Consider the following 72,089-nt stretch of genomic DNA (forward strand, 5'->3'; position numbering starts at 1 on the left):
ATCCATAGTAAAGTCCATTATTCTCCATAGATACTCAATTGCTTCATGGTTCACTTAGGGAGGTTGCCCATTTCCTAATTGACCTCAACACTGTATTGAACACAGCTCAATATGGGCTTGGGCTATTTAGATTCTCTGTTCTATTCCATTGTCTCACTCTACCCTCTGTGGAAGTCTCTGAGAAATTAGTGCTTTTTTAAAAGTATTACTTATTCCTCTGTGCTTTCTCTCTGCTCCTCTTCTTCAGTTGAATAAAGAAATAGCGTTAGAGCTTGTTTGTTTGTTTGTTTGTTTGTTTTGCTTGTGAGCCTAAAGATCATATATGGGACAGACCTAGGCCTGCTACATATTTGTAACAGATGTGCAACTTGTGCCTTGTGTGGAACCCTTAACAACTGGAGCAGAGGTTGTCTCTAACTTTGTTGCCTGCTTTTGGACCCTTTCCCCTTACTGAACTGCCTGGTCTAGGCCCAATAGGATAAGATAGACCTAATCCTGTTGCAACTTGACGTGCATTGCCTGATGATTGATATTGGTGGTAAGACTCTTCCATCTCTGAGGAGAAAAGGATGGAGGTGGGAAGAGGAGAGAGGAGAGGGAGGGTCAGAGAGGAGAGGAGAGAGGGGAAGCTAGGGTCTGGATGCAAAGTAAGTAAATTAATTTTAAAAAAGGCATAGAGTAAAGGTAGAGTAGACTTCTCTAAGTAGTTACAAGAATAAAAGCCATAAACCAAGCATGACAAAGTGAAAAGATGGAAGATGTCCAACCTTTGATGTTATTATGCCATTCTGATCTCATCATCCCTGTATTAGCTAGGCTGGATCACCTGACAAGGTGGAAAAGGCAGCCTCTATTTGGTTAGTTCTGCATGCTTTCATGTGAGATAGTCAGGATGTGAACAACTTACATTACCATTTACCTGAGGATCTAGACAGAGTGCTCACAGCTTTCTGGTGTGGTACTGCTGGTGTCAGCTGGAGCTTTCTGGTGGGAGTCATACCTACTCAACAGCTAGAGTGCAAGCACCTGGCAATTTCAGCCTAATACATAACACTGTGGACATCCTATAAACTATAACTCCCTAGGTTGTCTCCAGGACTCACAGGGCTGATTACCAGTCCTTTCTTCCAAATCTCTTCTCACATGTCTCCCTAGCCCATGTTGGTTAGGCAGAGTCTGTGGTCCAAACCTGGACTTCGGCCAGTTTTAGTATGGGTTATAAACTAAGGATTCTTCTTACACTTTAAATCAGTGGTTGTCAACCTTCCTTAGTGCTGTGACCCTTTATGTGACAGTTCCTTATGTTGTGGGTGACCCCCAACCATTCCTTTTGTTGCTACTTCATGACTGCAATTTTGCTATTGTTATGAATCATAATGTAAATATTTGTCTACGTTTTCCAATGGTCTTAGGTGACCCCTCTGAAAGGGTTGTTTGACACCCCCCCAAAAGGGGTCGTGACCCACAGGTTGAGAATCACTGCTTTAAATGGTTATTAAAGTAAACAAATAAACCAAAGAACAATATGTGAGCCTTATAAGACCTGCAATATTATATTATGTCTATTTATAATAAACCAATCCTCCAACCAACCAACCAACCAAACAAACAAACAAAACCAGTGCTTGGGAAGGCTCTTACTCTGACTTCTGCTTTTTTCATACACGTTCACAAGAGTCTCTATCTTTGCTTCCCCCAAATACCTTGATGGACCTATTTCGTTTCTGTCATATTAAATTATTAAAGCACAGTTTTAAAAGTTAGAGCTAGTCTAAAGCAAAGCAAGGTCCACATCTAGGGCAAGTCTATCTTAGACACATCAGTATCTTCAAGGAACTTCTTAGGAGAAAAATTGGCTAAAAAATTGGAAATAAAGAAACGTTGAATTCAATAATGGGCCATAGAGTTTCTATTTCTGCCCTATTGAGTTTTTAACCTAGTGACAGATGCTCGTCAATTTAAATGTCTCAAGATCAGTGAAGATTTTCACTTTGATAAATTCTATGAAACTGATGTTTAGGTTCTGTTTTCTCCTGAAAATTCTCTCTCTCTTTTAGCTCTCCACACTCTTGTCTTAGGCTTCTCATTACTTCAATGTACAGTATAAATCACAAACTGAACAAGCACAAAATTAATCTTCTGACTTTCTCTTTAAAACCCACTCCTCCACAGCACTCTACCACTGCAGCTGCTCTGTATCAATTGCACAAGTGCCAAGTTTGGAAGTTATTACTTTAAAATTTCATGACTCATATCCAGTAAATCAGCCATATCTCTTGGGCTTACTTTAAAATATTGTCAAGATTCTAACCACTTCTTCCTTCTATCTGTAACTGACCCAAGCCACATTCCCCATGGATATTTGTAACCACCTTTAGCCTGGACTCACTGAGGCTGCCTTGACTTGTATTATTTTCAACAGAACAAGAAAAATGGTGCATTTGATTATTTGATGTATGTTGGCTTTCATTTTTTTCTACACACAACCTAACAGTCGGTGTCTTTCCATTTGAATTCAAATTTGAATGAAAGGTGAAGCCATTAGAATGTCTCCCATATCCTCTACAGTCTTAATTGGGCTTCTTATTTTCACTTCACTTCCTCAGCATCCCTGGCTTAATCCAGTTGAGCTACCTTGACCACTACTTTCTCTAGAATATTCTATAGAATGATTCTACTCTAGAACATTTGTACATACTGTATTTAGAATGTTGTTTCCTATGAGTCAGTGACTGGATTTCCTTGTTTGTCTTCTTTAAGTGATTTCTTAGAGGCTTGTAGAATTGCTTATTTGGATAAGGTGTGTGCTGCCAAGTCTAAGTATCTGAATTTGATTGTCAAACTCCTGATCACCAACTGCTACAAGGTGTCTGTAATGGCTATTCCTGGTTGTCAACCTGATTACATCTGGGAATTGAACTACAATTGAACTGTAGTTGAGAGTCACAGAACTGATGGAATGCCTCTATTCATTAACAGAATCTACTGGAAATAACTTATGATCTGCAGTCAAACCAGCTCAACTATTGACAGCTGTGAATGGGAAGTTCAAGAATCTAATAGCTGCTTAGTCCCACGAGGCTAGGTGTTTCAAATTGGCTTCTCTGACACCTGTAATCAATTCAACTATCAATTCACCTGTAAACAATTGAACTACAATTCAAAAATGGAGGGCACATCTGTGATCCAGATCTTGAGGCTGGAAGATACAGGCTTTGAATCCAGATCTTGACATGTGATGACACAAGCTTTTCATCTGGATCTTGAGGCATAGTGAAAACGAAAAGCTTAGGCCCACTCATGTTTGTACATACCTTTAGTCCCAGAAGACAAAGGCAAGCAGATCTCTGAGTTAAAGCCAGTCTAGGATACCCCAAGTTCCAAGTAAAAAAAAAAAAAAAAAAGCTTAGGTCCAGGCATGGTGGTACACACCTTTAATCTGGGCCATACCTTCTGCTGGAGGCCTATATAAGGACAATGGAAAAGGAAAGGTTTGTTCGCCTGCTTGCACTTACTTGCCAGCACATCTTTTGCAGTGTAGCTCTTCAGGATTACAGGTGTCAGAGAAGCCAATCTGAAATACCTAGCCTCGTGGGACTAAGCAGCTATTAGATTCTTGAACTTCCCATTCACAGCTGTCAACAGTTGAGCTGGTTAGACTGCAGATCATAAGTTATTTCCAATAGATTCTGTTAATGAATAGAGGCATTCCATCAGTTCTGTGACTCTCAAGAACTCTGACTAATATAGTATCTTTTCACTTTCATGTATAAACCATAGTACAAACTCCCAGATATACACATACATATATACATACATACATACATCATACATCATACATACATACATACATATATACATACATATACATACATACATACATACATTCATACATACATTCATACATACATACATTTTAAAAGCCTGGTTAGGTGTGGTGGTGGGAATGCTGCCTTTAATCTCAGCACTTTGGGGACAGAGGCAGATGGAGCTCCATGAGTCTGAGGCCAGTTGTAGAGACTATAGTTAATAATGAAAACACAAAAAATAACTGACAAACACCATGAAGAGCGTGGGGGCTCCTTGTGATGAGACTAGGAGACAGAAACTAGTCAGGTAGGGCAGGAATACGAGTGCAGCAGGGATGACAGAAGAAGGTCCTGGTATGTAGTTCCTTCTTATCACATCTCCTAAGTAAACACCCTGGCTGGAGGCTGTTCATGAGGATGTGGTGCCTTAACTGGAAACCTCATGGGGAGTCCAACTGGAAAGACCACTTCCCCATGCCTGACCCTAGTTTCAGCCCCCAGATTACCAGCTCAACAGCATCCCATTTCCCAGGAACTGCTCCTGTACACAGGGTCTCTGCCTTTTCACCCTTTCTTAAGTTGCCACCTACAAATCTGTAATCCTTTCTGAAACTCAGCCTCTATGGTCTGACTATTTAATTCTTTGGATTTAGAGACAAAACCTTTGAGCTCACAGACTCAGTGGACTTGTGTGATAGTGAACATCTGGCACTACAATCCCAAGGCAAGAGAAAAGGACACTATTGAACTCAGAGACACCCCTCATCTCTTTATTCCTTGGAGTAATGTATACTGTAAGTTAGATCATGTAAGAAATGATAGTTTTCAAACTTTAACGTTTTACCAGTGAGAGTGTGTTCTGTATCTATATATGTGTGTGTATGTGTATGTATGAGTATATATGTTTGTGTGTATATGTGTGTTCTTTTTCTTTTTTGAGTGGGGAATATTAAGGCAATAATTCACATAAATGATGAACTATATAAATTAAAACAGTAGAAATGCTATTCACTTAAAAAAAATGAAGCAAGGCTAGTGTTTAAGGGCTTCCTTGAACAAACTACATAAGAATCATGCAGGCTCCATATGTACTTATACTCAAGTACACATTGTTGTTAAATAGGAAGTTGATCCTCAATACTGTATTTGCTTTGTATGAGTGACTGTGGGTATAATTTTAAAATAATGGAGACCAGCAAGGAAGGAGGCTGTGTACAAAGAAATACAGCAAATGGTTCTGTGGGCCTTTAATCCTTTAATCTCCTACATCAAACACAAGCAAAGCCCAACACCAGAAAATTAAAAGGTGACCTTAGAGAACGAATGAAAGGTAGCAGTACAAAGTACTAAGTCCCCACCTGTGTGTTTACACAGAAGACTAGATTAGGTTGGATTTAAGATTCTGAGCAGTCGCTTGTCATATGGCAGCCATTACCTTGGAATGTCCAGGCCAGTTCAAATAGGACTCATTCCTGAGAGCTTCTGGGCTACTGATTTGAAGAATCAAATCAAGTGTTAGAAGTTAGAACGTCCTGAAAGCTCTCAGGAGATTTTGAATTGCTTTTATTGAGAAGAACTGCTGTGGGGATGTATGGAGCACTAGGTGGGGAACTTCCACACTTCACATAGCTATCACGAGTGGGATGAGAGCTACCTGTGTAACCCATGTCTCACTAGGCACATTTCATGATACTCAAGCTCAAGACCAGGTCTAATTTATTTAAGACATTCTTTAGGCTTCCTGTATTTAATGGAACTAGCCCCATAGTAGGGGTCCAGTAAATATTAAGTAACTGAATCTACATTTAGTTTCTGAAATGCCAATATTGGCTTCCTTGGGACATTGCCATTGGAAGTGAGATGTGCAGACTGCCACAGTATGGAGGTGTGATCTCACCATGTTATTCCCATGTAACCCAGGAGTCCCAGAATGCCTTCTTTCAGAGTTTCTAATCATCTGAATAAGACAATTTTTTAAATGGTCATGTGAAAATGAAGTTGAGAAGGATGAGAAAGGAGAAGTCTTTCACATGCAAATAGAATCGGAGGTGAAATCCATAGTGAGATCATAATAGTATACTAACATCAGGCCAAACAACATGGGAGTTTCCCCGCTGATGTATGGAGTATGCTGGAATGCTAAACTAATTACAGGAAGGGAAGGAAGGGAAAGGAAAGGATTAGTTGTGCAAGCCAAAAGCCCCCAGATGTGGATGGGCTCCTGAAGGTAAGAATCTACAGGGGTGATTTGCAACCTGTTTTTCCCTCAAGTTCTTGGTATTTCATTTCTTCAAAGTTTATTAGCCTGGACCTCACCTTTTGGAACTTAAATTCTGTGCAAGCAAGACATTGGTGCTTTTGCTCAGTTTAAGGGGAATTTAAACTGATAGAGAAAGTTTTTTTTTTTTCCGTTCTCCATCATGGACCACCAGAGACTTCCCAGTAGATTGAAATGTCTGCTTACACCCATGATCATATTTATATAAAAATTACCCAGGGAGAGACCATGAAGCTATTCTCATTCACAGATACTTTAAGATAACAAGGGAACAGTCTTATCACTTGCATTCCTAAGAGGTAGCTTTCATGATATCTATCAAATAAATAAACAAATAAATAAATGTCCAGACTATGTCTTTTACTCTTCATTCATCATCTCTTGCCTTTCTTTGGATGATAAGAAGGAATTAAATACAATCTCCAGGCATTCTCCTAGAGAGAAGCCCCATTCAGGAATTATATATAGCTTTGTGAGAGGAGCAACACAAATGTATGAAAGGAAGGTCAGGGTGAATATTGGTGAGAGCAAGAGATAGAAACAGGTCACATAGTTTAGGGCAAAGACACTGGAAGAAGCAGTTCATTCCTTGTCCTTGCTCAGAAGGTGGAAATGATCTCTAGCATGTGTGGGCTGCAGGCCACAGATGTTAGCACATAGCTTTGGTTTCTGCACTGTGCTCCTATTATCTCTCTGAAATGAGCTCTTCTTCCTGGAGGCTACACATGAGGGTGTGACTGAAACCACAGTCCAGATGCTAGTTCCTCCTGGTGAACAGCTTTGGAACTGAATTTTAACCTACTCAAAACCTAAATGCTTTTAGGGTCTTGAGATTTAGAACAAGCTATAGTCTTAGAGGCCATTAAGGATGGGTATCATAACTTTTTTGAGGTCCATTAAGGGAAAGTTATTGCTCTCTGTGCAAAAGACCAGAATCTATTTCTGGGCCAGGGTGGAGACATGGCATTCAGATCTGCTCCAAAGATTAGAACATTACATCCCGTTGTCTCCTCCCTTAAAAGTTAATCCAATTGGGACTAGCTGTCACCTTGCCTAGAGACCACCCCTCAGGGAAGATGATTCACTTAAGGGCATGCAATAGAGATGGGAGGAATAATTATTCCGTCAATGAGCACACGTACTTAGCCTCAGCAACGCCTTCCCTATATAGGAGCTTTCGGGGCCTGCAGCATATAGCACTGGTGTGGTCTGCCCACTTTTCTGACTCATTCTAGGACACTCTGGAATTTGGCACTCTTTCCCTGAAGCCCCCATCCTCTTTGGCAGTGTAGCTGCTAATCGGTCATGTGACTGCTTGCTGATCTCCATCATTGACTTAGCCTGTCTGCTTCCTTAAAGGCTTAGTACTTCTTCTCCTCCTCCCTCTTCCTGGCAACTGTAAAGATTTGCAGCTTGTCTGGGTAATTGTTTTCCTCACAAACAAACAAACAAACAAAATGCTCTTCCAGATCTGTTTCTAGATTATTTTACTAATGAGACTAAGACCCCCCAAGAGGGAACCCCAATTTCTCCAGTAACCTCTAAGCAGCCCCCTATCTCATGTATTCCTCTCTTGTACACATTAACAGCCTTGATCTCCATGATTAGAAAACAGGCTAGGAAGCTCTTCTTTATTAATTAAAAAACAATTTATTGAAAAAGAGTAGTGCTTTGTACAAATTCCCATTGCAGCCCCCAGATATCATCTGATCTCTTTCCAGCTTTGGTAGTAGGGTATAAAAATATCAAAACTAGGTAAGTTCTGACATAAGATTTCTATGGGATTATTTTAGAATATATAGATTTGTGTAGTTTTGCAAGTATCATTTCTATGCATTTACATTACATATTAAGCACAGTATCTGTGGCAAAACATCTTTGCATGATTACACACACAAATATAGTAAAACTTACATAGTACAAATTCACATAAGACTCCATTCTTTCTATAACTTCATCTATGTGGTTTTTACCATGAATTATAATTCTTAACCTCTCCTATAACTGTCAGCTTCCATTTAACTTTGAAAGTATCACTTCACAAAGAGCACTTCATTTACCTTTAGAGTATACATAGACTTTCACCATTACATTTGCTTAGCAACAGAAGTACCAGGCCAAACAACTGAAACTAGGGTGTAACAGTAGGAGGGGCTCATGCCTCTCATCTTAACAGTTGGGAGGCTGAGGAAGAAGGATCTTTGAGTGACATAGGAGCTCTTGGCCAGTTTTGACCATAGACTGAAACACTGACTCCCAACCAAAAGCCTTAAAGACTTAAGATCAGTTTAACTTAGTAAGCTTTAGGAACTCCTCATTTGAGAGAGTTCTTAAGGAATGAAACTCACTTAACGTTTTTCTCTTTCCAGTTGTTTGAAAAAATAAACACAAAAGCCATTAATTTATAGAGTAACATGTTTTCCAATATAAAACCATGTTAGCCTATGCCCCCTCTTGACTCATGCAACATAGGCAGGACAAGAGTTAATGAACCCGTTGTCTAGATGTAGCAATACATGTAGGGCAACCAAGAGCCTTTGCCCAAGCTCAGTAATTAAGTGATAGCACCAAGATGCAAATCCAGGTCTACCAATGTCAATGGCAACACCCTTTGTATTACAAAACCTTGCTCTGCTGACTGAAGGGCCTTTCTTATGGATGAGAATATTAAGAGCACTGGTAAAAACGAAACAGCACCAACAAGAGGCCATGCACAGCTGGATGGGAGGAAATCAACTCATGACAAAGAGATACAGAACAGTTGAAGGCATGTGCATAGATCTTATTCAGTGTCTTCAAAACTGCTAATTGAGCAAGGAAAAACACTACTTAGGCATATTTCATGTTCAAAGAATGAGAGTCATATCAACTAATTAATACTCGCATTACCTCTACCAGCTGCTTAAGTATAATTATCTCAATTTGACAGATGGGAAAACGAGGTATAAAGATTGTAAATTGTCCACGGCTACCTAGGGAATATTTGTCACTAGATTACCACTCTGGCAAGTCTAGCAGTTAGTGTAGATAAACAGACCACACCTATCTGAAAAGAGCTAAACTGTCGGATAATTATATGTGGGGAAACTAGACAGCTGGGGTGAGGGGAGAGGAGAAGTGCAGTTTGCAGGATCTGGGATGGAAAATAAGTACCTAAAAAATGCAGGCAATAAAACTGTTTCAACAACAGGGTTAGCAGCACAGCCACTCAGGGAAACAAATATTTTTAAAGCAAACAGGATAGCTCCAGACCGAAGTGCAAAGACCGTGCAGAAAGGTCATCAGGAAAACATCATCTGTCTAGAATGTTTGTCCCCACAGCTCAGAATCGGGGGGACTATGGGAATCTTACTGGTTTTAAGCTTCAAAATGTGGGCTCCAAATTCATTATTAGATTCGGGAGTTAGAATCAAACCTCAGAATAATAGTCTGAAAAAGTGGGTTTCAGAGTAAAAAAATTAAATATTTTGATGTAAAGAAGACACATGGGGAAAAAAAAGAACACAGTCTGAGTTCATAAGGAAGTCTGGTCTTATGGCAAAATTACTAAATGCTGATCAAAGGGGTGATATTTGACTGATCACATATGTTCATAGAGAAAAAAGAATAATACATCAAAAAGGCTTATTCAATCAAAACAGAATTGTATATATTTTAGAGTCATTTAAAGTATGCTGGTACAGTATGAGGAGAATAAGGGATTTTTTAACTTGTCTGTTTTTTTAATAGAAAATATGTATCTGTACATATCTATACACATGCAAGGAGCACCTTATCCCCATTTGAGTGTGATTTCTCAGAGGGAAGCAGCAGTTCACAGGCAAAAGGCTTCCCTCCTGTACTCAGGAAAGATTATAAGGCACAGCCAAGGCCTGCATATCCATGGGGATGTATAAAAATATGCTTCCTTCTGTTCTACCACAGTTCAGATAACCATCATCAACAGTCTAAGGCATTAATGTCAATCCTAGTTTCAATGTCCATTTTGTATTTGCTCCAGGAGGATCTCTTCCTTTGCCTCTGTCACACGTAGTCTTTCCCACTAGAAGGTGTTGGCTTGGGATAAGGCCGTGGTGTTGGGTAAGAGGTTGTTTTCCGGGGACAGGAGCAGGAAAGTAGGACACCTCCCAGAAGGCAGAGGGAGGCAGCGGCCCAGCCAGTAAAGAGGGCCTGGCCAAATTCATACCTGAAAGAAAAGACAGCAACGGGCTGCTATGAGGACCATTGGCAAGTGAAAAAAAAAATCATATATATATATATATACATATACATATATATATTCACACAATTCTTCATTAGCTACAGATGTTTGTAAGCACATACATGAAATAATGTTTACATTGTAATTATCGATAATTTGTAACAGCATATTGGTAATAATAGGACATGTAATATACCAGTTTAATTACACAAATATTTCCTAAGACCTTTCCAAGCAAAGGAGGCTTGGAAAAGATGTGTAGGCACTTGAGAAATGAGGACCAGGCCAGAGTCCTAGGCTGCTACTTACAAAGTCAGCTACCATCAAATAGTAATCATTTCTGTAATAAGAATGGTTACCCATCCATGAACCTAGTTAAAATAAAATATAAATATCTATCTTTTGGAAGACAGACATCTGCATATCACATGGCTGACTCCCACCTTCCTGGGATGAGGAGTCTGTGGCTGACCATGGACCTCAAACAGAGAAAACGGCTGGCTGTACAAGTCCCAAGGTTTGAGTCCAAACTCAAGCTCAGCTGTGGCAGTTCTGAACTGGCAGCTTTGCCTCTCAGCTATAGTTTCCTCTCTTGGAAGCAGATTGTCCCACTTGCTTCCCTGGAGGGTGTTCAGGGCCATGTGCCATCCTATGATGACAAGGGCACAGAGCCTGGCAATTTATAAAATGCTTGCTCATGCACTCCTAATGTTATTACTCTGCAGCAGATGTGGCCCACTGGACCTCCAGCAGTTTCTGTCTCTACCTTATACATCTCACAGGATGGGCGAGACTCCAGCAACCACTGCAGCCTATGTTCTTCTGTATGTGGGTGACTGTATAAGAAGGCACACACGTATCTCTGCAAACACTGGGATTTTTCATTCACTCAGCCTAGCACACACAAACAGTAATTATGTCTTAACATTCTAGCTTTGAATGTAGTTATTAAGCTTTAAAGATGGGAAGACGATGAGACAGTAACTCCTGTTGCTGATCAAAGAGCATTGTTACCTGAGAGCCCAGACTCAGGTCCTGAACTTGTAAAACTTGAACTGTTAAGAAAGGTGACCTTTGTCAAGTCCATTTTATGGTTGTAATGGAAGAGAATCTTTTTGTTTTGTTTGTTTTGGGTTTTGGTTTTTCAAGACAGGAAGACAAAATTTTAAAATGACTTTTAAATGTACTAGATACATCATGGTTTCATGTGGAAATTATGAGGAATGAAGCATTGTTTGTTAACCACTATGGTGGTAAAAAGTTTTTTCAATAACTCATGAACCTGTATTTTATTTCTGAAAAATCACAAGTATTAGATATGGAAGCATCAGGATATTGTCCAGGAAGAAGATGTCCAACGCATTAGCATTTTTTGTTCATATTAGGGGAATAAATAAATGAAGATGTGATAAATTGTTGGCTAGAATCCAGATTAGAACATTTCTCCTTTGAAGTGCATTTTTTCATCAGTCCTGGCTGTTAAAGCAATTATCCAATTCATTTTAACATGAGTCACAGGTCATTTAAATTATTTGCAAGTGTGACATGAATTTCCATACAATTCTTGAAAGCAAATCTGAGAAACTAAGGCCCTGGCAGGAGTCTGTGGAAAACAAAAAGGGTTGTTTTCTCAGAGAATGAACTATTTTATGCATGACTAGAATTACCTGGCATTGATGGGGGTCAAGGGGTCATAGAATTCTTGAACAATTCTGTTTCCATACCATGCTGTGGCCACTAATGTCGCCAGACCTACAGAAAATCAAAGCAAGGTCATTAATCACTATGGAACACTGAGCACAAAAACACAGACTATTAAACCTAATTGTATTCTATAAGAATTGAATCTCATCAACAGTGCTGACATTTTATTTTATTATTATGGAAATCAATTTGACTTAGATATGATTTATGCCAACCGTTCTGCAAGGAATTACAAAGATATTAGATTGAAGTTGGGTCTAGATTATGCTGTTTATGACATCTTATTTATTTATAGTCCAAGGCCACTGGCACAAATACTGCTACTCAGAAAGAGTCGGATAGATCTATCTTATTCAAAATTTCTGTCAATGGTTTGCAGTACTGTAGTTTAGTGTATGAAATTGCTTTTGAAAAACAAAATGTTCATATCGGCAGAGAACTGCTTACAAAATGTAAGATAAAAATCTTCCTGCATTCTTCTTTAAAAACCCAAAATCAATTTTTACTTTCTTGCCAAGCAGCAAAGCCAGAGATAGTTAAGTAGCACAGGGAGTAGAGCATTCAGATTCCTCCTCCCCCAGGTCTAAGGCAACCCCTAACAATGGGATCATCTGCTGAGTGAGGTGACACTCTGGGTTGATTTGTGCAATGGAACTCAATTGTGCATGGTATTTTTGTATTCAGTAATGAAAGGAAATGAATTGGTCATCATCACTCATTCAACATCTCTCTGATGTCTAAATTATAATACTTATTTTTATCTTTAGAGATGTTTGTCAAAACATGCAAATTTTCAAGTAGAAAGTAAGATAAGATCAAGAGGTTTCTTATACAATATAGTGGCTAGAGAGTCCTTAATAATGCTAGAAAGCACCCAGGTAATAGTGGCACACATTTTTGATCCCAGCACTTGGGAGGCAGAGACAGGCAGATCTCTGGTAGTTTGAAGAAAGCCTGGAATACAGAATGAGTTTTAGGATGTCCTGGGCTACACAGAGAAACCCTATCTTAAAACTACCCTCCCCCCAAAAATGAAAAAAAATAAAGAAAAAAATGATGGAGAGTGGATGTAAAGTATTATTCCCCCAAAAGAATATCTGACAAAAACATACATTAATCATTCTAATTTATTGTATGTATGTGTATATGTATATGTATATATATATATGTGTGTGTGTTTGTGTGTGTATATATATATATATATATATATATATATATATATATATATATATGTGTGTGTGTGTGTGTGTGTGTATTTCAAAATACCACAATTTATATAACTGTTCGGAAAACTGACAAATCCAAAACAAATAACTTCTTTTATAGTACTTGACGGTACAAAAAAATCATTCTAGTTGACCGTGCAAATTGTTCATACATATGCTCTTGAACTGGTTAAGCAGACTTCTGAAGCCATCCCAGATATATGCCTATAGTACTTATGAGAGTCATGAGGATGGGTGTGGTATGATACTAGAGCCTTTGATGTAATCTTGGCAATGTGTCTTCTCTGCAACACCTAGCCTACTTTGTCAGAAGCTTTCACATTCCTTTCTGTTCTGTTTTCTTCCTTAGCTCAGCTAACTTTATATCCTACCTTGTTAATATTCCAAGTGTACCCATACTAAATTATCTCTTCTCTGGTCCATGGGTACATAGTGTTTATTGTGAAATTAGCTCTGCCCATCTACAATGTTACCTTCTTCCAGTTTTCTCCACTAGGTCCAATCCCATCTTTCCCAATCCAATACCATTCACATATTATGTATATTTTCTTGAGGCTGGCCTTGAACTCCACGTTTCCCTGTACTCATCTTTCTTATGCTAGGATCACAGCCATGGACCATCACACCCAAATAGCATTTTTCTGAATCACATCAAATTGGTTCAGACTCTTTGGCTAAGTATCAAAATATCTTCTGAATCTGAACAGACTGGGCCAAGAAACTAGTAGGTACTTGAGCCCTTCATGGTTGTACTTGACAGAAGTGTACAGAGGTCAAATTTCCACTGGTTCTTACTGAGAAGATGAAAGTCAACTGAATACAAGGCTCATGTCTTCAGATGGTAGAATATTTTTTAAAGTTTCAGATTCAGTGAATAGAATATAAACCAAAGAAACTAAAAGTTAGAAACCTAGATTTCAAACCACACTATTTTGAGAAAAGTAGATAAGGAAGAAGGAGGAGCCTCTCGTACCTGAAATTAAAAATATTATGCCACCAATGACAGCCATCCACATCTTCTGCACCTCATCATCCTCCAGGCACCTCATGCACTTCATGCCGATGGTGGACACAAAGATTGCGATCAGCCCCAGCAGGATGCCAATTACCATCAAGGCTCGGGTTGCCTGCAAAGTACCTGGTGGGAAACATTCAGGACATGTCAAAACCATGCCTAGAGCAGTCACAGCAGAGTGGTGGGAGATGAGATATGTTATTGTATTTAGGGGGGAACGGATAAAAGTGAACAAGGTGCCCAAAGGAAAATGAACTCTAGTGACATTTCTGCCGTAGCCACTGGGATGGCTGTTAGGAGGACGCAAACTGAGAGTCAAGGATGGCTGCTACTTTAAGTTATGAAGTCCAAAATCAACTGGAAAGTTATTAATGAATCAATAGAATAGGTCTCACTGAGCTGAGTATGTAATCATTACCATTGGGTATTTAGAGTCTGAACTAACAGTCATACATATTATCCTTAATGTTCATCATTTGTAACTCTGGCTTAAAATGCATATTTAGTACTAGTCACTAGTTTTAGAGTACAGTCTCTAGGCTTCAGAAACAAGTGACTATGGACAAGCAAATGAGGTTTTCAGGAGTGACCATGGCTAGATAAGCAGTATTGTATCCCTAGTTACACGAGGTTGAGTAGGAGAAGGGTACAACCTTCTAGATTTTGATGTTAAGGCAAAATTTTAAGAAGATGACTTGGAACATAGCAGTAGATTCATAGGAGATGATATTAGCAGTTTTTAAAACCACAAAAGCATCACACTACATAATGTTAGGGATAACCCCAACTCGCATTTCTAAGGTTTCTGCAAAATTTTCTAAAAGCCTATTTCTTATCTTTGTTGTGTTAAATTATCACCAGAGACAGGATGAGATTTGAGAGACTGTGACAGTGTGTTTCCTAAGGAATAAAAGCCAAGATTATGGTAAAAGAATAGAGTGTGTGTGTGTGTGTGTGTGTGTGTGTGTGTGTGTGTGTGTGCTGGGACCCTACTTAGAGATGTTTAAATTATAAATTAATTTCCCCTTTCAACTGAACATCACTATCTCACACTCTTAATAAGTGAAGTGGAAGTTTTTTTGTATGGAAGCATTTACACTGCAAGCTATTAGCATCTTGAGAAAATTACCTACTATTTGGAACCATGCTTGTATTGTGTAAAATATAAGGGTGACCATCTCTATGCAGGGAGTTAGAACAGTTTGTTCCTTCCTGGTCTTCAGTATTTAGTGGGTACATAGGGTTAGTCTCACATGTTCAAGATTGAGAAGTTAAGTTACCCATCTCAATTCAAAACAAACTTCTCTGGAATGCTACTACATTTTAACTTACAGTCATTTCTATCCTTGTTATTACAGTCCATGACAGAATCACAGAACGTCTTTCTAAGCAGTATCAAATGTATTTTTATAGCATTCCATGATATTTGGAAGTAATTTTTACTCTTTCATCAAAATACTAAAATGGTACACTCTCTCTTTTGCCATACTCTTTTGTTTATAAGTGTGCAACAAGAATATATAGACACACCTCTCTTGCATACTCATCACAAGGTTCCAGGGTAAGGAAGGAACTACTGGATCAGAGCCATGAAGCTGCTCATGTGACCATTAGAAAACTTTTCTTGGAGTCACCAACCATGCTGTGGTTTAAAGAGGAAAGTCCCGAGGACTCCCAGTTAAGGTGTATACTTCCTTGTGAGTTATCAGTAGTATTTTGAATGGTACGTGTTATTTCTTAGGAAAATAAACAACTAAATAATTATGTTCTTACAAAACAGATTTGATGTTTTGCTTAGATAGAAACCATTTTGGAAAGATGCTGCAGGCAATGATGGGATCTATGTGCTTGGAGGAGAGGGTGACCATTCTTGCCTGTTTGCTAAGGATGCTTCATATTTTAAGTGAAAAGTCTAGCATCCTAAGAAAGTCGTGGATCCCCAGTAAAATGGGCCAACAAGCTATCTAATAGATAAATGACAAATGGTAGGAAGTGAAATGAAGTAAATTTAGGTTGGCAGGAGGCATATATATATATATATATATATATATATGTGTGTGTGTGTGTGTGTGTGTGTGTGTGTGTGTATACATACACACATACCCATACTGATTCCCATATACATATACACACACACACACATACCCATACTGATTCCCATATACATATATACATAGGAATACATATGTACATAAATATACATATACAAATTACAATACACACTACACACACACACACACACACACACACATTATAGCTTTGTAGGCAGGGTCAGGAGTTCAGAGTCTACTCCAAATGTAATGAGAAGTCATTGGAGCATTCTAAGACAGAGTGACCTGAGTTTACTGTTAGTGAAGAAAACAATATAATTAGAAAGCATTAATGATATGTTAGCCCTTAACAAACATTTATATAGCCTCTTCTGTCTTAGACACCTTCTCTTTATTTTATTACAGTTCATTCATCAGCTCTCTATGAATGACGTCTGTTGGTGTCTTTGATCTCTCTGGATGTTGTTCTTGTTATACAGTTTCCATTAGACTTAGTTTATATAATAGTCATTCCAATCCACTCATGAAGTCAAAACATAGGCCACGAGCACCACACACAAGTCTGAACATGGTACACCCGGCATCCTTCAGGAGTCTTCTGAACACCAGACTCATAAATCAGGTTTCAAAAGGAGCTCCCAGGTGTAGCCTATGGATGTGCCATCTCTACTCACTGACAATCACCAAATATTCACAAACGTTTCAACTCTAAATTGTAAATAAGGCATTTGTGCTTCATGTCTTTCCTTAGTTATTACTTTTTCAAAGTTAAGGAGAAATAACAGATGTTCTGTCACATGCTTGCTAACAACCCTACAATGCTTCATTTCCTTATAGAACAGTGTCATTTGTCTAGCACACAGACCTGGAGTCAATGGACAATATACTTTGTAACTACAAAATCATAGAGACTCGGAGCCTTATTTCTATTTCAAAACATGGTAAAGCAGTACAGAATAAGAATGTTGTTTTGACAAGCAACATTTTCCATTTACACCTGGACGCCACTGTTTATGAATTATCTTCTGCTTTATATTAGACTGGCATCAAGTGGAGACATTGAACAATGGCTAACCGTAATGACATGTGCAGGGAGGATACAAAATAATGCAAGCTTTCCTGTCCACCACAGACAATGGTGGACAATTGAAACAGCAAGGAAACTTACTAGCTGGGCACATGTGATGATGGATAAGAAGTCAGACTAAGAAACTACTCTTCGTGATGCTTTTAGGGTAAAGATTAGTTCTAAACCAGAGCTTTCATCTGAACTAGCTTCATTTTTTCCAATAAAGATCTTGTGAAAGCCATTCGAGTCAGAGTCATGGCCTGTGTACTCCTGAGCTGCCTGATGGCTGCACTGGAGTGGTATCAGTCTGAAGCACTGCTCACACTCCCTGACCATGCCTCTGTGTCATTCAGTGTGTTCTTGGTGAGTTTGGACTAGAGGGATGCTTGCTCCTCAAAACTGGCAATAATGTGAGAGAAAAAGCACATACTTGTGTTTAACTAGGTCTATTTATTCATTTATTTATTTGCTCATTTATATTTTTAGCTACATCTTTGAAATGATACTTATCAGACAAACACCTCCTTTGAGAGGCCAGGGATGCTAAAGTTTTGCTACATAAACCTGGCCTTAAGTGTGTTACAAAATGCTAGAAATATACGCGGGGTGGGGGGGGGACTGCATTTTTCCCTTAACCTGATAGCATTTTTAAAAGTTGTTTATTCCAATATGAACTAACCAGTACCCTGGAGCTCTTGTCTCTAGCTGCATATGTATCAAAAGATGGCCTAGTTGGCCATCACTGCAAAGAGAGGCCCATTGGACTTGCAAACTTTATATGCCCCAGTACAGGGGAACCCCAGGGCCAAAAACGGGGAGTGGGTGGGTAGGGGATTGGGGGGGGTGGGTATGGGGGACTTTTGGGATAGCATTGAAAATGTAAACGAGGAAAATACCTAATAAAAAATAAATTTTAAAAAAAAGTTGTTTATTCAGTGAACTCTTGTGAACTCTCTCTCTTAGTTCTCTCTCAACAGAATGAGGAAGGCAGGGCACAGAATTTGATAGTGAAGCATGAATATTACAAAATAATATTTGGAGCAGGGCTAGTCCATTTACTCTAGCACCACCCCCAGAAGCACTTACATTTCTTTCTTATGTCTTTAAATGTGTAGCTAGCTTTGTAACATTATAACCAAAGCTGTGTGTGGAGAAAGGAGTTAGCAAATACTGCTGAAGTTACATTATGGTTTCTGAAAGTTATCCAGCAGGAAACAGGAAGGCAGCCTTTTAATAAAGCTCAGGCAGAGGGAAAGTCTGCAGCTTAATGACCCCCTAAGGAGTCCTCATCACTCTCAACCTGAAAGTATAATTAAAAAAAATACTTACAAAGATCGCCTCTTATAAGACAAGAAATGAGTTAGACAGTATCCTTCTACTACAGCTATTTTAATCAAAGTTTGCAAAGACAAGCATAGACAGGTAGGGGATTTTTTTTTCCCCTGCTCCAAACTTTAAAGGCATGTTCTCCAAACAGGAGAATCGCCATAAATTCCTGGCACTGTGCATGCCCCAGACTACCCGCCATTCTCATTCCTACCCTATGTCATAGATACCATGAGCAAGTCAGATTTTAATGGTATTTCTGCCTTCACACAGTTCTTTATTATAATATGTGCTAAAAGGTCTCAGGGATAAAATAAGTGCCCGTTGTGTGGCCACAGCAGAAATGCCCTTTCTCTTCCACAGCTAGATGAGCTTATTCAGACTGTTAGTGAGCACTGCTATGCCGTTTTCAATGATTAAGGTGTTCTCTTTAGCCGGTGTGCAAAGTTTCACGGGTGCCTTCGTTGTTGCATTTCTCTTTTACAGGTGCTGGAGCTGGTGGGCTAAGTGGGACTCGGTGTCTATGGGTCAGTCAGCCGTCCACGATGACTTGGAGGACGAGGGATCACCACCACTCAGGGTGTCCTGAGACGTTTTGCTATCTCTTTTAAAAAGCATACTATTCATTTTTATGTCGCCTCGTTATTAAATGTATATTGCCATTTCTGGGGCACTATTTTTTTATTAAAATATAACTACATCATTTCTCCACTTCCCTTCCTCCCCTCAAGCTCTCCCACTCATTCTCTACCTCAAATAACCTTTTCTGTGACGATCATCACTGTAATCTAGAAAACCTGTGTTATGCCACTTCCCTCCTTCAGTCACTGAAGTTGGCGACAACCAAAGTTGTCACAAGCCTTACCAATGACCTTTGCTGCATTCCAACAAGTAAAAATAGGGCCAAGCTCAGGTTTGCTAAATAGGCCAGTGGACCTTTGATTCATCCCTCTACTCCTCCTACTCTGCCCTATGTTACAAATCGTGAATCCCATGGAGAGCAAGCAGCTCTCCCTGGACAGGACAAACTGGGGCAAGAACTCCACACGTTTTCCTTTCAGACTTTGGCTCTTGTTTAACTTTTGTTCCACTCTGCACACCCATGGCGTTTCTGGATGTTGTCTATTTAGCAGCAGAAAGGAGTCTGGAGAAGTCTGAGTGGTTACCTCTCTCTCCACCTGTGCTGCACAGATACCCCAGCCAGGGATTTTGCTCCCCCGCTGAGCTTGACATCATGGCAAGAGTGCTGGGAAACCTCACAACCACCAATACTCATTAAACACACCTACACACATGTGGATTCATGCAGAGCAAGTTCAACAGGCTGGGGTAGCTTATAAACAAATTACAGCAGTTCAGGGCTAGCTGAGACTTAAAGAGAGTCTAGCATAACCTCCCATTTGTCTGCTGCTCGAATCTTCACAACTGCAATCGACGAAAATGCTTACATCTCTGCCTTCACACCTCCCAACACGCAGCCTCCTAGGAAAGCCCTGTCTTTGGACAGTGCTGGCTATTAAAGTGAAGCAAGAAGAAGCAATTAGCTAAGTACATGGAACAGGCAGCTGGCTTTCCACAATGCTGGGAATGGAATCAAAACCAGGAGAGATGTGTGAATTAGACAAAGAAATGTCTACCATAACTGTATTTACTCCTGTACTTTGTATGCCCAAATTTCAGCTGCAAGGATCGTCACTCTAAATGATCACAAGCAGGGGCTTGGCAATGTTCTGGGCTGTTATGGGCTATAATTCACAGGGTAGCTATTGTTTCTCCAGGAAATTATTGTTACATTTCTATAAACTGTTCGGCAAAAGCTCTGTACCGTATGGCCTCTTTATGCTATGTCCGGTGGTTCTCATGGGACGTGATAATACTGCACTCACTGTACATATTGTGTAAAGGTCGTGTGCCTTTCACAACTGATACCAGATATGACAGAGGTAGCCCTTGAGGTCTGGTTACAAAACACTGACACTCTTCTATCTTATACTTTGGTGAAGTGGGCTCTGGGGCAAAGTTCACGAGTACAATATTGGGAAACCCATAGCTGTGCTTCTCACCTCAAAGCATCTTGTGAGAGGTAAATTTCATGAGACACACAGACACACACATACACACACAGATAAGCCTTTTCATCTCTAGGCGTCATGGTACTACACCAAAACTAGCCAGTGAATCACCAACCAGATCTCTACATCAGGTAGGCGTGAACACCGTGGCTCAGGTGGAGAAACAGAGACAAGTTTTCTGGGCCTGGTCCAAAGGCACCTACTGAATCACTGCTCAGCTGGGAGAGTAGTGTGAGTCAAGGCTCATGCTTCTGGGAATTGGTTTGTGGAGAGAGGCTGCTGGGCTCCATCTTGAATAAACTGTAGCTTTAACCAGAACAGAAGATGGAAGCTGTTCTCTGCTAAAATAAATCAACAAACAAGCCATTTCTAAACACTCCTTGTTATGGAAGGATAGTCAATGTGTTTATCACCGTTTTAGGAAATATAATAAGTATATTTAAAAGGAATAAATTACAACCAACCATTTAATGAATTATTCTGGGTAAGAGCAATCTGAATATTTGCTGCATGGACCATCATTCTATCCAGCCAATTGGGAAACTTAGACCTGATAAAATAAAGAATTTGGATTAGAGGAATAAAATTGATAGGGAAGCCCTCTCTGGACTTGCTGTAGCACATCTCACCTGCCAGGTCTACAATATGGTTCTGAAAATGCCTGACACCATTTTCTTAAAGGCATTTCTCTTTCCACTGGACTAGTTCCCAATCGTCAACAGCCTGAGTGTATCCCGGGAGGGTAATAAATAGGACATGCTTTCCAAATGTATAGATTACGTTTAATAGAGGAGTCCAGATGGGGAGACAAACCCATGCCAGCTGAGTACATTCTACAGGTTCTCACAGTGTCAAGCTGATTTGTGGCAGGTCTCATAACTGTAAAGTGAAGTGCTTTTGTTGGGAAGGAGGAAGAGCTCCACTCTCATAGGTCAGGGACAATGCCAGCACTGTTCATATCCGCATTCCCAGAGGACTGTGGAGTAGCTTTGTTTAGGCAAAGGCTAAGGGAACTCTTCCTCCTGTGAGGTAAAGGGCAGGACAACCAATGTGATTTCTCCAGGAAGAGAACATGCCCTGTAGGAATTGAATGGCTTTCTGACAAAGCCCTGAAAAAGTTTTAGCTAAAAGTGAAGGCGAATACATCTTATCACCTGTCTCCCCAGAATCAGTAGAGATATTCCTGTCTATACATGCCTTTCTCACTTTACATATGGGACCAATGCATCAATACATAAAGATTCCATTGCGGAATGAAAAGCATGGGAATCGCCTTTCTTTTTCCTCACAGACTTCTTCCCACACGGTGACCTCCACCAGGCTGCCTCCTTCTCTGCCTTCGCTCTTGCTGCCATGCTGCTGAGTTTATTCAGAAGAGTTCTCTTCAGTGACCCACTCCCCAGATGCCTCCAGTCCTTCTTATTCTAAACTTGTACCGCACAAGTTGACTCTCCTGCAAATCCTAGGCTGGAAAGCCAACGTTTGGGGGGGGGGGGATCTCAAGAGGTTCTTCAAGGTACAAAACCAAAAGACCCAAAGAGTAAACCTTAGCTGTGCGTTGGAAATGCCATGAGACGAGTCAGAAAGCTTCTTATTTGATATTTCAGAATCATCTAAACCTACCCAAAGTGTGCCATTTTCTTGTCCAAACCCTATTAGAATGAATGTGCAGAAGAGGCCCAAGAATCTTAGTTCCATAGTGGTCTTCATTCTCCCAACCTCCACCCACCGTGATTAGAATTTGAGACAAAAAAAAAAAAAAAATCACACCTAAAAGGGCAGAAGGGGCCAAGTAGAGAAGAGACTTAGAGGCAAATCTAGGGCTCTAACCTGAAGCTTGGGTTCTCTCTGCTTTCTCAGGACAGAGCACATGCTGAGAAGCCTTGACCAACTTTGAGGGTAGCCTCTGGGCTGAATGAAGCTACTACAGAGAACAAGGGCTCCGAGGCTGGGGAGTGGGGGTAGAGAGGGTGGGGGAGAGTCGGGATGGAGGGTGGGGAGTTGGAGGATGAGGGTGCACTCACTGTTCAGATTCAGCAAGGAGTCGAAGACTTTGCACTGTATCTGCCCGGTGCTTTGCGAAACGCAGGACATCCACAGTCCCTCGTAGATGGCCTGAGCCGTCACGATGTTGTCCCCAGCATAGGAGTAAATCTTCCACTGGGGCAGGGCAGTGCTGACGATGGAGCCGATCCATCCCAGAGAAGCCAGGATGAAACCCAGCAGCTGCAGCCCCGCGTTGGCCATGGCTCTTTCCGAGGCTCCCGCGGGCTCAGTGAGTGGCAGATGTAGAAAGTGGAGTTTGCAAGGTGCGCACCTGAGCTCCCGAAGGTGATGGGGTCTCTGCAAACAAGTTAGTGCTGATACCCTTGCTCCCTGTGCTGCTGCGGGGCGAGGCTCCTGGCTTCTGGTCCGGGAGGCGGTGGTGGAGTCTGGAAGTGAGAAGTGGCAGAGTTCTCTGAGACGCTGAACCGCCCGGCGCTGTGATTTAAAGCAGCTCCGCCCCTCCCGGCATGCAGCGCCCCCTGGTGGTTTCGTGGCCGAATCCCCACAAAGGTCCTCATAGGCCAGCTCCGTGGTGGATGATGATGCCCTGTGGGCTACCTGGGGACCACCTGAAAAGAATCAGGCATCCCTAATCTCTTCCCTTCACGTCGCTCCTAGCACTTGATAGGCATTTTCTTCATTTCACTCCGTAATTAATTAATAATGCAAAAACAACACATAAAGATGGAAAAACTGGAGGGAACTAGAAACCTATTTTCATTTTTAGTATATTCCCAGTATTTTATTCAGGAAATGTGTTTAACTCAATACTTCTATATTCCCTTCACCCTTGGGCACCTCTTGTCTGATAGTTCCTTCTCTTTTAGGGGCCCTCTGCTCTCTTCTGTTCCTCAAGGTCATTCCATTAGATTTCTTCCATTCCTCCCATGGGTCTCAGAGATGTTGAAAGTTTATAGATTAGGGAAGAGCTAACCGGGGAGTGCCACAGGGCAGGTTTCTAGTACACTCTTAGATCTGTGTGCTTTCCACTGCATTTTTAGTTGAAGGGGAAATATATATATATATATATATATATATATATATATATTCTCTTTTGGGTTTTTATTTTCCTTTATAAAATGCAGTCCACTATCTGATACACCCAATACATGCATGCACGGGCACAAACACACAGACACACATATACACACATACACATACACACACCCCTACCTTTTCCTTAAAGCAATTTGCTTAGCATAGTAACTCCTTATCTGAGATGCCTGACCGGCAAAGACTTATCAGATGGAATTCAGCAAGTTCTTCCACAGTCTCTTCCAGGAGAAGGAGAGACACTTGGATGTATCCTAGCAGAGCTTAGTCTCTGGCTTTGGAGCTGGCTGTAATGGTGAAACCATCTCCCCAGGCTTTGACCTAGGCTGCCTCTTGCTGTCCTCTCTGGGTCTGTATAGCTTCCTTGCTTGTTGCTACACAGAAGCCCACATTGCGGTTGAGAATAATTAAAATGTTTTCTCAGCTGTTATTTTGTCTGTGGTGTGAGTACGGTGGAAAGAGAGGCTTCTATGGATTTAGTAAAAACAGGAGAATTGAGGGCAGAAATAAACACATGAATGAAAACAAGGGATGCTTCCATGCATGCTAAGGAAAGTACAAGCTTGCCACAAAGAAGTTATGTGAAAAACAAAATAAAAAGACAAACAAAGCCTTACTACCCTCACTCCCGTGCTCGCTGTTCTTCTCAGACCAGCTTTGTCAATGCTTAAGGATAAAGACTCGGATCTGCTGTAGTCAGGGACTTAGGGAGTAGTGATGACAACAGAACTCAGACCGGAGATAGCAAGATTTGAACAAGTACTCATTGTCCCGCTCCTGCTCCCAGCTGTTTTCCAAACACAAAGGATCTCTAAATAAGATCTGTAGGTAGGCCAGGCCCTGGCTGACTTGCGCCCTCGCGCCCTCAGCCTGCAGGCAGCACTACTCTGTGAGTTCAGAGGACTATTCCCCTGGTATCTAGTGTCTGTCCAGGCAGATGAAATGTCAATCATGCTTAGAACACAGAATCCCCTGAAGACCTGCACTATGTGAGATCATATGATCGTATCCATTTCTGCTGCAGTTTTTCAGAGCCCCTTTCAAAAAATAAGATTTGAATTCATCTGTGTAGTTGTGCCCGAGGACCCATTTCTACCAAGCTGCAGTTGGCAGGGGATTAGAGGCATGGCTTCTGATTTGTTTTGTTTTGTTTTGAATCCAGGTCTGTGCAAGGCTGACTATTTTGCTGCCCACAACTGTGTTTGGGCGGCTGCGGTGAGCTTTCCCACTCTGCTGCTCTGCGCTCACCTCAACATCCTAATCCCGTCTAGTTTTCTGTCCCTAGCCTCAGAGGAGCAACAGATGAGATAATAGTTCAGCCTAAATCCATTAATTTGAGAAGAAAAACAACCCACAAACATCAGCTTTTCATATCTAAAGCATAAGTAATAAAGGCAGTAACAGGAGCCAGAAGGTTCTAGAAAGGCTGCCAGTGGTGGGGTCAAAGTCCTAGTGCAGTCTAAGGAAGTAAATCTGCCATATGATTGCATGTAGATTCTTCCCTTTTTCTGCCTCAGTTTTGCAATCAATTAAAGTAACGATTGACTTCTCAGTCATCACCCGCCTACAGAGTACACTTGTGAGCAGTACAACCTTGTCAGAGGCTAAGCTCAGTCTCTTCAGTGTTCCCTTATTTCTATGTGAGGGAATAAGGTAAGAGGTCACTTTGCTTACCTAAGGGTCACATGTGGTAACATACAGTGTTGACACCCCACATGGAAACTCTGCTCTAGAGTCCTGGTCTTGAACCTGACCTCTATAATATTTCTCTAGAAGCACCAAGCACCCTGAGCACGGGTAGATTTTTCTCTCTATCTCCTATTTTGTTTGTCTTGGTCCAGGCAGTGAGAGATACACTGCATCATGATAGTCCCTTCCTAGTCTCTGTTGTTCTCCAATGGAGGCTCTTTCTGGAATGTCATGAGTCTCAGCTTGGAGAATTGTTGGTGGTGCCGATGGGGTGGGGTGTATAAGCTAACATCAAAGAGTCCTATGGCTACTGCACATACTTACATGATTGATGCTTGGACTCAGTGAGCCTGAGGACCAGCAGAAAACACACATACAGACGCACACAGAGAGACACACACAAAGACACATACACACAGAGACACATACACAGAGAGACACACACATACAGACACATACTCAGATACACATACACACAGAGACCACACACAGAGACACATACCACACACAGACACACATACTACATACACATAGACACACTCAGACACAGACACACACATAGACAGACAGACAGACAGACACACACGCACACACAGACACACACAGATACAGACAGATACACATAGCACATACACTCTGGTGCACACAGACAGACACATAGACACACACAGGTAGTCTGGTACACACATGTAGACACACACACACATACACATTGACAGACACACACACATACAGACACACAGAAGCAAGAGACCAATGATGCAGAAGAGAATGTTGACAAAGTAAGACAGTGTGACAAAGTAAGATAAGGGGTACTGTGATGTTCTCTGGTTGCTGAAAGGACAAACGCATTGGGATGCAAACCTTTAACTTAGGGATGGCCTCTGTTCAGGCTCAGGACTCCCTTTAAATGATTTGGGAAGGAAATACAGAATGGATAGACACACCACCAAACAATCTGCTGTGTCAGGGAGCATATATTCAAATGTGAAAATATAGCATGAATTCTAGTGTTAGGATATGAAGGTTCCCAATACTACAAACCATTGTTCCACGTCTAAAGATATCTTAAAACATCCTTTGAAACTGCTAATAGCTTTTGAGATGGTAGTGAAGGGTTGTAGCTAAAAAGCATCAGCTATTTGGGATGTTGTTACTTGTATGTATATAATTACAAGGTTGATCATATGGTATTGAATACCCAACTGGAGCATTCCTGGCGATTCTATGAGATGTAATATCACACACAGCAGATACCCCAATCCCCTGGCTCTTACAATTTTTCTGCCCCATCATTAGTGATGTTCCCTGAGTCTTAGGTTCAGAAGTTATTTTGTAGATGAAACATATGGGGCTGTCCACCACACATCAGTTGATCTCTAACTTCTGATCAGCTGTAGTTTTCAGTAATTGTTATTTTTATACATTAAGGTCTAAAAGTGTCTCTCTGTGTGGTGTGTGTTCGTGTGTGTGTGTGTGTGTGTGTGTGTGTGTTTCACAACAATAAAAAAGAGGCTAGAAGTTATGAATTTGAGAGAAAACAAGGAAGAGGAGGTATATGAAAGAGAGCTAGGGAGGAAAGGAAAAGTGAGGTAATTAGATTTGAATTTCAAAAATGTTTCTAAAGCACCAACTTTGTGAACCCTGATACACTTACTTGTAGAGGAACTTGAGAAATTAACACAACACCCTTGTCCTCTTTTAAATGAATCCAAGTCTAGGGTTGAAATGGGTATTGAAAAGGCTAATCCATGTTAATTGCCTAGTGTATGATAAACAAATGGAAAATGGCAGTTCTTATTACTTACAAAGATCAGACTCATTACACTGTCTCTCCCTGTCATTTGCAAATGATCCTCATGGTTGCTCAGAAAAACCCTTCCTGCCTTGAGTCTATTAAAATCCCATTTAATGGCACAGTCTTTTGATGGCAAAGTATGTAGGTCTGAGGCCTGTAGGATGGCTCAGCATAAGGGTGTTTGCTGTCAAGTCTAATGGCCTGAGCATAACTCCCTAGACCCACAGGATAGAAGAAAACTGCTTCAGCCCATTTTCCTCTGATCTCTATGTGCTGACCATGGCACAAATGTACCTACACAAATATACATGTTACACACTAGATAGGTGTGAGATTGATAGATAGGTAGATAGATAATAGATAGATAGATAGATGATAGAAACATGAGGTTTTGTAATTCTCAGATGCATCTACACAAATTCATATACATCATGCATAGATAGATGATATATAGATAATTGTAGAACACATTAAAAACATTGGGTTTGGTGGTTTTCAGATACATCTATGTTAATTCACATGCATCACATAGATAGATTGATGATAGATAGGTAGATAGCAGGTGATAGCTATGTGATAGATAGATAGATAGATAGATAGATAGATAGATAGATAGATAGATAGATAGATAAAAAAACATTTGCAGTTCTCTATCAGGAAGATACCAGCCTATATCCAGAAACAGAAAGGGCAAACAGATGAAACTATGGTGTTAAATGAAATTTCTAATCGCCTCTGGGCACTGCATATTTTTTTTCTTTCTGAGTGCCGTGTACTTCACATGACTAGGATAAGAATCTGAAGCATTCTTCTTGTGAGCTGGGAAATGTGAATATAGTCAGTGAGAACATTAAAAGGGGCACAATAAAATACTTGTGCCCTTCGTGATCAACTATCTATACTCTGTACTAGCATCCACAACATAAACTTTCCTTTAGGCTTTCCCCTCTACTCCTGACTAGGATATCTCTCATCAACAAGATAGAGAGGAAAAAGTTGGGATTCCAGTTGCAGTATCTATTTCAATCACAATCACATAGCTTGAAGCATGTTGGTGGAAGTCTCCAATCTTTGTAGCTTACTTGTGTTACACAGTGGGGAAAAATGTTCTTTTAATCACAGGAGTTACCAGTAACATCTAATTGATTTGATCATGGAGTCACTGTTATCTCTGGTATTTTATTTCATTCACATCTCATAATGCAAGACCATCTATATTAGTCAGTGTGCTTCAGAAAATTGAGCCTCTGGGGTGCAGATATGTGGTAGTGGTGATAGAGTGTTTTTGTGTATATTGAGGACAGAGAGGGAGGGAGGGAGCACAAGACAGGGAGAGATAACAAGTATGTGAGAGAGCCAGAGAGGGGGGGGGGAAGATGGGGGGAGGGGCGTGGAGAACCACTGGGATCATCATCGATCTTGCAGTTCAGAAGAGAATTCTTTTCCTTTGCTGGTTGGATGAACCTCACCATATCAGCAGGAGTGACAAGCCTCACTCAGTCTACTGACTTAAAAGTTAATCATATGTAAACAAACCTTTGACAGCCATATCTAGCTAGGCAACTGGACATCAAACAAGAAGTCATCACAGCCTGACCACTTGAAAACAAAAAAAGTTAACCATCACCATACTTAGTGTGTATGGAACAGCTAAGTTCTAAGAATTCTGCTTAGATAAATAAGTCACCAACTGGGGGAACTGTCATTACCAACATGGAAACTGTAACCCAGGTAGGTAAAGTACTTTGTGTCAAATGAGATGTTAAAGGACAGAATTGGCATCTTAATTCAGCCGACCTGGTGAACTACTTATTTATTCTACAACACCTAAGGCAAAAGATTATCCTCCAGTTCCACCATGACTATTCATTCTACAGTTACAATCTGAGTCCCTAAACGATAAGGCAATCTCATCAGCATGGAGAATAGGACAGTTTTAAGTTTTGGGTGGCTGTGGTAATGTGTGATTGACCCAAGGAGGAAGAATGGCAGGCAGGTCCTGATTATGAGGATTCCAAAACACTGGAAAATCATCAGTGAAAGAAAATAAATCCTCCCCTCAAAGAGGTTCTGCATTTTGTGGGGGCAAAACCCTACAGGTCAACAATGTGTTAAGAATCATTCATTTTAATATCTTTGCCTATACAATAAGACAGTCTGGGATGCATAATGGCTTTTTCCCTGTGGTGAGCCTATTAAACAGGTTACTTCGTCTCTGTGCTTTCTTTCCTCACCTGTCAAACTAAATATAGATGGTGCACAGCATCCTCTAAGATGCATAATGTTGCTTTAAGTAACTCTGCAATTCTGAGTCCTGTACCTTGAACAGTGATATGTAATGTTTATGCTGTGAGCCTCCGTGTAGAGCTAAGGATGTTTGAACTGACCTCCTTGTAAGGGAAAATGTACTTATATTGCAGACTTACAAAGGTGTAAGGAGCACATCAAATTTGCCGGCATGTATATCTTTTTAAAGGATGTGCTAAAATGTAGATTGTGGTTCATCTAGAATAGTCCTAATAATGACAGTGCTGTGCAGATTGAGATGTGTGCTCTCCTATTCCCTGTTGTCCCACAAGGTCTACTCCTCCTGCCTCTCTGTCTCATGACTTCTCTTAGCCCTGTGGACATTTGGTGCCAGTGCAGGAATAGGTATTATATGATACAGTGACTTTATCAAGTAGCTAGTCCAAAGAGCTGGGGATGACAAAGTTTCAAGAGAAGTTGAACAGAGTTTGTTTTGAGACAGGATTTTGAATGTGCCTATTGAACAGGGCTGGTCAAAAACTCTCAGGGATCTACCTGCTTCTGCCTCTGCCTCCAGAATACTAAGATTAAAGGCATGCACAACCACTGCCTTGGCAAATTTTTATTTTTTATTTTTAGAATTATTAATGCAATGTATAGGAGTGCATTTTTCTTGCATGTATGTCTGAGTACCTGACATGTGAATATCTGATGCCTGAAGAATTCAGAAGAAAGCATTGGATCTGCCGGAACTAGAGTTATGGGTGGTTGTTATAAGTTGCCATATGGGGCCTGGAGATTTAAGTTGGATTCTCTTGAAGAGCAAGTGCTCTTAACCATTGGGCCATTTCTCCATTCCATAAATATATGTTAGACACACACATACATACACATACATACACAAACATATTTAGAGAAAGTATTTTCTGGGTAGAAGGAGATAGAGAGAAAAGTTTACTTAATGGAAAGTCTGTGGAATCATGTAAGAGCCCTTGGTGAGAGAATCTGAACACTATCAAAGGCAAGGATGCTGGAGATCAGAATGTGTGCCAGTCAGCCAGCAATGGCTGGAGGTGAGTGATCTTTTATATAACTTTGGGTGGTGATTTTGAGCCACAAATGATTATTTAAAATCATTCTGGATAATTTGTGCAGCAACATGGGGGAATTACATGTAACCCTTGGACAGAGCATTAGAAGAAACGCATGGCTTTGGATTCCCTTCAGCTATGACATGTTGGGAGATTTGCAAAGCAGAGACAGAGCCTTCCCATCTGCACATCAGTCTCAGCTATGCTTTCTCCTCTGGGACTTTAGCGGGAAGTTACATTGTATAATATTTTCTTCCTATTTATATCATTTTATCCATTGCCATGAAGCTGATGCATTGTATCAGAAGGGACAATAAGATAAGGTGTGGAGGACCAGGGAGGAACAACAGATTTCAAAATCCATTCCTATCAATGTATATGTGCAAGCAGCTGCTTGAGTGAAGACTTTAGGAATGATTTTTTTCTTAAAGACAATAGGAAATGAGCGGAAGGTCTTCACATGTGCCAGGGATGTGGCTCAGCAGGTAGAATTCCATCCCATCACCCTGACAGCCTGACATTGGGACTCACAGTGTGGAATGAGACATGGTAGAAAGAAAAAAATCAATTCCACAAGTTGTACTCTGGCCTCTCCATGGCTATTACGGCATGTACATGGAGACAAGCACAGCATATACATACATGAACATGTGTACACACACACACAAAACACTCACACACACAAACAAATAAAATGTAATTCATAAGAAGTCAGTAGTAACAGCACAATCTGATAAGATTTGTATTTCATCCTCATTGATTGGAAGGGTGGGGGATGGCCTAGGGAGGGGACTGGAGAAAAGTCGGGCAGTGGGCAGAGCATCCCTGTTAGGATGCTAGTGGGGTCCAGAAGAGACATGGAGGAAGAGGCCAGGACTGAGTAATCCAAGCAGAACACAAAACAAGGACCAAGAGTGAAAAAAGCCTGGTGGGATTATACAATTGTCATGCAGGAACATATGTAGCTGTCTAATTCAGAACTAATGGACTACTATAAGAAAAAGACCCCACCCTTTCTCGCATTTAACCTTACATATGACCACATGCAAGGTTATATGAAAAACCAAGGAGCCCAAACTGTAAATATTTTCCAACTTGAGAGTATAGTATATGGCCAGCCTTTATGGAATTCTAGCTGAATTCCTGCTATATTAAGAATTCTAACTTGAATACAATTTACAAAACACAAGAAAATCAAGAAGAAGGAAGATCAACACGTGGATACTTCATTCCTCCCTAGAATAGGGAACAAAATACCCATGGGAGGAGTTACAGAGACAAAGTTTGGAACTAAGATAAAGGATGGACCATCCAGAGACTGCCCCTCCTGGGGATCCATCCCATAATCAGCTACCAAATGCAGACACTATCGCATATGCCAGCAAGATTTTGTTGAAAGGACCCTGATATAGCTGTCTCCTGTGAGGCTATGTCAGTGCCTGGCAAATACAGAAGTGAATGCTCATTGTCATCTATTGGATGGAACTCAGTGCCCCCAATGGAGGAGCTAGAGAAAGTACCCAGGGAGCTGAAGGTGTCTGCAACCCTATAGGTGGAACAACAATATGAACTAACCAGTACCCCCAGAGCTCGTGTCTCTAGCTGCATATGTAGCAGAAGATGACCTAGTCGGCCATAAATGGGAAGGGAGGCCCCTTGGTCTTGCAAACTTTATATGCCTCAGTACAGGGGAACACCATGGCCAAGAAGTGGGAGTGGGTGGGTAGGGGAGCAGGGCGGGGGGAGGGTATAGGGGACTTTTGGGATAGCATTTGAAATGTAAATGAAGAAAATATCTAATAAAAAATTTTAAAAAATAATTCTATTTTGAAATTTTAGAAGCAGAAACATCAATCCCTTTCATCATTAGAAAGGGTGTTGTGTTGGTTCTATTCTTCAGAACTTTGGTTCTATTCTTTAGAACTTTGGTTCTAAGGAATAAGTTAACTACTTATTACATTGTGAAGTTAGCTATGCTATTTTTATAATACAGGAACTAACTGACCTGGCTGTTTTTTTGTCAACTTGATGCAAGCTAGAGTCATCTGGGAAAAGACTGAGAAAATACTTCCATCACAAAGGCCTGTTGACATTTTCTTGATTAATGATTGATGTGGAATGGCAGAGTCTACATGAGAAGTGGTGTTCCTAGGCAGTAGTCCCAGGCTGTACACAAAGGAGCAAGCTGAGTGAGCCCTGTGGAGCTACTCTGTAACCAGCATCAAGTGTCTCTGCTTCATTTTCTGCCTCCAGGTTCTTGTCCTGAGTTCCTGTGCTAACTCCCTTCAGTGATGGATAGTGATCACTAAGTAGAAGCCAAATAATGCATCACCCACCCCCAAGTTGATTTTGGTCGATGTTTTATCACAACAATAGAAAAACTGGAACACAAACCAATTGGCTGGTATTCATTCTATTGCTAATGGTCACTAAGTTGCCTCATAATAAAGTTCTGGAAGTCTGAATGCCAAATGGTCAAGAAGGTATTAGTTTTGGATCTGTGTCTTCCTAGCTGTGTAATCTTGGTACATTATTTATATTCTGAACTCCTCTGTTTCTCCACTAAAAGTAAATATAATAGTATTATCAATGTTACTAGTGGTTGGTGTCAGGGCTGGGTGTTTTCAGGTTCCTGACCTGACCTCTTCTTCAAGGATTTGAAATAAAACCTCACAGATTTGCAGCATCAAAAAGGAAACTCTATTTTAAGCTAAGCAATAGAAAAGATCAGACTCCACTGCAAGAGAGCATCAGACCACAGGAGCAAGGGTACTCCAGGGCTCTGACTACTGATTGTGGTTTCCTTTTATGGACTATAAGAGAAAGAGAGGTTGGGTTGCTAAATGGCATAGTAAGGACAGTTCTCTATTTTGATTGATAGACTCGGTCACATAACCATGTTAATACTGTAGGGTATAACCCTTCCCAAACACATCTAATTTTAATCACATGCACACCTGCAGTAGTTTGAATTAAAACCATTCCTATAGACTCAGATATTGAACTCTTAGTCCCCAGTAGATGGAGATGTTTGGGAAGGATTAGGAGGTGTGGTGTTGTTGGAAGTGGTATTTCAAAATCTCATGCTATTCCCAATTACTTCTTTCTGTGTTTGTCTTCCTGTCTATACTGTATGCGAATCAAAACTAAACTCTCAGCTGTTGAAAGCCGGCCTGTGGTTTACAAGAAATGGGTACACCTGGGAAGCAATCTGGGGCAGAAAAGAGAGGGGAAACTAGGTGGTTGAGAGAAAAATGGAGCCAAGACAAGATTCCTGATCAACGCTCAAATGTTTAATGGCAAATTCGCTTATAAAGAGGGGAGGGGAGGCCCCCATTCCCACCAATTCATTCTTGGAGCCCAGCTGCAGATGATGAAGTGCAGGATAGGGTAGATACCAGAATAGCTCCGCGGCCTCCCAGCAGGTAGCAGTATCTTGAAGAGGAAAAGAGACAGTGGCTGAACAATAGAATGATCTAGGAAGGCTCCATCCTAGGTAATCTCCTTAGTGTCAGAAAGGTCAAGGTCTGGCTCAGCCTGCTTCAGGTTGGGGGGAGGTTACACTCAGCTACTGCTTAAGTACCATGTCTGCCTGTCTGCTAATAGGTTCCCTACCATGGTGTCTAACCTTCTGGAACCATGAACCCAATAAACTCTTCTGTAAATTGACTTGGTCATGGTGTTTTTGTCACAGCAATCCAAAAGACCAAGACAACATCCAATTAAGCATAGGCACAAGGTAGTGAAATAGAGTCTCCCTTAGTTTGCTTAAGGACACAGGTTTGCTTGTCCCATGAGAGCTGCAGAAGTAAGGTCAGGGGTGGGGAGTGGCTGCAACTGGAGGCATTGGGAATAGGCTCGAGTAGAAACTATCTAAGTTTGTTTCTAGGGGAGGAGAAACTTATCCTATTGTACAGAGAGAGGTGTGTGTACAGCTTGATTCAGGTTCCTAGGAGCACTGTCTGGCACGAGGTTTTACGGCGGTAAAGGAGATGTATTGCCAAGTATGTTATTAGAAAATGAAGTTGTCCAGGGGTGAGTCCCCTCTCAGCTATCCAATATGAAATGGTCAGCCTTGAAGTCATAAACTTATAAACAACACTACCTGCACCAGGTCATATTTTGTATTTAGTGTATGTGTGTGTGTGTGCGTGTGTGTGTGTGTGTGTGTGTGTGTGTGTGTGTGTAAAATACATTAAAAAAAAAAAGCAAGAAGCCAGGATTTGATGGGGTTGGAGGGTAGGAGGCAGTGTTCATAGGAGGAAAAAAAAGGAATGAGGTGTTTTTATTTTAATGGTAACTTTTAAAAGGAAAATAAAGGGGTGGAGGGGTGTCCATAACCCAATCTAGTTGGACTAGGCTATCCTTGTTCTTTGTTCTTTTGTCAGCCTCACTTGCAAAGGGTGATGCTTGGTGACAAGGACTGGGTTGTTACACGCTTAGAGAAGGGCCTGGCACAAACTAATTGTTCTATAATGTCATCTTTTGGGATTGGTGTAGGAAATCGTCGAGATTATGAGCCAGTATATGATTATGAGGATGGAGAGCAGACTAAAGGTGAGAGACTGCAGTGAGAGAAGCTTCATTCTATACCCCCAGTGAGATGTAAAACACATTCCAGTCACCAGAAAAGTCATAGAGAGGAACAGGGCTTGATTGTCTAATGACAAATATGCACAGGTGTCTTTTGCACTTAAAATTAAAATCTTAACTCTATGGAGGCATTTCAGAACATTCTTGTAGTCCCAGCTCATTGGAAGTAGAGATGGAGGGTGACGAGTTCAAGGCATTTCCAGCTACTAGGGAATTTCAGGCCAGCCTGGCTATGAGATCCTGACCTTGGAACAAAATCTAGAGTCTGCTACTGTTTCTCCCTTCTTTCTCCCTTTGTTTTTTATTTTATTTTATTTTATTTTATTTTGTAAAAATAGGGGTTAAGTTAAATAAAGTGACAATCAATGAATATACATGAGGAATATTGCAAGAACAAAGAGCAGAATATTACGAAAGCCCCATGGTTCGGTGGATCAGAGTGAACAGGAGGTTGCTTTGCTGGTAGTCAGACCTTTGAGGACATGTGGGGTCAGATGCAGTCTCATTGAAAGCAGTTTGCAGGCTCAAATCTAGGCCCTCCCTGCCTTAGAGGCTGAGCAGACTGAATTCAGCTGCTGAGCATGGTCTCCTTGCTGTCTTCCTCTGCTCTGTCATATTGACAGATGCATACACCACATCCCCACCGGCTTCATTAAATATTGACTGAACAAACAGTTTACTAAACACAGTTCCGGGTCTTCGATCAGGCAGACACTTGTCTCTGATTTTGTTCAGTGTTATCTTGTGAATCTTTGACAGGTTACAGGGAAAAATATTTAAATGTGATCTAGACTGTCCTGGGTGCAATTTGATAAACAGAAGTCAAATACAGTTTTAGTTGTTAGTGACGTCTTTTTTTTCCTTTTCATTTATTTTTTTTTTGAGTTCTGATATGGATCTCACCAAATACACAATCATCATATCTTTGAAAATTTTCTGTTTATAGTTCTAAAAATAAGCTCATTGGTTTTTTGTGGCTACTATAATAATCACTGGTTTAATAATTTAAAAGAATAGATATAATAATAATAATAAATAAATATTACACATTTACATAATATAAAACATTTAAAATATGATTAAAAATAAAACCAAAACCCTAAATGTGTCTCATAGGATTAAAGTTATCAGCAAGGTCACCTCCTTTTTCTGGAACTTTTTGGATTTTTCCTTGCCAGATTTTGGCTAATGACTGCTTCTTACTGCTTTCAAAGCCAGAAGCATGAAGTCTGTGTCTTTAAAGAAATTACATCAAGTTCTTTAAAAAAAAAAAAAACAGTTCTTTACAGGTATAGATTATATATTGAGCCTATTCTCTGGCATCCCTTCTCTCTCTCTCTTAAAGACTCTCGTTATAGAGCATTGTGTGTGCACAGATAACCTGAGATAACTGAGAAACGTTAACTGTATGTGTAAGCCTCCCTCTCCATTTCCTATGTAGTGTAATTTATTCCACAGGTGAGGTACTTAGATGTGAGCATCTCCAGGCAGGGGAGTTTATTATTCTGTCTACTACAATGAATCAATATTTTACAATGTACAATGATCTTTCTTAAGACAGACGCTACATAAATACATTACAGATATTACAAGCTACAGTTTGTGTTTCTAGTATAATACAATTCTGATTAGTAATGGTAAAATAATTTAAATTATTAATTTTAAGAAAAATAAGATATCAATAATTTATTCTTTTTTTCCCCGAGACTGGATTTCTCTGTATATCTCCAGCTGTCCTGGAACTCACTTTGCAGACCAGGCTGGCCTCCAACTCAGAAATCTGCTTGCCTCCACCTCCCAAGTGCTGGGATTAAAGGCGTGCACTACCACCGCCCAGCTTCAATAACTTATTCTTTTTGTTTGTTTGTTTGTTTGTTTGTTTTTGTTTTTTGAGACAGGGTTTTTCTGTATAGCTCTGGCTGTCCTGGAACTCACTTTGTAGGCCAGACTGGCCTCGAAATCCACCTGCCTCTGCCTCCCAAGTGTGGGATTGAAGGCATGCGCCACTACGCCCGGCTCAATAACTTAATCTGACAATGCTACATACTTAGTTCATAAGCAGCTAGTTATATGCATGAACTCATGAATGCATAGGGTTACCTGTGCCTGAAGGGACAGTTTGCAATAATGGACAAACAGAAAGAATCTTGTTAGAAAAACAGAATCTTCTTCCTGGCATGGTAACTTAGTCATCTGAGGAATCTCAGATTTTAAGATGTTTATCTACTTAGGGGACCAGACTAAATGTTCTCTGTGGCACAACTCATAAATATTTTCTTTCCGACTTAAGACAGCAGAAAAGATAAGGTTGCAAAACTACAAAATTGAGCAACTGAGACATAGTCTATATTTCTTGAAAGTAAAACAAGACACTATGTCCTCGAAGATTAAAAAGAGATAATTTAAGATATACTGTGGCTGAACAGTCATGAATTTGGGTAAAAATAGTAGAACAGCCCAGCAATAGTGATAGCAATCACTATTAACATCAAGTCTGAAAGAGGTGGACCAAAGAGATAACAAAGCAGGTCTTATCTGCCAAGCGTAAAGATCAGAGTTCAGTTTAAAGAACAAACATGGTAGAAAGGAAGAACTAACTCCCGAGGCTTTCTTTCTGAAATACACACACACACACACACACACACACACACACACACACACACACACACACACAGAGGTCTCTGCAGCCTACCTAAGAACACACTCAAATACACCACACACACACAAACAGAGGTGGAGAAGGAGAGCAGTGTAAAATCTACTCATATTTCTGGTTGGGTCGGAATATTAATTATTCTAAACATGTTTGAACATTGTTTCATCTCTCTGCTCTGTTTTAGTTGGATGTCTTAAAGGATAATATGGTTGTCATCAGGAGAGATGGTCTGTGAAAACCTACCAGATAGTAGGCAAATAAACTTTTGTACCTGATGAGACTTGTGAACACCTGAGACCTCTTGTGCCTGAACCCACATTATGTAATAGCACTGAAGGGCATCCCACAGAGTGGGGTAAATAAGGGATTTTTCCTCCAAATAATTAGGGAAGAAGGCTTTTGCATGAAAGAAATATTGAGAATTCTAAGACGGGTATTCATTCAGAAAAACATATTCTTAAAAATCTTTAAGCTATGCTCTGTGTGGTGGCACAGACTTTTAAACCCAGCCCTTAAAAGAGGCAGAAGCAGGTGGATCTCTGAGAGTTCAAGACTAGTATAGTCTACACAGCAAGTTCCAGGATAAATAGCCCAAACCAAATCCAAAACAGAAGGAAAAGTTTGGGCATGTATTATTCTAAACATGTTAACAAATTAGCAATAATAAGCATCTCGAAGTACTGTAACTTTCATAGATATATCTTTATTTTAAAAGTACTGTGGGTATAGTTACATTTATTGCCAATGAGAAATTTTCACTTACAAGAATTAATATGTATATACCTATGTAATTTGCTTGTATCTATCCACTGATATGTCATTTGTCTATGATACAGTCTTAGCCAAAGTCCCATTGCTGTGAGGAGACACCATGAGCACAACAACTCCTGCAGAGAATAGCATTAATAGGGGCTTGCTTACAGGTTCAGAGGTTTAGTTCATTACTATCATAGAGGGTAGCATGGCACCATGCAGGCAGACATGGTGCCGGAGAAGGAGCCTCGAGTCCTACATCTGCATCCACAGGTCACTTATCCTAGTCCTTCCAAATACTGCACCCCTTATGAGCTGATGGGGTCCATTCTCCTTCACACCACCACAGACACTCTGCATAACACTGCTGTGCCTTCATGTTGCATGGCATGCCTATTGTGCAGCCATATGAGAGCATCAGACTTTCTTACACCCTCCTTATAATTTGGGGTTATTTTCTGATGCTGGGAAAGTGATACATGTTCCCTTGAGTGATACATAGATTCTTTAGGTTTTCACTGTCTGGTGACAGTGGATTCATGCATTCTACAGTTTATTTAGCTTTTCATATTTTTTAAAGATTCATTCTTTGTGGGAGGCCAGAAATATATAGCAACAAAATGTTTATTTTCTATTGGAATTTACAGGCACCTGAAGGAAACATTGTAATAAAACCATGAAAGTGCTACGAAATGGAAATAAAGGGGTTTTTGTTTGTTTATTTTTTGTTTATATTTTATTTTTTTTTTGAGACAAACTTGATGGCTCATCTGGTAAGATTATTTGTTACCAAACCAGGAGGACTTCAAATTCCCATAGAATTCACGTAAAAAACCTGTGTGGTTGACTGCACCACCTGAAAACCCAGTTCTGGGAGGAGGGAAGAGACAGGAGGCTCCCTGGAGCTTGCTGAGAGGCAGCTGTCATAGTTAGAGTTTCTATTGCTATGATGAAAAGCCATGACCAAAGCAAACTGGGGAAGAAAGGGGTTATTTTGTCTTGTACTTCCACAGCACTGTTCATTATTGAAAGAACTTAGGACAGGAGTTAAATCAAGCAGGGCAGGAATCTGGAAGTAGGAGGTACTGCCAAGGCAATGGAGGAGTGGTGCTTAAGCTTGTTCAATGTGAATTACTCAGCCTGCTTTCTTAAAGAACCCAGGACCATTAGCCCAGGGGTGTGATCTCCCAACAATCACTACTTTAAGAAATGCTCTATAGGCAGTCCCACAGTCCACTTTTATAGAAGCATTTTCTCAGTTGAGGCTTCTTCCTCTCCAGTGATGCTAGCCTGTCTTTAATTGACATAAATCAAGCAAGCACACCAGCCTAGCTCTGGGGTCAGTGAGTGACCTGACTCATCTCCCCGTGTATGTGTAGTGAATTTTGTTGATTATTGATAAATGTAGGTAGGGCCCGTTGTTAGCATTCTGTCTAAACTCCACCCCACAGTTACCTGGCAATAGCCAGGTAGACCTGACCTTATATAAAAGGGGTTGCTAGCCCCCTCCTCCTTCTCTCTTTCTCTTGCTCTCTTGCCTTCTTGTTCCCACTCTGTCCTCTCTCACCTTCCCCCTTCTCTCCCTATTCCCTTCCCCCTTTCTTCACTTGTTCATGGCTGGCCTCTACTCCTCTTCTCTCTCTCTCTTTCTTTCTCTCTCTCTCTCTCTCTCTCTCTCTCTCTCTCTCTCTCTCTCTCTCTCTCTCTCTCTCTCTCTCTCTCTCCCTCCCTTTCCCTCTGTCTCTCTCTCTCTCTGCCTTTCTCTTGCCTTTCCCTTGACTCTCCTCCCCATGCCATGAATAATCTCTATTCTACACTATACTGTCGTGTGACTGATCCATTAGGGAGGAGGGATGCCTTGGCATGGCCCTGCTGAGAGACCCTCTTTCCCCATACCATACCACACCTCCATAGACCATATCCCGCCTTCTCCTTATCTTTTTATAAACACATCACCTGTCATTTGGGGGTGGGAGGAGTTCCATTCCTGGGCAGGTACAATCACAGAGTGCTTCCAGTCTGCCCTAGAACCTCTGCATATATGTGTGGTTGTTGGCTTGAAATTTTGGGAGGAACTCCTGAGAGTGGGAACAGGGGTATCTCTGACTCTTTGGCCTGTTCTTGGGACCCATTTCCTACTACTGGTTTCTGACTTCCAGCCTTGCTGTAAAGGTTTGTGCCTGTTCTTATTGGTTTTTTTTGTTGTTTGTTTTTTTGTTTTTTGTTGTTGTTTTGTTTTTTGGTTTGATATTCAGTTGATGTCTCTCTGAGACTTGCTGTTTTCTGGAGGCAGACAGATTTGGAACATGGAGGAGTGGAGAGAGGGAAAGCTGAGTAAGGATACACTGAATGAGAGAAGAATAAATACAAATCGAAAGAAAGAAAGAAAGAAAGAAAGAAAGAAAGAAAGAAAGAAAGAAAGAAAGAAAGAAAGGAAGAAAGGAAGAAAGGAAGAAAGGAAGAAAGGAAGGAAGGAAGGAAGGAAGGAAGGAAGGAAGGAAGGAAGGAAGAAGGGTTAACATGCATGAGATGCAAGCCAGTAAGCAGCATTCCTCCATGACCTTTGCTCCAGTTCCAGATTCTGTCCGGACTCCTAAAAGTGTAAGATACAATAACACCTTTCCTCCCTAGGTTTCTTTAGGTCATTGCATTCATCACAGCAGAAGAACTCCTAACTAAGGCAGTACTCTGCCCACCTGTCTTTTGTTGGGATGCTACACCATTCCCTAGATGCTACAGATGTTGACTGCTAAGAAAACAAACAAGCAAGCAAACAATCAAACCCCTCATCATTGAAACATTCAGAACTGCTATGTATATCAAACAAGACAGTATGCACTGGTCAATTGTCCACCTGTAACAGGCCAGCCCCTATGTGCAAGCAGTGAGACCCCAGGACAACCGACCCTACAGAGTTTTCAAGGCTTCACACTGAAACCCAATTTCCCTCTAACTGCACTGGTGTCTAGACTCTTGCTATGTTCAGTCTTGCTTTCATTTCTCCATTTAAAAGCTGACTTTGATAACAAACAAACTGTCTTAAGATTTTGGTTCTAGAACAACTCAACTTATGATAGTGGTCAGAAATGCACTACAGAACAGACTCTGAGATTTTGATTTTGTGTTCTGTGATGACCCAATTGCATGGCAATCAAGACCTCATCCATGAGATATGGGAATGCAAATGGCTATTTTCATGTTTAAGCAGTATAAATACTGTGGCAATGACAAGGTGATAACTTTGCAGTGGCGTTGAGATAGAGGAGTAAACTTAAGGAATGTGGATCTGAGTAGCTATTGGGGAGGTATTTTTGGTATATTCACTAGAGAAAATAGCCAATTATTCATTGAAAACTGGGGTGCTAAAAGGTCCTCTCTGGCAATCTTTGAAGTGATTCTTATTACTTGCAGGTAGAGATCATATCAGCTAGTGAGAAGCTCCATCTAAATGTAATTGTGAGACCAGCAGAACTTCAAAGGAGTTTAATTTACAGCTCACAAAGTAAAACTGGATGTCAGGACCCAGTCCAAAGTAAAACTGTGTGCTTGCTTCAGAGAACAGGGGTAAGCCTCATGTCTGTGATACTCATGGTTAGTGAGTATTCTTGGTCACACAGGGCAAACCCTTCCAAAGTAGAGCATAAAGCAATTGCACTTTGCACATCAAACCATTAAAAACAAAGTAGATTGCAGGGAATACCACGTTGGAATATAGAACTGAAATATTTAGTAAGTGATGTGGAGAACTTCAACATTTCAATTGGAGCTAGAACAAGAAAGGGCATGTCAGGCTACATATGTGTAGTAAGGTCTTTTGCCAAGTGTGTCATGTGACTTCCCATATACTATACTACAGTGGCACAAGAGTTATTTCTTGAGATAAGGGTAGAGTCTCTGGCAGGCCTCATCAGAAGATGGTAAAAGCATCTATGCCATTGGCATCCACGTGCATTGGAGAATGCTCAAAACATAAGGAGACAGATATTAGGCATGAAGTAAACAAGACACTGAGCAAGCCTGAGGAAAACAGCTTTCTCTGACCTGGGGACAAATTTATGCATTGCATGGAATCATAAACTCGGCAGCCTGCCACGGCTATTACAAAACAAAAGGATACATTTTACATAACCATTAAGCGAGTCCAGCAGGAAAATTGGATTAGCAAGTGTCTCAGACTCCCATATCTCTAGCAAGTTCTCCCAAGATAGCATTCAGCTCAGTCTCGCTCCTCCAAAGTTCTAGTAGAAGAGCTAGTAGAAGGAAAATATGGTGGCTCTGTTCATAGATTACCCCACTCAGTAGGTTGGCGTGAGCCCAAAATGAACTGCTGTAACCATACAGCCCCATGCAAAGCAAGCCTGTTGAACTCTGGTGATGGGGCATACAAAATGGAGAAAGTTCTGTTCAGAAGCACTCATTGGTAATGACAAACAAACTGTTCAAAATAAATTACAATTCTCTTGGCATACTGTGTGTGTGTGTGTGTGTGTACAAATTCTGCACAAATTTAAAGCCTTTTTAGGTTGACTAAGAATTTATCAAGCACTGTAATTTAATCTTGATAATTTCAGGTATGATAGCAAACTCAGTAAGGATTTTTTTCTTTCCTTTTAAGTTCAGGGATAAATTTGTCCTAATCACATATTTGCAGCCGTGACATGTGAATTTTATTATTATTTATTTATTTTTATAAAGAATTGCCTCCATTTCACTTAATGGAAGAGCATTAGTGCTTCTCTTTGGCACATTCAAATGTCAACATCGCTGTTCTTATTTTGTGAGGTCATTGTTAGTATATGAGTTATATACTTGTGTGCATGTATGATAACCAAACACAATTACTAAGTCACATGTATATACTGTATGCAGCACTGGTATGTTGAAAGAGAAGATTCAAATCATGAGCTAGCTAGTGTGAGGTTTCTATCATGATAATCAGAATGGCATTCAGTTGTTTGCTGACATCTGAAATATAAGAGTATTGATGGAATAGCATGTAATACTCCATACATGCTTTCATTCATGTCTAAACCCATTTTAACACATTACCTCAAATACTGATTTTTCTTTTCCTAATGGAAGCTCTCCAATCCTCTCTCTAGTTTTAAGAACAGTACATAATAATGATCCCTAATGACATTACAAGATGACAGTGGCCCAGAGCATCCTGCTCCTATTTGACTATGACTCAGGACAAAATAACAGCCAACTTAATGAATTACTGATTTTGCATTTCTACATTTGACTATTTTGGGTCCTAACTAGGTACTGTTATGTTAGGAATCTGAAATTACCTTCATAAACTCATGCTCGAAAGTTTGTTTCTCACAGGAGGAACTACTCTGAAATGCTTTAGAACCCTGCAGGATACAGCTCTAGATGGAAGAAGGATAACACTAAATGGAGGCTTAACCTGACAATGGCCCAGCATCACTGCCAGCTTCCTGGTCTACCATGATGGGATCCATTTCACCCCCCCCCCCCCACCTTGTTTTTCAAAAAAGCGTTTTTCTGTGTCATCCTGGCTGTCCCGAAACTCCCTCTGTAGGCCAGGCTGGCCTTGAACTAACTGAGCCCTGCCTGTCTAGCCTCCTAAGTGTTAGAATTAAAGTGCAATGGCCACTAGACTGATTGTCTCCTCTTAAAGTTTGTGTGAAGTTTTAATTTAGAAAGGGCAGCATGAAATGAGGGCACTATCACTTAGGAAGGAGGACAGTCAATCTAACCCCAGGTCTGTTGTACAATGCTGATTTGCCAATTCTGAAATGAAAAGATGGAGAAAACAGTGACTATGCTTCAGCATCACCTCAGGACTTGATGCAGAAGTTCAATACTACTGTCTCCTCATTTTTGATCCTGTGGGTCCAAGGGAACCTACTTCTCAGGGACCAGTAGTTTGGCTCATGGACTATGGTTAGTGTTTGGCAACTTGACACAAACTGGAGTCATCTGGGAACAGTCCATCCAACGGTGGATATGTCTGTGAAGCATTTTCTTGATTAATGGTTGTTGTTGGACGTGCAGCCCCTGTGCAGGTGGTCTTGCTTTGTATTAGAAAGCAGACTGAGCAAGCACAGAAAATGAACCTGTAAGTAGCTTCTGTTCCACTTCCTGCCCTGACATCTCTCGATAGTGGAGTGCAACAAAGACAGGTAAGGCAACAACCCTTTCCTCCCCCAAGTACTGGGTTTTAGTCACTGTTCTATCATAGCAACAGAGATGCAAACTGGGATACACCAAGAGTTTTTTCTAAATTTGAAAGCATGACTGATTCATTACACTTCAAGTTCTTCAACAGACTGGCAAACAGAAAATAATGGTCATAAGGGCAGTTTGGGTTATACTGACATGTTTTAATATGAACATTGTTATTTAGCCAGATTATCTAAGGTGATCTGACTGGTGCTACTTAATAGGGGGGTCTGGAAGAATATTTTTGGTTTTCAGGCAAACCACAGGTATGTCTTGGTACTGCTGGACGTTAATTATAAATTAAAAAGTATAGTAATCCTTGTCTGAGACAAACACGGTAACTAGAAAATAAAGCTTCTCGGGAAGAAAGATCTGAGTTACCGCTCCAGACAAGCCACCTGGACCATCCGCAGCTAAGAGAAATCAAGCATTGTGGGCGAAAGAGCAGATAAGTATCATTTGCAGGCCTGAGACTAATTGCAGCAGAGAGAGTTATAATTTCTCCTGCTAATGCCTTGCTTACAAGCGTCTCCGGGAATTAAGACCAACAGTATTGCAAAGAAGCTCAAACCAAATGGGAAAAACTTGATTCTAAAAGCAAATGCACTGAGAAATAGATATTGCCAATCTAGCAGAAGTTCTTAGAACCTCGTCTATCTCCATGGCTGGGATGATGTAGTCAGCATTTATTTTTATAAATGCACGTTTGGTTTTTTAAATTTTTTTATTAGATATTTTCTTTATTTACATTTCAAATCTTATCCCCATCCCTAGTTTCCCCTCCAAAAATCCCCTATTCCCCTCGCCACTCAACAACTCACTCACTCCCACTTCCTGGCCCTGGCAGTCCCCTATACTGGGGCATAGAACCTTCATAGGACCAAGGGCCTCTCCTCCCATTGATGACCGACAAGGCCATCCTCTGCTGCATATGCAGCTAGAGCCATGAGTCCTACCATGTGTTTTCTCTGGTTGGTAGTTTAGGCCCAGGGCGCTCTGGGGGTACTGGTTAGTTCATATTGATGGTCCTCCTATGAAGCTGCAAATCCCATCAGCTCCTTGGGTACTTTCTCTCACTCCTTCATTGGGGACCCTGTTCTCTGTCCAATGGATTGCTGAGAGCATCCACTTCTATTTTTGTCAGGCGCTGGCAAAGCCTCTCAGGAGACAGCAATATCAAGCTCTTGTCAGCAAGCTCTTGTTGGCATCCACAATAGTGTGGTGGTTTAGAGATTGTATATGGGATGTATCCCCAGGTGGCATGGTCTCTGGATGGTCATTCCTTCAGTCTTTGTTCCACACTTTGTCTCTGTAACTCCTTCCATGGGAATTTTATTCCTCCTTCTAAGAATGATCGACCTATCCACATTTTGGTCTTCCTTATTCTTGAGTTTCATGTGTTTTGTGAATTGTATCTTAGGTATTCCGAGCTTCTGGGCTAATATCCACTTATCATTGAGTGCATATCATGTGTGTCCTTTTGTGATTGGGTTACCTCACTCAGGATGATATCCTCCAGATCCATCCATTTGCCTAAGAATTTCAGTTGCTCCTCTCAATCCTTTCTCTATAAGATTTCTCTCACAAAGTTGAAAGTATTTCACCAGAGATGTTTAGGGATTTATATTTTTCCCTCCTCTAAGGGTTATCCTGTAACTAGGGGCCAACAGGGAGGGACAAGCGGTGATGCTCTTCTTTGCCGTGAATAGAAAATTCTTTGAGTACCACCTGTGCTCCATAGTTTTACATGGAGTTCTATTGAGCAGCCCAACACTCTACTGAAGTCACTCTTGTACAATTCCATCCTTTCCCCTTGTCTGCTCGTCTTAATCTCTTACAGATTTCTGGTCACAGCTTTCCCTCAATAAGTCATTATTAGCACATAGCTTCCCATTTAATGCTCTACCTCAAGATACTTGGAAGACCGCCACAGTTTTATTTGGTGGCCATTTTCCATCTGTCTACATCACACAGCAGACTTTGGTAAAGGCTTCCTTCCACCTCCACTTGATTTGTTTGATTTTGTTTTTTAAGAAAGGCCTTACAGTATAGTCCAGGTCACACTGTCTTCACTGCTCACATGATCCACCTTGGCCCCTTGAGTGCTGGGATTGTGAGCATGTACCGTGGCTTTTCATTTCTCTCCCAAGACCAACACCAGTATGGCTTTACTTTGGATAGTCTTGGGGGCATTTGTATTCCTTTAATCTTGCTCCAATCTTCCAATGGAACCTTTTTCATTTCAGTTCTCAGTCCTCCATGTGCAGTGTGGGCTTCAGGTCATGATCTTGAAGCAAAGGCAGGAGAGAGTAGTATGGACTTGCCTTGAGAAAGCACAACCCAGCAACTCTGCACAGAAAGACAAATCAAGCTACTCACGCCCCTCCCCACAAATCATAGAACAGATGTCAGGGTTTCTATTCCTGCACAAACGTCATGATTAAGAATCAAGTCGGGGAGGAAAGCGTTTATTCAGTTTATACTTCCTCATTGCTGTTCATACCCAAAGGAAGTCAGGACTGGAAACCAAGCAGGTCAGGAAGCAGGAGCTGATGCATAGGGTATGGAGGGATGTTTCTTACTGTCTTGTTTCCTCTGGCTTGCTCAGCCTACTTTCTTATAGAACCCAAGACTACCAGCCCAGGGATGGTACCACCAACAAGGGGCCCTCCTCTCCATCACTACTTGAGAAAATGCCTTACAGCTGGATCTCATGGAGGCATTTCCTCACCTGTAGCTCCTTTCTCTCTGATAACTCCAGCTTGTGCCAAGTTGACACAAAACCAGCCAGTAAAACAGGCATGGAAAAATCCAGAAAAACACAAAATCGACTATACTAATAAACCAGAAACTGAATGAACCATCCCAAAAGCCAACTATCCATAAGGGCAGTATGTCGGGGTGAATTCAGAAAGCAGTGAGCTGTGGAACCCAAGGAAGCATGATACTTTGTAGTTCTCTATGAGGATTCAAAGCACAGATTGCTTTATGATTGATTTCTTCCAGATTAAAATATTTATTCCTGCCCCTGGTGAATTTATATTATAATAGTGAAGCATAACTAATCTGGTCATTGTTTTAGAAGGCATTATAAGTATGATGCTACCTATCTATCTATATCTATATAATCTATATATCTATATATCTGTATATCTGTATACCTGTATATCTGTATATCATATATATATATATATATACATGTATATCTGTATATCATATATATGTATTTGTACTAGGAAAGCAAGAAAACAAGAGGCTGATATATCAAGTTAACATCAGCTAAAGGTTAGTTAAGAGACTGCAATGATACTTCAAATTTAAAACTGATTTTAAAAAAATCACTGATACTTCAAATTTAAAAGCTGGTCCTCAGGGATGTGGCATTTAGGTCAGCTCCAGCTCAGGGATCTCTAGTTCTATTTCTGAAAGGTATGGTGTCTTCAGAAATAAGGACCTACCTTGTATCTCTAGTGACAGGATAACCAAGGGAAACAGTCATATATTATATGCCCTGGACAACAACTAAAAGGAGTGCTTCTCATGTCTGTAAGATATAATAAAGTATTTCAGTAAATGTAAATAATATTAAACCAGCAAATAGAAATCCATGACATTTCTATAAACAACTGTGATGGCTTGAAGGAGTATATCCCCCTATGCCCATATATTTAAATGCTTGATCCCCAGTTATTGAAACTGTTTGGGAAGGAGCAGAAGGTGTGAACTTCTTGGAGTAGGTGTGACTTTGACAGAGGTAGTGTGTAATTGGGGTTGAGCTTTGAGGCCTCAAAAGCCCACACTAAGCCAAGTCTCTTTCTCTCTGTGTCTGCTGGAGGATCTGTATATAAAGCCCCACATATGTCTGTTTCCCGCCATGATGATTATGGACTAACTTAAAACTCTAAGCAAACACCCACTTAAGTGCTTTCTCTTAGAAGTTATTGTGGTCATGTTGTCTCCTTGTGGCAATAGTAACTATAACTATGACAACAATAATGTAACTTAAAAATTAAAAATATCATTTACAATACAACGAAAATAGAACTAATTATAAGTGGTTGCTAGCCATAAAATAGATACCCTGTTACATACCACAGGCCCAAAAAAAGCTAAACAAGAAGAAAGGCCCAGTCATGGAAACTTTAATCTCCCTAGAAGTGGGAATAACATAGTCATAAGAGACAGATGAAGGAAGGAAACTGGGAGGGAAGAAAGATGGGGAGGGAAATGGGGGTTTCAGGATCAGGTGTGGGGAAGGATAGGACAGAACACTAGAAGGCGATGAAAATTAATTGAAATCTGCAACTGATGCGGGTGAGGATGTAGGGGCATCTTCAGACAAAGACCTGGGATAAGGAAAGTGCTCAAGAATGAATAGGGGTAACCTTAGCTGTGACTCACTACATTGGGGATATAGAACTTGGATCACCACCTCCCATAGCTAAGCAGAAACCCCAGTGTAGTGATAGAGACACCAAACCACCCAAAAACTTTCAACCCAAAATTTACCCTGTCTACAAGAAATGCAGGCATGGGGGATGGATGGAACAGAGACTGAGGGAATGGCCAACCAATAACAGGCCTATCTTAAGACCCATCCCATGGGCAAGCACCAATTCCTAACACTATTAATGATACTCTGATACACTTGCAGGCAGGAGTATGCTGTCCTCTGGGAGGCTCCACTCAGCAGCTGGCTCAGACAGATACAGACACCCACAGCCAAGCAGTGGATGGAGTCTGGAGACTTTTATGGAAGAATAGAAGGAAGGATTGTAGACCCTGAAGGGGAAAGAAACTCACTCCACAAGAAGATAAACAGAGTCAACTAACCTCAATCATGAGACACTGACCCACCAGTGAAAGAACATATACAGGGTGAACCTAGGCCTTCCTCACATATATGTAGTAGATGTGCAGCTTGGTCTTCATGTAGGTCCTAAACAACTGGAGCAGGAGCTATCCCAAAAGCTGTTTCCTGTGCATGGGATATGTTCTTCTATCCGTTTTGCCTTGTCTGTCCTCAGTGGGAGAGGACATGCCCTAGACTCACAGAGACTTGAAATGCCAGGGTGGAGGAATACTGAAGGGGCTCCCACCTGTTCAGAGAAGGAGATAGGGGATGAGGTGTGGGGAGCAGTGACTGGCAGGGGGCAGTGAGCGGATGTAAAGTGAGTAAGGAAAAAAATTAAATTAAATAGAAAACGTAATCTTAAAAAAGAAAGAAGCTAAATTAACTAAACTAATCTAAAAACTTCTCATTAAACATTGTACAAATATGAATTTAAGTATCTTATATCCGCATGGAATAATAAATACCTCCGAATATGCAAGTTTTATAATTTTTAAAAATTATATTGCTTTTAGTTTTGTGTGTGTGTTTGTAGAATATATTACAATTCATTATTAAAAGTGTACATGATGAAATGTTATAATAAAACTTATTCTTTTATAGAAACCCATTATTTCATTTAAAATGCACTAATAAAAAGTTAAGCAAAGAGGGAACATTGTGGGCCCATGTCATTCCCATTGCTGGGCATGGTCTCTTAGGAAGGCAGAATGCAGGGTGTTGACTGTTGTGCCAGGCAGGTGACAGACTTCAGGGAAGCACTGAGACAGGATTTCTGGGTTGGGAAAGTTCAGTGTGAGATGTCAGAACACTAGAGCTGGTTGGAGGTCCCTGGACCTTTGACACGGCTGGGACCAAGGGGGTTCTCTGACTCTTGGACATCCAGGCAAGGATGGAAGTCTCACTGAGAATAGATTGAGGGTTGGGGGGGGGGGGGCGGCACTCAGGCTAGGAATGTTGTCTAGCCTCCCAACCCCATGCCCCAGGGGCCACGAGAAAGGGAGTTCTGGCTTGTCCCGACAGTGATAGTCCTTGGAGGTAGGCTTGGTGGAGGCAGGCTTGGTAGCAGTTCTGGCTAGGAGTACAGAGAGGCCTTCTACAGGAGAATTAAGCTGTAACTCCATAGGCAAATGCCTTCTCCATGGCTCCCCTCAGAGGATCTTGATGAAAGAGACAGTCCCTGATTCTAAACAGTTTATTGGCTGTTCATGTTGGAAAATGGATGCAGACTATATCATACCATACCCACTTCTTAGGGTAGGCCAGAGATTAAATACCTTTTGCAGGAAGGAATGTCTGGGAAGGGAAGCTTATTGGCTAAGCCCTCTGGGCCTATGTGGCCATAAGGCATGTTTTCTTACGTGAGGAGTACAACACATCTTCTGGGCCAGGAATCTGGCAGGGAGGGGGAGTATCCTAAGTCTCAGGTGTGTGCCCATGGAGTCTCCAGGTCTCAACCTGATCTACCTTACCAAGTTTCCTGGTATGGTTTTACTGTCCAACAGAACATTTTATATTTTAACTTTAGTTTCTATTATGTCTCTCTGTGTGTATGTGTTGTGCACATATATGTTGTATGTGTGTGCCTGTCAATTTGCATGTGGAGGCCATAGATATTACCCAATTGCTCCTCATATTAAGTTTTGAGGATCTCTTACTGAACCTGGAATTAACCAGTTTAGCTAGATTTCCTGGCCAGCCAACCCACATTCTCTTGTTCTCACTCATCTCTATTCAGTGCTGATGTTACAAAGCACACACACACACACACACACACACACACACACACACATACACACTTACACACACACATACACAAACACATGTGCGCGAGCACACACACACAACACACACACACACACAGTTTTCCATGAGTGCTAGGGATTCAAATTCAGGTCCTTATGTCTGTATATCAAGCACTGAGGTACCCCCTAAGGTCCCTAGTCTCAGTTTTTATTTTGACAAAATATCCCACCTAAAATCACTGTTTTCCCTTATCCTTGGTAAGTAAATAGAACAAGCAATGGTGTAAAAATGTGAAGAATAACTAATGATCTCAGAAGTCCAGGATGTTAGGGCACATGGTACATTAAAATAGGTGTCTGGGAAAAGCTCACAAGGCCAGCTGCAGCCATGCCCTAAAGCCTCCTTCTCTCCATGCTCAGATTTGGTTAAGAGTTAGTGAATCACACTCTACTGGGGGAAGAAGGACCGGTCAGTATGAACATTCAAGTTGAATGAGTAGAAGTGATTCTGTGTACCTAGAAGGATAAATGGGAGGTACCACAAGATCTCACCCAACTCAGAAACGAGAATGAAAAGGTAGAATTGGGGGATATTGATCTGAATTGACACTGGCAGGAGGAAAGAGCCCAGTACAGATGCTTGTTTGCTGAATCTGTTATGCCCAGTCCTGTTTCTTTTTGGTGAGCTGTGCGGTTTTGTTGTTCCTGATTCTCATCTTAATTGCCTGTGATAGCAACCAGAGAATCAGAATTGGCTGGCAATCCGAAGGCAGGCTGGCAGGATTTGGGCTTGGCTGGAAACTCCCTGTTCCTTCTGTGGTGTGTCTCAGTTCAGGAAACTGTACTTCTCCTCCCCTGGCCCCATGCTCGCTGCACTTGAGGAATTTATTTCTCCTCCCTTGTTACACATTCTCTCACTGAACCCACAGAGGCTGAGGAACTGCCTGTCAGCAGGACTTATTTTTTGGCAAATCTGGGTTTTTTTTTTTTTTTTTTTTGTAAATACTCTCATCCCTTTGTTCTCTTTAAGCAGGCCCTGAGTTTGCTGTAGGTCTACTCATTCTGTTATTTCTTCTCATTTACTTACTGTAGACCTTTCCTTTTCATATAAGCAGGATAATGCTATGGGAGGATTCTTGTGCTAGGACAAGAATTCTAACCCTTGTTCTGCCATTGATACTTGCTGAGTTTAAGGTAAACACACTTATTACCTTGATGATCCTTTAGCTATTGTCTCATAAAATACACAACAGGGTTGAAATAAAAGTTCTTTAATACTTTATCTTTCCATAAAACTTTGGGTCTTAGTAGGTCTCAGGTGATCTGTCAAGCTGTTTCACTGTCCCATCTCTCAGAGATACTCTTCTGTGTTTACTATCATAGTGTATTTAAATGATCATAACTTCTTACTTATGCAATAACTATTTTTAACGCATGCTAGCTATATACCAGGTAGTTAAACTCAAAGAGCAGAAATACTGTGGTCAGACCTTCCAGCCTCACAGTACAACTGGGAACACAGGCGAATATTCATTTGCATGGTAAAGCCATACAAGGCAGCAATGAAGGTGTCCAGATAATACTGAATACTGGCATAAGGAATCCCTTAGAGGAGGTCTGTACATAGAGGCTGAAAAATGAGTTACCCATGAAAGAAGAAAACATATTCCAAATAAGGAAAATGTGATGTTAGAAAGACTGGCTACTGGATCTTTAAAAGGAGTAGAGGACTTGATTCTAGCAGGAGAAGAGGTAAGAGAACAGATGTTTATAAAGAAGGGGTTATGGTTAAGTCTGCTATTCATGGGGCATCTTAGTGTGGGGAATTGCAGGCTGGTATCCAGTCGAGCTGAGGTCTGAACCCCAATGGTCATAATTCACCTACACGACATGGTATGAGTTCCCTCACACTCCTGGAAATCCAGCCCCTGTGTAAGGTACCACCTCTCACAGCCCCCACAGGAGAAGCATGGTCAGTAGTCACATAAGCAATGACCCAAACTTCTGACCTTCAGGCTAAACTCCTCCCCAGTTACCTAGCAACAGTGAAGACCATAAAAAGGGGTGCTCAGCCCCCACCACACTCTCTTACTCTTACTCTCACTCCTTTGTCCTCTTACCTCTCACTTCTCTCACTTCTCTCTCCTCTTCCCTTTCTCTTTGTCTTTTCTCCTCTTTCCTTTCTCTTTGTCCTCTCCTCTTCTCTCTCCTCTCCTATTCTCTTTCTGTCTCTCTTCCTCTCTCTTCCTCTCTCTCTCTCTCTCTCTCTCTCTCTCTCTCTCTCTCTCTCTCTCTCTCTCTCTCTCTCCTCTCTTTCCTCCTGCATTTCTATATTAAAGCTCTTAAACCACAGAGAGTCTCTGCTCCTTCAAGGCCCGCTGCGCACTCTGGTCAGTGTTGGGAACTTCTTCCCCTATTCCCTCTCTCCTGCAACCCTGGGGCTTTAGCAAGGTAGCCCCAGGGGAGTCCCAGTCAGGGGCTGCCTCTTTCTCCACCCACCACCATGTGGGTCAGGCACGCTCACTGGAGGCAGAGTGGAACAGCGCCTGGCAGTCTCCCCATGTCTGCCTGCCCAGAGTACAGGAACTCTGGCCAGACTTGGCATATTTTTCCTCCCCACTTTTCCCCAGGGCCCCCAGCCCCCTCCCCTTTATTTTGTTCCCAACAGCTTAGAGCTGGTGTTAAGTTTTAGACACCAATCTATGGATATTAAAATGACTCTGAAAGGTGATACTCAGAGATGTGTCCTGGTCATATTTGCATTTGAAGATCTTTAATTTGCATTCAGAATAACAACAAAGATTAATCGAGTAAATTTTATGTCGTATTTACTACGGGCACAATTGTAAATTTTTTTTAATTTAAATTATTGGGGAGAGGGTTCAGGGTTTCTCTATATAGCCCTGGCTGACCTGGAACTCACTCTGTAGATCAGGTGGACCTCCAACTCAGAGTTCTGTCTGTCTCTGTCTTTGGGTTACTTTGGAAAATGTGCTACACACCTGGCTACAAATGTAATTATTTTTATCCTCACAGTTGTATTAATTTCCTAGATTAGCTACCAATTACCTCAAACTGGATGAGTTAAAATTAAAGGAATTCTGGTGCCTATAAGACTAAACCTATCCAGGTCACGCCCCCTTGAAGAGTCCAGTGAAGAACTCTTCCTCCCCTTTCCTGCCCAACAGCAGCTGTAGTCCCTGAGATTCCTCCCCACTCTGTCTTTATCTTCCCATATCTTACACCATGCTCTCTCTGGCCATGTCTCTAGGTTCAGATTTCCCTCTTTCACTGGCACCAGTCCCTTGAGCTGGGCCACAGTAATCCAACAACCTAAGTTTATTGCATCTATTAAGACTGTATGTATAAATATGATCCCATTTGTATCTGAGGAGACATGCATTTTGGAGGCTGCCATGTAATCTAGAACAACAATGTTAAGACCTTGTGAAATTAATTCGTTCAATGTCACAAATTAACATGTGGCAGGGCTGGTTTGGCAAAGAAGCCCACTGGGAAATTATTGTAGATCCATGGCAACAGTAGCATGAAGGATGGGGAAAGATGGATGGGCCTGTTAATTTTGACAAAAGGGTTAAAAACAACAGGAATCTAGAAAAACAACCAGCTTTCAGACCTGAGCAAGTAGGTAGATATTTTTGTTTTTGTTTTTCCAAGGGGGGAATTTTTTTTCTAGACAAAAGAAAGGGTTGGGAGGAAAGGGGACAACTTGAGGACTGGTAGTGCTGTGTCCCAGGTACCCAGGGAACATTTCCTTAGAATGGATGTAAGTGCTTAGCACACAAAAGGAAGGTCTGGGTTAAGTCATCAGAAAGCAGAAGCAGAATCATTCATGCATCAAATATTTATGCAGCCTTCCCATGTGTCAGCCACTATCATAGGCACAAGGACACAGCTGTGAACAGACAGGCAACACTCCTTCTTTTATGAAATACATCTGGATAGAGGAGACAAGCAATAAATCATAAAAATAACACAGTTTAAAATAGAAGCAGGTGCTGAGAAGCCAATAAGAAAAGAGATGGTGTAAAGGACAGAACTGGCAAAGACTTTGTACTTTAGATGGGCTTCTCCAAGGAGGTGGCAGTTGACCTGAGACTTTACAAGATGAGATGCTCATCTTATAAATATAAGTGAGCAAATGCCTCAGGGTGGGAATGTCTGGGTGGTTCATGTATACTACAACAAAGGTCAGTGACTGTAGTATAGGGAGCCAAGGCGAAGAAGTGGCACTCATGGGAGTCAACCCTAATGCTAACTATAGGTCAATGCAGATGTCGTAGCAAGATGGCTTATTATAAATGCTCACACACATACACCGCCACACATTTAAAACACACATGCACTCACACCCACACACAGAGACAGAAAACATACTCACACATATGTCCACTTACACATACAGCACATTCACACACATACTCACACACAGGTGTGCCACACACACACACACACACACACACACACACACACGGTGGGGGGCTGGTGAAGGGGGTGGAGGGAGATTGAGCATTTAATGTTATTTGACACTCTGACCTTGCCTAGGAAGACATCCATGTGAGGAGTAGCATACCACAAACCAGAGGTCTATGATTACTTTAGCCATAAGGAAGAAAGACAGAAAAAAACTGAAGCACTCTCCACCTCTTAAATGTTTTTGTCTATTTTTGAGATTGCATTTTGACTACAACATTTTTCCATCTTTCCCCTCCCTTTAATATATGCCTCCCCACTATCCTTGAAAATCATGGCCTCTTTTTTTCAATAATTATCATAGCGTGCATATGTACATTTGTATGCACATATATATTCATCAGTACAACCTGTTGAGTACATATAATGTTACTTATATGCATGGCTTTAGAGCTGCCTCCAGGTTTCTGATTCACTACCCATGTATTGAAAGGCTTCTCCTCCAAATCGACTTTGCCATTTTATCAGTACTAGAGAAAGCAAACTAGCCTGCTAGTCTTCTCTTCCTGGGTCCTTCATTCAGGACGGAATTTTGCAACCTGATTTCCCTTTCCTGCCTTTTTCAGCTTCCACTCTACTTTCTTCTATATGGTGTTTCTTATAATAATTATTATTTTTTAAAAATATTGAATCCCATCTTGGAATCAGTTCTTGAGAATCCAGTTTGACATGTAAGCTTCTCTGAGTCTTGGCTTCCCTGTGTGAAAGAAAAGCTACCTTGTTAGGTGGTTGTAACTCATTAAAATGAACCAGTGAGTTTAAAGCAGTGCACAGCAGAATCTAATATAGTTTTAGTTAATGAGTAGAATTGTATTATTATTGTTATTATTATTATTATTATTATTATTATTATTACTACTACTACTACTACAATATATTGATGATTTTTTTCTGCTTTTGTAAACTATTAGGTTTGTAGATTCTGGGCTTGCTTACCACTAGGGCAGAATAGCATGAAATCAAGGTAGAACACCTAAAAACTACATAAACTCTTGATAAGATTTAGCAGTAAAAATTCACAGACTTATAATTACCTTACTCATTATTCATTTAATGTGATTGTCATTAGCCACCTAGTCTTTATGTTACTGGGAGGGTTGGGGTTCAGGTCTCCTTTAAATGTAAAGAAAATGAAAAGTTTTCAGTTAAACTGAACCAGCTTTGCCCTGACCTGCGGTACTAAACACCAAGGGTTTCAAGGGAGGGAGTTAGAACGGAAGGGAAAGGACACACAAAGAAAGGAGACAAGACAAAAATATGATCAAGTCTCATTTACTCTTGGGAGACAGAGGGCTTATAAAGTTACAAACCCCAAATAGTATTTGCTCAGATGCACAGCCCAAACCAGTTTTATCGCTTAGTAACACATTGATGTCAATGAAATGTCCCTATAGTGAAATGTCTGAAAGCCCCCTATCGTAAAATGTCCCAAGATCCCCTATAGTAACATGTCCTGATTCAATTACAGGGACAAAAGCAAGATAGTAGAAAAAGCAAGAGTGTTAGTTATAAGATGATGGCCCAGAGACACGATGGAGGCTGAAATGCCAGAGGCTTTTGAGCCCCAACACAGCTTCTCACAGGTAAAAATACAAATGTCAAAAAGAAGCCTAGAAAAGATACCAAAGTATTTTGGTGAATTTAATTGTCCTTGTTATTGCATATATTATATAATAAGACTGAGGGCATACATGTAATTGATGATGATAGTTCAATAGGGATAATAATTTGGGAGTCATACTTAACATTCTTTCCCCAAAACTGAAACAGAAGAATAACAAAAATAATCACCTTTAAAATTGGGAATTAGCTGGGCATGGTTGCGCACGCCTTTGATCCCAGCACTTGGGAGGCAGAGGCAGGTGAATTTCTGAGTTCAGGGCCAGCCTGGTCTACAGAGTGAGTTCCAGGACAGCCAGGGCTATACAGAGAAACCCTGTCTCGAAACAAACAAACAAACAAACAAACAGACAGACAAACAAACAAACAAAAGATGGAATTGCAATTATTTAATACAAATAAAAGAGGATAAGAATTCTTTATTGCCTCCTGTAAAATTAAAATATGACTTTAAAATGTAAAGAGTCATGAAGGGATACCAAAGGAATTTGTCTATCTATCTATCTATCTATCTATCTATCTATCTATCTATCTATCTATCTATCTAATCTGTTTTCTACTGTGTTCCTGGCACAACAATTTTGAATAGACATTTTCTTCATTTTTTATATGTGAACAGTTTATATTTATGTAGAATACATAGTTAGGCTCATCTATATCTAGATCTGTCTTAACATAAAAAAATGAGAATACTGAAGGTCATGTCACGCTCCTGGTGCTATTTGAGGATATTTAACCTAACAGCAAGTTTTGCTTTGGCTAATAACGTTCTGTGTGATCTTCTCCTTCAGCTTTGCTTTGGATCAATCAATTTTAAATCAGCTGTGCTATGGTTGAGAACAGTTACACAGAAAGCTGCCATGTATGAGAGTGATGCTCTTCTCTTTCTTAGAAGTAGTATAAGTGAAACTCTATTTCCAGGATACCAAAAGGCCCTTGCAATGTTTCTGCAGCTTTCACAATGTTTAGGTCGATCCATCATGTCTTAGAGTTAATAAGGGCAGTCAGTGTTGTTTTCTCAGAAGGATAAGCTAGCTCTCTCAGTGATGGGCATATTGCAGGTCTGAGCTATTATGATAGTGCTCAATTACTTCACACTTTTCTCTCCACTGTCTTTGCTGTTTTAGAAACAAACACAGAGCAGACATGGATGCATGTGGCACTAGCTCAGTTTCTAGATTTGCATAGACTCAGGGAGCCGTTGACCATATGAGCACTAATAGAAAGGCAGGGAGATCCCACCCAGCTGGCAATCCTGTGTGCTGTTCATCTCACATCGACATTATTCACTGTTGCTTTGTCACCTTCATCTGAAGGACAGTCTTGGGGACTAGTTTGAGTGGTCTACTTAGGTCAACCTTTGCAAAAAAAATTATTTCCCTTTCTTCCCCTTTTGCCATTTTTTCTTCCCTTTTCCCTCACCTCCCTTCCATTTCATTTCCCTCCCTCCCTCTCTCCTTCTCTCCCTCCCTCCCTCCCTCCCTCCCTCCCTCCCTCCCTCCCTCCCTCCCTCCCTTCCTTCCTTCCTTCCTTCCTTCCTTCCTTCCTTCCTTCCTCCTTCCCTCCCTCACTTCTCTCCATCCTTCCCTCCCTCCTTTTTTTCCTTTTTATATCTCTTTTCTTGTTTTTGTTTTTCTTTTTGGTTTTTTTGTTTTTTGTTTTTTGTTTTTTTCATGACAGGGTTTCTCTGTATAGCCCTGGCTGTCCTGGAACTCACTCTGTAGATCAGGCTGGCCTCGAACTCAGAAATCAGCCTGCCTCTGCCTCTGCCTCCCAAGTGCTGGGATTAAAGGTGTGTGCCACCACTACCCGGCTGTATCTCTCTTTTCTTGAATCAGCACATAAGCTAAGGCTTTCATCCTTGTGTTTTCATGTGCACCCTGTTCCTATTCACTGCTCCCCACTGACTTCACTAGTCCCCTTGTAGTCTTACTGATCTTCTTATTTTCCTTCTTGCCTTCTTATGCCTAAGCATTTCCTTACTGTTTCTTTTTGTCCCCTTTTCCACTATGCACCTTCCTTCCCTCTTTTCCATCCCTTTCTCCTGCGTTACATACTAATCCAACAGTCTCTTAACTGGCCTCCTTCCTTTCTGTGTTTTCTCTCCAATCTACTTCCCACATGACACCTAACAATTATTATTATAACAGACTTAGAGTTCTCAGTTTTCTTTTTGTTGTTGTTGTTGTATTTTATGGTTGTGACCTTCAAGCTTTTTTGAATACCCCATCCTAATAGAAAATAAATCAGGCATACTCCTTTATTACTATGTATTTTTATTAGTTATCCTTATAGACTACAGTATTGTTCTATTTCTGTGTTATAAACATGCAGCTACAAAACCTTAAAAGGTTATAATACAGATGACATAAATACCACTATAAACATCATGATGATATTTTGTATCAAATATATACTTAGGTTAAGGTACAACTTGATAATTGAGATACTGGATGGTCCTTTTGAATTTACTTATTCATCTATTCATTTATGGTTACCATTATAACAACTGTACTAAGAAGGCTCAGGATGCCAGCTAAGCACTCTACCACTGAACTATACTCTCAGTTCACCAAACCTGTTTGGGTCATGAATTTTATTCACAAATTTATATAAAGAGATGGCTGTAGTCATACACCTGTTACCTCCTCTTCCCATGAACTTTGCCTGTTTTGATATCTGTTACCATTAGTCTGTTGTCAATATTGATTGTACTTGTTTTCATAACAAATTCTTGTAATATAGGGGCTTAAAAACACAAAGTTTATCTCACAATTCTGAAGGCCATGTATCCCAAAACAGTATCATAGGGCTGGATTTAGGCAATGTAGAGTTCCCAAGAGTGTATAGAGGAACAATGATTACTTTTGGATGCTACTGTGTGACAGCATCCCTTACCCAGTGCCTATACCCTGTAACCTCTAACTCTGAGATTCCCTCGCTTTCTTTTCAGTCTGAATCACCTCTACAACTGTTTAGCTCACTGATAATAAAGCTTGATAATACAGGATAGCCTAGGATGTTCTCTATTATCAATCTTGGATAACATAGGATATAATGGGATGATAGCATAGGATAATCTATGTCACAGTTTTAGTCATTACTCAATGCCTTGTCATATATATTCATGTATGTATATATAATATTCATGTATATCTATGTATAAATACATAGATATAATGTTAAGGAGAACATTAGTTCTCTATTAGTATATATATATATGTATATATATAGTGTTCAGAAATGAGGCTGGAGATGCCACTGGGAGCTTATCATTTAGTCCATTTAGTTTATCTGCAGGGACATTTAGTTAGGCTACAGTAGGAAGAATTCTGCAATAACACCTGAGATTGTTGAACACTGGTAACTAGACCTTCTTTGTGAATATCTTTTGAGTGTGTGTGGAATGGTCTAATGATGGGTTTCAGTCTTATAGTCAATTATGATATAGGAAAATTGCTATAAATGATATAGTTAATATTCTGAAGCAATTTATTTAATCAAATTGATTTTTTTGATAGATCCAACTCGAGCCCACAGAAAGTCTTTTTCATTTATTTTAAATGGGAGATTTGGAATATTCAAGAACTTTCTCCTGATGGTCTTGAAAAAGATGGACACCACCATATGTTCTAGAAATAGTAGGAAATGAGTTCGTCTAACAGGTAAAGGCATTTGGAAGAGAACTTCCACCTTTGAATGGGATGAAGCCATAGTTACTATGTGGATAATACCCATGTGAATCATGGGCAGAGAGGCTGGTATGTGGGCTCCTGACCTGTGGAAACTGTGTGAGAGCGAGACGGTGTTCTTTTTGTCACATAGTTCACATATGTTGTTAGTTACCACTATAACATGTTATAGAAAGAGCAACACAAAACCACATATATTCTGCAAGAATTAGTCAACTAAACCTAGATCCAGTTATATTGAGATACAGATTCATGTGGTAGAGTTATTTGACAATGTTGTTAATGTGGGTGAATGGGAACATGCAGCTACCTGACTCCCAGATTTTGATCCTCTCCATTCATCATAAAACACTTGTATATGCATGTGCGTATACATACAAGGTTGTATATACTTATACATATGACTAGGAAACTTTAATGGCAGAGCACCTGGCTGGTCTATCAGTGTTGGAAGTTACTATCCTGATACTTAAGGGTCTCCTCAGCCTACGTTTTCATTCCCCTCCCTATATCTACCTGCCCTTCCTTTGTTAGGATCATGCAGGGTGCTCACAGATTTCCAAGGGTACTTTGCTTCACATGTATTAAAAACCCCATTGAAGAGCTTTATTTTTTCCCTTTAATTGGTAAACCCTCTACCATTACTTAGGATGGCCCAGCTCAAACAGGACCTTTTCAGAAATCTTTCCTATCTGTCTCTTATATTCCCTGAAGAGCAGTCTCAGTCGATAGACCTCTTACACCCTTTTGGATGTACACATTATGGGGTATGACCGTTTATTTTTATTGTACTGATTGTTAAATTGTGACTACTACAGGACCAAGAATTGGGTTTTACCCAGATCTGTTTTCCTCCCTGGGCTGGGCATCTGATAGGTGAATTACCAGGGTTATTCCCACTCTTCTGATTATAAAACAGTTTCTTTGGAAACCTTTCTTTCTCTGTATGCTGTGTTAATCACAAAATTATCTTTGTCCTTGGTGGGAAAGCATGTGATTCATAGTATGTCATATTCTGATTTGTGGGGTACAGTCTAAGAATGTATGTGGCCCAAACTGGTCATTAACATTTTGTAACAATAGTGCTGGTGAAGAACAGATACTACACAGATTCAAGACAGATGGTGTTACAGCACTGAACACCGAGGAGGGACATCGACATGGGCTCTTTCCCTAACTAAGATGCTATCTTCAATTGACATCCATTTACAAAGGAAAAGGTGGTTATTTCTAATGGAATCTCACTGTATATATTATATTTAATATCTAAGGGTACACAGATAGACCTCATGCCCAGCATTAGATAGCCAACACAAAACAAACTCAATAGTAGTTATTGGTTTTTTTTTGTTTGTTTTGTTTTAAATCTCAGTTTCCTTTGTTTAGATATTTTTTAGTCTCAGTGGTCTTTTCTTTATATATTATGGTTTCCAGTGTCAGGCTTTTGTGAATGTATTTCTTGTGCTTTTTCTTTGAGAGAAAGAGTGTGTGCACATGTGCATGCATGCATGCATGAGGGGGTCTTTTATTATTTAATTATTTATTTTTAATTAGGTATTTATTTCATTTACCTTTCCAATGCTATCCCAAAAGTCCCCCACATGCTCCCCCACCCACTCCCCCACCCACCCACTCCCATTTCTTGGCACTGGCATTCCCTGTACTGAGGCATATAAAGTTTGCACGACCAATGGGCCTCTCTTTCCACTGATGGCTGACTAGGCCATCTTCTGATACATATGCAGCTAGAGACACGAGCTCCGGGGGGTACTGGTTAGTTCATATTGCTGTTCCACCTATAGGGTTGCAGATCCCTTTAGCTCCTTGGGTACTTTCTATAGCTTCTTCATTGGGAGCCCTGTGATCCATCCAGTAGCTGACTGTGAACTTCCACTTCTGTGTTTGCTAGGCCCTGGCATAGTCTTACAAGAGACAGCTATATCTGGGTCCTTTCAGCAAAATCTTGCTAGTGTATGCAATGGTGTCAGCGTTTGGAAGCTGATTATGGGATGGATCCCCAGATATGGCAGTTTCTAGATGGTCCATCCTTTCGTCTCACTCCAAACTTTGTCTCTATAACTCTTTCCATGGGTATTTTGTTCCCAATTCTAAGAAGGAGCAAAGTGTTCACACTTTGGTCTTCGTTCTTCTTGAGTTTCCTGTGTTTTGCAAATTGTATCTTATATCTTGCTTATTCTAAGTATCTGGACTAATATCCACTTATCAATGAGTACATATTGTGTGAGTTCTTTTGTGATTGGATTACCTCACTCAGTATGATGCTCTCCAGGTCCATCCATTTGCCTAGGAATTTCATAAATTCATTCTTTTTAATAGCTGAGTAGTACTTCATTGTGTAAATGTACCACATTTTCTGTATCCATTCCTCTGTTGAGGGGCATCTGGGTTCTTTTCAGCTTCTGGCTATTATAAATAAGTCTGCTACGAACATAGTAGACCATGTGTCCTTCTTACCGGTTGGAACATCTTCTGGATATATGCCCAGGAGAGGTATTGCAGGATCCTCTGGTAGGACTATATATCCCATTTTCTGAGGAACAGTCAGACTGATTTCCAGAGTGGTTGTACAAGTTTGCCATCCCACCAACAATGGAGGAGTGTTCCTCTTTCTCCATATCCTCGCCAGCATCTGCTGTTACCTGAATTTTTCATCTTAGCCATTCTGACTGGTGTGAGGTGGAATCTCAGGGTTGTTTTGATTTGCATTTCCCTAATGATTAAGGATGTTGAACATTTTTTCAGGTACTTCTCAGCCATTCGGTATTCCTCAGGTGCAAATTCTTTGCTTAGCTCTAAGCCCCATTTTTGAATGGGGTTATTTGATTTTCTGGAGTCCACCTTCTTGAGTTCTTTATATATATTGGATATTAGTTCCCTATCTGATTTAGGATAGGTAAAGATCCTTTCCCAATCTGTTGGTGGTCTTTTTGTCTTATTGATGGTGTCTTTTGCCTTGCAGAAGCTTTGCATCTTTATGAGGTCCCACTTGTTGATTCTCGATCTTACAGCACAAGCCATTGCTGTTCTATTCAGGAATATTTCCCCTGACATTAGAGGGTCTTAATTTTGGTTTGTTTATTTATTTGGGTTTTGTTTGTTTTCGAGAGAGACAAAAACTTGGTATAGTGTTGGGTAAGTGTGGAGGTGAGGAGGGTGCGAGACAATCTGGGAGGGCAACTGGGATCAGAATATATTACATGAAAAATATTTTCTATATTTATTATATGTATATTAAAAATAAAGTATGCCCTTCTTTGGTGTAAGTTTATGAGGAATGTAAGTCCAAACCTATTTAAAGCACTAAATGTGGTTGTCTCTGTTTCTACCTGCATCCTTTGCTTTCATGGCTCCTATACCATTCTGTAGGACCATAGAAAGCCCTGGGTATACTTGATATTGTCTTTTCCACGGGGCACATGTGTTGTTGTGCAGATGTAAAAGCTCTGTTCAGTGTATCAAGCACCTGGCCAGAAGTCCAACTTACAGTGAGTAAAGCCAAACATGGTCTGTGACTTGGGAAGCTGAGACAGGAGGAGCACAGAGAATTCAGGACACCTTGAGCTATTGAATGAGACTGTCTTTAAAATCGTCTATCCTTAAAACATATATATATATATATATATATATATATATATATATATATATATATATGTATATACATATATATATATATGTATCCTTAAAACATATATATATGTATATATACATACAGGAAATATTGTACAGATAGAGAAGTTTGTGTTAATGGGTTTAGGAATACATATAAGTGTGTGTGTGGGTGTGCATGAGAGAGAGAGAGAGAGAGACAGAGAGAGAGAGACAGAGACAGAGAGAGAGAGAGAGACAGAGAGAGACAGAGAGAGACAGAGACAGAGAGAGAGACAGAGAGAGAGACACACAGACAGACAGACAGACAGACAGACAGACAGACAGAGAGAGAGAGGACAAAAGGCCACTGATTTGAAGGAGAGCCAGAAAGAGCCATGAGTAGGAAGGAGGAAGGGGAAGGAGAAAAGGATATAATTACATTACAGTCTCAAAAACTTTAACAAATACATTTTAAAAGTCTGTCTTCAATAAATCTATACATTGTAAAGACTCCTCCTCCCCACCTTATTTTGTTTATGGTCACTGTCACACTGATTTGAAGCCCAAAGCCTCTGCAACCTTACATGACTCATCCCAGCTATTTTTGAGCTCCGTTGTGATCGGTTAATCTTTCCACATGGCAGAAGCTGCCAGGAATGCAGTGTCTCTCACACACCATCATTACCCTGCTCACAGGTAATTAAATGTCTCTGACAAACTGGATTTGTCATGGCTAGACGAAGAATCACTTACCTTTAGGTGAAACCTTTAACTCTATGGCCTTTGTATTTTAATTGCCCTGAAATATTTATCGCTGTCTTCTCTTGTTAACGGATTATCTTTTTTAACCAAACACTCAGAAGTCACTACCTTGTTGCACATCCCCAGGATTTGGCCTTTTTTCTTTAAACTTCTGATGTGGGAACATAAGGAGAATAAAGGGGTTCTGTTTATTTTAGGATTTTTTGGAACTTTCTTATGTTATTATTTTTTTGTTGATCTTTTTAATTGACACACAATGCTGAACTTCGTTGCCACAGTTTCACACAATTTTTTTTTCTTTCTACTTTGCTCACATTACTAAAATAGGATAGTTTTGGAGTTACTGAGGATTGAGACTTGGTCCTGATACATGCTTAGAGTGATTATGCTGTAGTTTTGTTTCCAGAACAGCCACCTGCCTGCTGACAGATGTCTCTACAGTGGGCTGTAAGCTTTCTAGAAACTTCTCCTTGAGAAATAACCATATAGGAAATTCTTTTTTTTTTCTTTGTGTTGATTTAAACTTAAGAATTAAAAAAGAAAATCAGATCTCAGAATCTGAGAAAAATAAGTAGTTTTACAGCCTTTTCTTTTTCTTTTTAGGATTTATTTATTTATTTATTTATTTATTTATTTATTACTATATGTAAGAACACTTTAGCTGTCTTCAGACATACCAGAAGAAGGCATCCAATCTTGTTACAGATGGTTCTGAGCCATCATATAATTGTTGTAATTTGAACTCAGGACTCTGGAAATGCAATCATGCTCTTGTTCACTGAGTCACCTCTCCAGCCCCACAGCCTTTTCTGTATTTGTAGTTGTAACAATAATAACTTTTTCAACTTGATGGGAAATTTCTCTGAAATTCCAGTTTTAAAATTTTTTTTTCTCCTTTCATAATCCTGTCTGACTTAATACAGTTTGTATCAATGGGTGTTCTGTTCATTTTGGTTTCAGTGGTGGTACATAGTAAATGCTATATCACCAGGTATATGGAAAACATAAATACCAAATTCTTCCAACAGCTTAGTGCTAAAGAGAAAAGAAACCACAGGATTATGCTTAGATCCTGACCAGGGGAGATTTTTTCTTTTCTTTCTTTTTCAAGATTACTTGTAAGGTTTAATTTTTGTTATTTTACAGCCTTTCGCATGAAGTGATTCAAAACCTGATCTTAAAAGAAACGGAATGAAAGAAAAATTATTTATTTATCTCAGACGAGATAAAATACATTATTTCAACAAACTATGTAGATTCCTTTTTCTTTCCAGCATTTAAAAGCAAACAAGTGCAAATAATACATTCATAATTATTATATCTGTAGAGTTTGTAAAAACTCCATTTGTGCCATAAACAAAAAAGCTTGAGTATGTCTTTTTTTTACACTGCCTGTCTATAATTACTGATAAAATACCACATTGCTAAGCCTGATAAAACCTAAATTCTACAATCACCTTCAGAGTTAGATGATCCTTGTTTATAATAAAATGTTTGTATGCCAGGAACATAGGCAGCTCACGTCTGGACGAATCTGTAGATTTCAGACTAATTTGACCGTTGGTGGGAAGGCTTTGATTTTCCAGACTCAAGTAACACTTTCTTAAATTACCTATTTGTGGTTAGCCCAAGTCATGTCTATGTAAAATTATTAGCTGGTCTGTCCCCAGTCTCCCTTTTAAGCCTACTGTCATTTATACTAAATTGTTTAGAATAACTTTGTAAAAATGGTATTGAAAGGGGTAGAAAGCATATAATAAAACTAACGGTACTAAAATTTGAGGGAGCATTAGGTCTTCTAAAATATGTTCTTCATCACAGGCTATACCTCTGATAAAAATGTTCATTCTCTACTTAAAAATGATGTAATTTAAAACGTTAACCAGTCTGAGTGGAGTAGATTACTAAAAACATTTCAAAAATAAAAGAAGTCTGGATATGATGGTATTAGGTTTCTCTCCTCCCAAATAGAGTACTATTTCAATAAATGGTATTGAAATAGTACTCTTTTCCAGTGCCTGGCAAATACAGAAGTGGATGCTCACAGTCATCTATAGGATGGAACACAGGGCCCCCAATATAGGAGCTAGAGAAAGTACCCAAAGAGCTGAAGGCATCTACAACCCTATAGGTGCAGCAACAATAAGAACTAATCAGTACCTCCAGAGCTCATTTCATTTTTCAATACCATTTATTGAAATAGTACTCTTTTTGGGAGGAGAGAAACCTAATGCTTTCCTTTATACCATAATCTTCTAAAATGGTTATTTCATGTTATAAAGTTAGGAAAATTGGATCTGGGAAGATAGATGAGCTGACATAGTGCTTGACCTGGAAATGTTAGAACCTAAGTCCTAGGACACATGAAAGTGACTGGCATGGTGGCCGCTCTTGCAATCACAGAGGTATAGAGGCAGAGTGAGGAGGGTCTGTGGAGCTTACTGACCACTGGCATTTCCTAACTGGTCAGCCCCAGATCTCAGTGAAAGAACCTGACTCAAACAAGCAACCAATAAAACAACAAACAAAACAGCAACATCAAAATGCAAGGTAAAGGACACCCAAGGTTGATTCCCGGATTTTAGATTCATGAGCACACAGGTGCACATACTTTCACACACATGGTCACCTACACATGTATGAACACCTGTGTGTACTTGAATAAACACAAAAATACACATGCAGAATTACAAGAATTATGACATTTGTGAATCGTTTATATTGTTTTGAAGTGGCAGGATAGCTCGGGGGGTCATGATGCTTGCAGTCAAGACTGATGTCCTCCGTTCAATCTGCAGGACCCATAGAGTGGAAGAAATGAGTCCTCCAAGTTACTGTCTGACCTCCACATGTATGTCATACCACATGAATCCCACATACAAGATAAATGAATAACTAAACTAAATTGTTTTTAAAGGACAAAGGCTACAAATGCCACTTAGGATTTATTTTGAAAATATTATATCATTCACTTATTGAACATTGCATTCAAATTGAGAAATGAGCCAGTAAATTAATGCACAAGAATTTCAATGTGCTTGGTATCTTAATCTCTGTGCTTGATTATTCCTATCCCTATAATTTACATTCTGAAAAGGTAAAAATGACCACTCAGGGTGACTCATACTTACTATACTATCACTTGGGAGAGAGAAACGTGAGAGGGCTATGTGTTCAAGGTCAGTTTGCATGGGCTACAGAATGAGAGACTTTGCCTCAAACAGCAAATATAACTACAAAAATGTATATTATCATCTGACATATTCAAAATCCATTTGATTATGTCCACTTTAAAAAAATCACATTAGTCACAAAACGCTTTTATTTTTGTGCCCAAATCTATGTTGCTTCCATTTTTACTGTTCATTTTCAGATGAAGTAACTACACTCCAAATAGAGTATATCCTAATAGCACATTTTGGAAGAATTCTATTGATCTGTTTCTAAAATCTGACACTCATCCAAAACCACGAGGAGCTGGGATTCTAACCAGGATAACAGCTTGATTCAATTTCATCACTGAGCCATGCTCACCCTAACTTAGAACAGACAATTTCGCTTTGAAAATTGCTTCATTGTTTGTTCCTGCATCAGGCTGTCAACCAACACAGTTCTGAGCATTCTTGTCTCTGCCTGACTAGAGTAACAAATGCTATTTCCTCTTTTGATTACTCCTATCGTCATTTCTCTCCTTGCTTATACTTCAGCTATGAGAGATCTTTGCAGACACTGACACTAAACATGATCTTAAGAGATTCACATTGCCCAAAGGCTAGATATTTAATGCAATACTTAAGTTTTCTACAAAATAATCTGAATTTGTCTTTCTAACTCCTACTCTATAACTGGCCTCTTCAAGTGAGGACTCTGCTTCTATCATATTCTCTAGTTTTACTTGCTGTTTTCGTTTTCTTTTCTTTTTTCCCCCCACATTTTTTATTAGATATTTTCTTCATTTACATTTCAAATGCTATCCCCAAAAGTCCCCTATATCCTCCCCCCACCCTGCTCCCCTACCCACTCACTCCCACTTCTTGGTCCTGGCATTTCCCTGTTCTGGGACATATAAAGTTTGCTAAATCAAGGGGCCTCTCTTCCCAATGATGGACAACTAGGCCATCTTCTGCTACACATGCAGCTAGAGAAATGAGCTCTGGAGGTACTGATTAGTTCTTATTGTTGCTGCACCTATAGGGTTGTAGATGCCTTCAGCTCTTTGGGTACTTTCTCTAGCTCCTATATTGGGGGCCCTGTGTTCCATCCTATAGATGACTGTGAGCATCCACTTCTGTATTTGCCAGGCACTGGAAAAGCCTCACAGGAGACAGCTATATCAGGGTCCCTTCAGCAAAATCTTGCTGGCACATTCAGTAGTGTCTGCGTTGGTGGCTGATTATGTGATGGACCCCCGGATGGAGTCTCTGGATGGTCCATACTTATGTCTTAGCTCCAAACTTTGTCTCTGCAACTTGCTGTTTTCTATTAGCCTTAGACTGAAAATCCTCCTCTTTCTTACCCTTCATAAACATTCCTCTCATTTAATGTCCTGCTTAAAGACCACAGTTAGTTCAAAGCCATCCTTGACTCTTCCTGTCAGCCATGTTTCATTGTTCATCTCCCCTCAGCACTTCAGATGAGTTCAAAGGCTGATATTATACTTTGATCCACGTGATCATTAAGCATCTTTGTACTACTAATTATAAATGGTAAGTCCCTTCCAGGAAGAACTTATTCTTATGTTTGTTTGTTTGTTTGTTTGTTTGTTTTTGCTCGTGGGTCCAGCACAGACATCTATATGTCAGTAGTCGACATAAGATATATCTTTATACACTGGCATCGCAGCACAAAATGTAATTCCATGAGTTTGAGGCTATCCTGGTCTACAGAGTGAGTTCCAGGACAGCCAGGACTACACAGAGAAATCTTATAAACTAGAAGAAATAGGAGATCGACTCTGCCCTTTTTTTTTCACCATAATTTTCACAAAAGAGAATACAGATAATTTGCTTTGTGATTTGAGGGAGTTGCAAAGAAGGAGACAGCAACTCCAACTGAAGTGTCTCAACAAGGCCAAATTTTGCTCTTGACCTAGAGGAGTATGACCCAGGGAATCTACTTAGTTTACATTTTAATATAGGTTAAGTGTCTCTTTCTCTCATTGGCTGCCATCCTGCCTTACAGTCTCGTTCTCCTGGCTAATTTTAAAAGAATCCAAGCAAAGACAATGAAGGAAAGAGTTTGTCACTTAATTCCTTTAAACTCTGAAACTACAGAAGACCTTTCCTTTCCTTTGTTTTGTTTTGTTTGTTTTGTTTTGTTTTGTTTCTGGATGAAAAGGATTAAAATATTAGCATAAAAGTCTTACAATATGAGAGAGACAAAAACTTTGATGTCCTTGTAAACACAAGGTTTACAGTTTTTGATAGAAAAGATTAGTATTTAATGTTTCTTATACTATGAGGTGCTTCTCTTGGTGCAGACAAGTATTCTCAGTGTCAGTGAAACATTTTATGTGCTCTTATCTGCCTAATCTCTGGAAAATAAAAAAAATATAAACCAAACTAAATCAAATTGTTTTATGAAGATTATTACCTGTTTTAACTTTAACACTTGCATTAACTTCAGACAGGTTTCCTTGCTCATAAGACCCTACATTGGACTGATGCCAGCAGGGTTATTCCTCCTGTTCCTTCCACTCAGAGGTCAGCTGTATGTGGACGGATATTGAGTGAACTAAAGTTGAATTCAGACACTAAATCCATTATAAACTTCGGTCATTCTATAGTTGTAAATGATTTTAACTCCTTCCTTCCCCTTCTCCCTCTCCTCCCTCTCTCTCTCTCTCTCTTCACTCTTCCTCTACCTCCTTCTCTCTCCTCCCTCTCCCCTCTTTGTCTTTTTTACAAATAATATTTATTATTTCTGTCTGAGTGTTTAGCCTGCATGCATGTCTGTAAACCTCTTGGCATGCCTGATGCATACAGAGGCCAGAAGAGGGCACCAGATCTCCCGGAATTGGAGTTAGGGGCAGTTGTTAGCTGCTGTGTAGGTGGTGGGAATCCAACCCAGTCTTTCAGAAGAACAACTAGTGCTCTTAAGCACTGAGCTTCCCCCAGGTCTCTCCAGATCCCGACTCCATTTTTATGATGTTTCATATTTTACATTGTAACAGGATAGATGGCCAATGGAAGCTTAAAATATTACTGGTAGTGTTTATTATGTGCAAAACAGAGAACAGTGATCTATAAAATTCTGTTCTCAACTCACTAGTTGAAGCAGCAGACAGTACTGAGAACTGAAGGTGATCCATACTTCTTTAAAGTGGGGCTCTGAGGAGGAGCTGTACATCACACAGACTGAGGAAACTAGGACTTCCAGGTGAATGAACGTTTCAGAGACAGAGAGCCTGTCTGGGGTACTTCACAAAGACAAAAGGAAAGGTATAA

At 40.3% G+C, this 72,089-nt stretch overlaps 1 protein-coding gene across 1 annotated transcript; it reads right to left on the reverse strand.

Annotated features, from left to right (window-relative positions):
- Positions 1-7,714: 7,714 nt before the first annotated feature.
- Cldn1 (claudin 1) lies at positions 7,715-23,210 on the reverse strand. Its single transcript, XM_021184698.2, has 4 exons — positions 22,776-23,210; positions 14,192-14,356; positions 11,956-12,040; positions 7,715-10,273 (listed from the first exon to the last, which is right to left on the reverse strand). Exons 1-4 carry the CDS (start codon positions 22,996-22,998, stop codon positions 10,111-10,113), a joined length of 636 nt encoding a protein of 211 aa, XP_021040357.1. The 5' UTR covers positions 22,999-23,210; the 3' UTR covers positions 7,715-10,110.
- Positions 23,211-72,089: the final 48,879 nt, after the last annotated feature.

The sequence above is a fragment of the Mus caroli genome, unplaced genomic scaffold (genome assembly GCF_978045245.1).
Source record: "Mus caroli unplaced genomic scaffold, Mus_caroli_1 scaffold_17, whole genome shotgun sequence".
NCBI lineage: Eukaryota > Metazoa > Chordata > Mammalia > Rodentia > Muridae > Mus > Mus caroli.

Coding starts and splice junctions, on each gene's coding strand:
- Cldn1 (XM_021184698.2), bottom strand. CDS start 22,998: ATGGCCAACGCGGGGCTGCAGCTGCTGGGTTTCATCCTGGCTTCTCTG. Junction 12,041..14,191: donor CATAATATTTTTAATTTCAG/GTACGAGAGGCT, acceptor GATTTTCTGTAG/GTCTGGCGACATTAGTGGCC. Junction 10,274..11,955: donor TTGACCCCCATCAATGCCAG/GTAATTCTAGTC, acceptor CTTTTCTTTCAG/GTATGAATTTGGCCAGGCCC.